The sequence below is a fragment of the Cryptomeria japonica genome, chromosome 5 (genome assembly GCF_030272615.1).
Source record: "Cryptomeria japonica chromosome 5, Sugi_1.0, whole genome shotgun sequence".
NCBI lineage: Eukaryota > Viridiplantae > Streptophyta > Pinopsida > Cupressales > Cupressaceae > Cryptomeria > Cryptomeria japonica.
The window spans coordinates 180,219,406-180,291,494 of record NC_081409.1 but is presented as its reverse complement, the minus strand read 5'-3'; positions in this window follow the sequence as shown (position 1 = coordinate 180,291,494).

Below are 72,089 nucleotides of genomic sequence, written 5' to 3'. Positions count from 1 at the left end.
CTCCTCCAAAAATGATATCATCAACAAATACTTCAATAATCAGAATATTATTATCAGTGATCTTATAATATAAATTACTATCATCATTGCCTTTAGTAAAACCAAGCTTCAAAAGATATTTATCCATTCTTTCATACCAAGCTCTAGGAGCCTGTTTCAATCCATATAAAGATTTCTTCAATCTGCAAACCATATCTTTATCATCTATCAGTGAAAATCCATTAGGTTTCTCAATGTATACTTCTTCTTCAAGTTCACCATTAAAAAATGCACATTTAACATCCATTTGATAAATCTTATAGTTCTTATAAGCTGCATAGGCAAGAAATAGTCTAACAACTTCAATTCTAGCTACAGGTACAAATATCTCACCATAATCAATTCCTTCTATTTGAGAATATCCTTTACAAACCAATCTAGCCTTATTTCTTACAACTTGACCATCCTCATTTAGTTTATTCCTAAAAACCCATTTAGTTCCAATAAAATTCTTATTTATAGGTCAAGGAACTAAAGTACAAGTTTCATTCTTTTCTATCTGATCTAATTCATCTTCCATAGCCTTTAACCAATGTTCATCCTTACAAGCTTCAATAATAGATGTTAGTTCAATTTGAGAAATAAGACATACCTCTTCATTTGTCAATTTTCTTCTTGTCATAACTCCCTTGTTCCTATCTCGAATGATTTGATCTTCAGAATGATTCAATCTTACATACCTTGGTGTCTTTTGAACTTCAGGTTCACTGCTTTGATCATCAGTCACAGTTGAATTTTCTGATTGTGTCGGTGTAACTGTCGTAGTTTCCTGTACTGGTTGAGGCATTGCCGGTTCACTTATGATCATTTCCACTGCCAGTTCCCTGTCATATGATATAGAATGAATTGTGTACTGCTCATCCACTTTCACATTAGCACTCTCCACAATTTTCTGCAATCTTTTTTTATAACTTCTATATGCTTTGCTTTGAATTGAATAACCAAGAAATATCCCTTCATCACATCTAGGATCAAACTTTCCAATTGAATCATCTCTTTTGATATAGCATTTACTTTCAAAAATTCTTAAATACTTAATAGTAGGTGTATGTCCAAACCATAATTCATAAGGGGTCTTACTGGTTTCACCTTTGATGTGAACTATGTTGAATGTTTATATTGTTGTACTCACTGCTTCTCTCCGGTAGATATGAGGCAATTTGGATTCCATCATCATAGATCTTGTTGCATCCAAAATGGTTCTGTTCTTTCTTTCCACTACTCCATTTTGCTAAGGAGTCTGAGGTGCAGATAACTGTCTCTAGATTCCTTTGTTTCACAATAACTGTTAAATTCATGAGAAGTGAACTCACCGCCATGATCTGATCTTAGACATTTGATTTTCAATAGTTTTTGTTTCAATATTTTCTCTAAAGATCTTGAATTTCTCAAAAGCTTCAAACTTATCCTTAAGAAAAGTCACCCACATCATCCTAGAATAGTCATCAATAATCAACATGAAATACCTATCATCTTGAAATCTTCTAGTCCTTGTTGGACCACATAAGTCAGTGTGAATCAAATCAAGTACATCATTAGATTTATCATGTATTCTCTTAAAAGAACTTCTAACTCACTTTCCCAATTGATATTCCTTACATATCGGATTATGAGGCTTCATAATCATAGGTATATCTCTAACTAGCTTAGTTGAACTAATCTTAACAATACAATCAAAATTAACTTGACACAACCTCTTATGCCATAACCAACTCTCAACAATATGAGCAATCAAACATGTCTTATTACCACTTTTCAAGTGAAAGATATTACCTCCAGTCTGAATACCGATTGCAATCTCTAAACTAGTCTTGTTAATGATTTTGCATTATCTATCTTTAAACTAAAGTTGGAAACCCTTGTCCACCAATTGACCAACACTCAAAAGATTATGCTTTAAACCTTCTACATGATAGACATTATTAGTGTTATTCTTGTCATCCAAAGAAATAATACCTCTACCTCTGATCATACATGCTTTGTCATCTCCAAATCTGACTTGAACGCCATTGTATTCTTGCAGGGATAGAAATTCCCCTTTATCTCCAATCATATGATGTGAGCATCCACTATCAATTATCAATTCATCCTTATCTTCAACTTTTGCTGCCAGGGCCTTTTCTTCATTTTTGATAGCCAATTCTGGTTCATCTTCCTTTAAAGCATAGAACACCCATTCCTTTCCATTGCTAGATCCACTAGTAGGGTCTTTTGTCGGTTCATCTCTAGAGTCATTAGTTACTCCTTCCTCATCTGCTATGTAGCATTGTTTACTTTTTGGGAATCTATATCTATTTTGGTTAGGCTTAAATGATTTCTTAACTCTTTCCTCAAACCTTGCATTCCTTTCAGGACATCTAGATGCAAAATGACCAATCTTATTACATAAAAAAATTTAAAATGTTCTTTTCCTTTATACTTACTTCCTGTCAGGCCTTTAGGTACTCTTTGCTGAATAATGATGAACAACATATATCCTAACCGGTACTGAGAGGGGGGGGGGGGGGGTGAATCAGTACATACAAAAACTTCTCTGCAACTTATCAAGTTATAACAATCTTAACCGGTTGTCTTCATTACTGAACTTAACCATGCCAATATCGGTTAAACACAATAAGACATCAGACACTATAAACAAGTAAAACTGAATACTTCAAATATATTCAATACTTGATAACTACTTCACCCATAAACATATGCATGTGGTATATCAACAATACCATAACCATTAGCTTTGCATGCATAACCATTTAAACAAAGAATACTTAATCATCACATGAAAAATGCACAACTCATGACATGTAAATTTTTCACGTGGAAACCCAAATGGGAAAAACCATGGTGGGGATGAATACCCACAAGCTTGTTTTGAGCTCTTTTGAAGCTCGCTCTATTAGGAGCCTAGTCCGGTTAAAGACTTTACAATAAGGTTCTGCTAGGAACTGATCCTATTAAAGATCACCCAGTTAAGGGATGGCTATATACCCTGTTAAAGGTTGAAACCCTGTTAAAGGTTACCTTGCTAGAGGATTTAAAGAACTCAATGAACTTGAGTCACCTGGTTAGAAGATTTACAATAAGCCTGTTAAAGCTACCCGACAAAGGGATTTTCCTTCTATTGAAATGGTTAGAAGACAATAGGTAAAACTCTGATATGATAACAACACTATATGCTAAGGAAGATCCTTTTCATTTCCACTACTCTGCAATCACACTCTGTAGTTTTCTCTACTCTCACTTGTCTGGAAAGTATCTCATCACTCAGATACATACACAATTTTTGCCAACAACCTATAATAACAAACATCATCGACCTTATAAACAACAATTAGGTCGGTAGCATAGACCCTAAACCCTAATCATTTAGGTTTACAATTATAGGCGGTCCAATCCTAACCATCCACATATTTTACATAGAATGAAACAATCTCAAACAAATCACGAGTCATTTTGCATCATTCATTCTTCACCACACATAGAAATTAGTAACACATCATGCTTTCTTCTCATACCACTAAGAAGAATGTTCATTCTCGAGGTAGACATTTAATGCAGTTGATCTTCACATGCAAGATCTTCAAGGGAATCCTTCATGCGCACAAAAATGACATGGTATATCGATCTCATCCTCATTTATTAGCTAACTCATCACAAAATATCATCAGTTGCATTGCACAAGCTAGATTGCCAAACCGGAAACCCTAGAGCTGAGACTACCAACTGGTAGTCACACTTAGTGAAACCCCGACACCGGTTCACTACATCTCTTCATACTGGTTCTTAAACTTGATCATCAATAATAAATACTTTCAATCTTCATACTGGTTAACTTATACTTACTGACATCAATGACAACATACCAGTTCATCAAATGCCAACAATCTCCCCCTTTGGCATTGATGACAATACTTACTTAGCGTAGCATTGCAACAAGAAACATCATAGACTAGTGCAGCTAAAATATTTTTATCAGATATTATATAACATATATCTCTTCCCCTATCTCATATCTTCTCTCCTTATTATATATCTTCTCCCCTTTGACAACAATGCCAAAATGGAGGCACACGCTTCCACACTCCACTATGTTGCTCCCACTATGGAGTAGCATCCTTCAACAAATCAATCCTAAAAGATTTGTCACTGTAATACTTGACTGATGTGGAGAACACATCTTTAGTTTACTTCATGAAGAGGAAAAACCCCTAATTCACCTCTCAAATAGGTAAATGTAGTCTTTGGTAAGGGCTTAGTGAATATGTCTGCTAGTTGCTCCTTACTGGAAACATGTTGTAATACAACCTCTCTGCTTTGAACCTTCTCTCTCAAGAAATGATACTTGAGCTCAATGTGTTTAGTTCTAGCATGCAATACCGGATTCTTGGAAATATTGATTGCACTAGTATTGTCACAAAATATACTCACTGGTTCAGATATAGGTACTTTGAAATCATCCAATACATGTTTCATCCAGATTGCCTAAGTGCAGTTCATAAATGCTGCCACATACTCCACTTCAGCTATAGACTAATAAGTATAGCTCTGCTTCTTACTTGTCCATGAGACTAGCCTTCCACCAAGAAAGAATGCTCCACCAGTTGTGCTTTTCCGGTCGTCCACATTACCTCACCAATTTGCATCGGTAAATACCTTGAGATTAAAATCACCATTGTATGGATACCACAATCCATAGTCAATAGTCCCTTTTAGGTATCTAAGAATCCTCTTGACTGCTACCAAGTGGGGTTCTCTTGGACTTTTCTAAAAATAAGCTACAATGCCCACTGCATGAGCAATATTTGGTCTGTTGTGCACCACACAGTGCAGCTTACCAATCATTGACCGGTACTCCTTCTCATTCACTAAATCTGAATCATCTTCATTAGTCAGTTTACAGTCGGTCACCATTGGTGTACCAACCGGTTTGCTCTCCTCCATGCCAAAGGTCTTCAATACCTCTTTGACATACTTGGACTGGGTAATAAAGATACCCTCTTTCATTTGTTGAATCTGTAAACCAATGAAGAACTTTATCTCTCTAATGAGAGACATTTCAAAATCTTTCTTCATTTCATCTACAAAAGTGTGACTCATTTCATCATCTCCTCCAAAGATTATGTCATCTACAAATACTTCACATATTAGAATCTGATCACCTTTAGATTTCAGGTAGATGTTGCTATCCTCACTTGTTCTCTAAAATCCTATTTTCACAAGATGAGAGTGTAAACATTCATACCATGCCCTTGGTGCTTGTTTCAATCCATAAAGGCCTTGTGTAATCTACACACCATGTTACTATCTTCAGATAAGGCAAACCCATCTAGTTGCTCAATATACACTTCCTCTTCTAGGATTCCATTTAAGAATGCAGACTTCACATCCATCTGGTATACCTTAAATCTCTTAAATGCTGCAAATTTAAGCAGCATTCAGACACCTTCCAGTCTAGCCACAGGTGCAAAGGTTTCTCCATAGTCTTCTCCCTCTTCCTGAGCATATCCCTTGCATACAAGTCTTGCCTTGTTCCTTACAATTGTACTTTCTTCATTTAGCTTATTCCTGAAAAACCCATTTGGTACCTATGACATTCTTATGTTCTGGTCTGGGTACCAAGGACCATGTTGCATTCTTTTCTATTTGGTCTAACTCCTCTTCCATTTCCTTAATCTAGTCTTCATTTGTAAGTGCTTCTCTGGAAGTCTTGGGCTCTAATTCAGAAATCATGCAAGAATTTTCTTTCTTTTCTTATTTTCAATTCTTGAATTGTAACTGAAATCCTTTTTCCACTAACTGACCAACACTCAAAAGATTATGCTTTAAACCTTATACATAATAAAATTTTTCGGTATTTTGCTTACCATACACAGATATAGTGCCTTTTCCTTTGATTAAACAAGCTTTATCATCTCCAAACCTTACTAGACCTCCATGAATTTCTTGAAATAATAAGAATTTGCTTTTATCACCAGTCATATGATGTGAGAATCCGCTATCTATAATCCATTCATCCTTTTCTTCAATTTTTGCTGCCAGTGCCTACTCTACTAGTTTGATAATAGGTGCCAATTGATCTTCTTTTATTGAAACAAAATCCCATCCGCTATCTGTCGGATCTTCATGTGAATCATCTGTAACACCTTCATCTGCATAGTAGCATGACTTATCTTTGTTTTTCTTAAATCTACATCTCTGATATTCAGGGTTAGGCTTATATGATCTTTTTGCTTCCTCCCTTAGTCTTGCATGTCTATCAAGACATGTAGAAGCTATATGACCAACTTTATTGAAATTAAAACATTTGAAAGGTGCTTTACCTTCATACTTACTTCCTATTGAACCTTTAGGCATCTTCCTTGCAAATAGTGCTTCAAGTTCTTCAAGTTATTTTGCATAAAGTGCTTTCCAATTAGTTTTGTTAGATGATGATGATGCTGACGATGATGATGCTTTGAAAGCTAAATCAGTCTTTACAGTAGCAACATGAACAAACTCTTCAAGCTCAAATGCAAAAAGTTTTCCAACCAAGGTATCTCTAGAAACTGAAGTATTAGACATTGTTCTTAACTCATTAATAGTAGTCACTTTCATTTTTTAAGCCGTTGGCAATGCTCTTAAACCTTTAGACACAATTTCATCTTCACTTAAGGATCCTCCACAACATTGTATTCCTAAAATAATTTCATTAACTCTTTCCATAAATGCAGAAATTCTTTCATCTTCTTCCATTTTTAGATTTTCATACCTGACCCGGTAACATTCCAATTTTGCAATTTTGACAATGGTATCTCCTTCATTCAGTGTTTCCATTTTATCCCAAATAGCTTTAGCAATAGATCAGTCTGATAATCCCATGATTTTATGTTTTGATAATGCACTCAGAAGTGCTTCTCTTGCTTTGCAATCATTGTCCATGTCCTTAGCCAATGTTGGTGGATGAGGTTGATTTGGAGTAGGACCAACATAGCCATTCTTTGTAACATCCCATATATCTCTTCCAATGCAGTTCAGATGCATTTCTATTATGATCTTCCATATACCATAGTTAGTTCCATCAGGCTTCAGATTGTCCTTCCTAAAAATATTTGTTGTCATAGGATCTCCTCAAGCTGTTAGGCTTCTGTAAAAAGAGGACTTAGCTCTGATACCAATTGTTAGGACCCGGGAAGGACAAATGAGAGGGGGGGGGGTGAATCAGTTGTGAACCAGTTATCAATAAATTATAACCTGAATGGAAATTATTCCAATTTAAACTTAGTGCCGGTAAACCAAACTTAAGTGTTGGTAAAACAAATTAACAGTTATAGCAGTCCAGTATAAATTAATGTATGAAACAGAAAGAGAAACAACATCCACAACACATAACACAAAGATTTTCATGTGGAAACCCGGTAAGGGGAAAAACCATGGTGGGAAACCTTACCCATAATCAGATTTTACTACTGCAGATAGTAAGTGTATATAAATGGGGTCTGCACATGCAGAAAGGCCAACTGCCTAGAGCTCACTGCTCAATCACAAAATAGTAGTCACACTGACTACAATTGGATGGTTAAATCCAATGATAATGTACTGCTCAAAATAGCATTTTCAATGTTGGATTTAGTACCGGTGTAAGCTATGAACATGAGTGCCAAACACCTTCATAACCTTTCTTCAACCTTCAAATAATGTTTGCATGATTTGCAAAAGGATCTCCTTATTTTCCCTCTTCAATATTTGAACACACTCATACCATATACCATATCTCGATCTTCAATAAGATCTTACAATCATTTATACAAAACCTAAGATCAAATATATAGGTCATCTCACTAAAGATATTACAATTAAATCAATTAAAAATAAGTCTTGATGCGATACAACATGTCGGCTCAATACATTTACCATATTATCTAATCAATAAACAATCTCCATAATGTGTCATGTTGATCTGGAATAGATAACATGTACTCATCCATAAAATAGACCTATCTGTCGGTTAAGAAAAAATTGTCAAGCCAATTAGACCAATAAGCAAAACAATAGATTCAAACATCCAATCCATGTCTTTGACATAACCAATTGATCTCCAGATGATGACAAGTCATCATCGCTACAAATGAACCATATAACCTATTGGTGAACATATACCAGTGACTGTGCATAAGCCACTAACCATACCGATGAACATAATATGTTGGTTCAACAGTAAACCAATATAACCATAGTGCCAAATCAACAATGTAGACCTCCAAGAAGATGTGTTAACATCAATGACAAAATTAATGCAACACATGATGAAGTCATCCATAATACCAATAATTCCTTGGTGGCGACATTTCTAATATAGCTTTGACATTTGTTGGATCGACTTCAATTCCTCTTTTTGAGACAATGTATCCAAGGAGCTTCCTGGAGGTTACTCCAAAGACACACTTCTTTGGGTTTAATCATACTTTGTACTTCTCTAACCAATCAAAGACCATCAAAAGAATGTCCAAATGTGTTTCTCTTTCTAACGATTTACCCAGAAGGTCATCAACATAATCTTCCATAGTCACATGCATAAGATCATGAAAGATGGTAGTCATAGCTATTTGGTATGTAGCGCTTGCTTTATTTAGTTTGAAGGGCATGACATTCTAGTAGAAGGTTCCCCAGGGACAAGTAAATGATGTTTTGTGTTGGTCCTCAGGTGCAATTTTTATCTAGTTATAGCCAGCAAACCCATCCATCAAAGATAACACTGCATGCCCAACTATAAGATCCACTATCAAGTCGATATTTGGCAAGGGAAAGTCATCTTTAGGACAAGCTTTGTTGATGTTTATAAAGTTTGTACATATTCTAATGCTATGATCTGACTTGCTAACTGGTACTAAATTAGAGATCCATTAGGGGTAGTCAATTGGTCTTATCAATCTGACATGAAGCTGTTTCTCAAGTTCTACCTTTACTAATAATGCTACTTGTGGATGCATTTTTCTTAATTTCTATTTTACTAGCTTTGCTCCTAGTTTAACTATCAAATGGTGCATTACTAGCTCAGTGTCTAGTCCAAGCATATCAACATATGACCATGCAAAATTGATTTGTTGTTCCATGAAGAAACTTATGAACTTTGGTCTTTATCTTTTTGTCAGGGATTGTGCCAAGAATATATTATGTGGAATCTCTTATGTACCAATGTTTGTTTTGATAGTCTCCTCTACCAAGATGGATGTTTTTTCCTCATATGATGTTGGGAGAATGTCAAGCCTTCCATCTTCAAGTGACTCGAAGAGGTTTTCACCCTCAGATATGTCCTTTCTTTTTTATTTTTTTAGAGTCAGATAGTGCCACAGTGTGGTTTTCATCATAAGACCCATCATTTATTTATTTTTTTATATTTTTGTGACTACAAGGCCCAACACCCTCACTGAAGTATGCCACGTTGTTGAGTTGTATAGTGTATCCCACCTTATGGTCCCTAAGTGGAAGATCATCCCGTATGCCCAAGTAGTCAATGAAAGCTTCATCATTTTGAAATGTGTCTAGTTGTAAAGGTCCTTCTTGCTCCCAATCAATAAGTTGTGGATGAACAAGGGGAAGGCCATCAATGTTTTCAAAGTCAGTGGGAGTAAGGGTAAAGACATGATTTTCTTCAGGTATATCAAAGGTAATTGTTGAGGTCATTAGTAGCACTCTCCTCATCTTTCTCGATCGTGAACGAATCCAAATTGGCATCACTAAAAGTGCATTTAGCAATGGGAGTCCTGACTCTTTGTGATTTCAACCTAGAACCTAGAGATGAAGACTGTTTGGGGTCCTCATGAGATATAGATTCTGAAGTAGTTTGACCAACTCTAAATTTTCTACAAAATTCCTCTTCCTTTGTGGGTTCACCTGGTTCTCTAAATGTTTCGGTGAGCTCATAATCACTAGATGATGAAAGATTAAGAATCTAGTCAACTACTGAGAGGGGGGGTGAATTAGTAGATAGAAGAACTAATACTAACTTCACCATTCTCAAAATCAATCTCTCAAAGTAAACTTAGAACTATCAATGCAATATCGTTGTCAAGGTAAAAACCCTCAAGATAAACTGGTTGATTGTTACAAGAAAACTAACAATAAACAACTTCAAACTCATAAACATCCAAATGCTTTTATTTACATAAGTAAAACTTCATTTGACAATGCTTTTGGTTATCATGATTTATCAAAGTGGATTAAGTAGTTAAGCAAATCAACCATAAGAACATAACCACAAAAACCTTCACCACTTGACACAATATTTTTGACGTGGAAACCTAAATGGGAAAAACCACGGTGAGATGAGACTCACAATATAACTATCTGAACTCTTCTGAAGTTCTCCCTGCTAGGAGCCTAGCCTGTTAAAGCTTTACAAAAGTCTTATTAAGAACATATCCTGTTAGGGATCACCTGGTTATGGGATTGACTATAATGCCTTGTTGAAGCAATACCCTGTAAGGAGTAACCTCGGTAGAGGATTTGAAATCCAAGCTAATGGATCACCCAGTTAGAGGATTTGAATAACACCAAGCTTGTTAGAGCTTACCCGGTTAGGGGATTTCAATCTGCTATAATTATTAGAAAACAATAGGAGTTTTCTAATCTGTTTGAATAGCACTATACTTTCTTATTTAGATCCTTTTCATGCTCCTATCTATCTTTACTCAAACTACAGATACGTCATTCAGTTTGACAACCATACACTCAACTAAAACTTTTCCAACTCTGAAACTAAACAACTCATCGAACTTATAAACAAATCAATTAGGTCGGAAAAACAACAAAAACCTAATTCTCTCATAGAGATTACAAACAAGTTAGTTCAAGTATGAGCGTTGGATTACATAGCAATCTCTGCACATCAATCAAGAAAACCTTGACTAATCCTTGATCACCCCTTCATCGAACTTAGTAACTCATCACACACTTTGCATTCCATGCAATATACTTACTCATTCCCTAGACAAAAACCATTTCATCAACAAGCCAAAATCACTTTGAAACTGTCTTCATACAATAATCATACATTTCATAATCATTACCTCTCATTATCAAATCATAAACCAATATAACCAATTCACCAAACTTAATCAGTTAGGGTTTATCAAATCAACAGGTAGGGTTTACCGGTTCAACTCTCCAATACATAACTATACCGGTTTAGTCCACAAATTCTTCCTACCGGTTACAAAACATCATTACAAAAATATCAACAAAATCATTACCGGTTAATTGACATCAATGACAACATAGCATATCATTAATGCAATCTTCATGCAAATTCCAACAATTTCCCCCTTTGGCATTGATGGCAATACAAATATCAATACCATTGATTGTTGTGATTGTGAATAGGAATCCTGGTTTACATTACCAAGTATTCACCTTGTCTTCAACTTGTCTTCCTTCTTTATGTCAATCATACAAATATCATAGTTCTTCCCCCCCTTTGACAATAATGCCAAATTGAAAGTAAAACATGCAATGTCAAATTTCATTGTTCAACATCAATAACCTACAACTTGATGCTCCCCCTATGGAATAACTCCACTTCTACACCAATCCTGCTGTAAAATTTTGCAAGTAACTCCAGGACTGATGTAATCTACATCATGCTCAACTGACCTCATGAAGGGGTACAACCCCTAGTTGACTTCTAAGATACTCAATAGTAGTCTTAGGCAAAGGTTTAGTAAATATATCTGCAAGCTTCTCCTTGGTAGAAACATGCTCCAAGATCACATCTTTACTCTGCACTTTTTCCCTTAAGAAATGATACTTCAATTCAATATGCTTGTTTCATGCCTGCAAAATAGGGTTCATGGAAATATTTATGGCACATATTATCACATAAGATCATTATAGGTTCTAAAGTCTTCATCTTAAAACCTTCCAAAATGTGCCTCATCCAGATAGTCTAGGTACAATTCATGTAAGCTGCAACATACTTAACTTCAATAGTAGATTGTGATGTATAACTTTGCTTCTTACTACTCCATGAAACAAGTCTTCCTCCAAGAAAAAATGCTCCACTGATTATGCTTTTCCTGTCATCAATATTTCCTGCCCAATCTACATCTGTGTACACCTTCAAGTCAAATTTTCCTCTATATGGATACCATAATCCATAGTCAGTAGTACCTTTCAAATATCTAAAAATCCTCTTGGTTGCTATCAAATGTGTTTCCTTAGGATTCTTCTGGAATCTAGTAACTAGGCCAACTGCATGAGCTATATTCGGTCTGCTATGAACAACATAGTGCAATTTTCCAATCATTGACCTCTATTCCTTTTCATCAACAGATGTGGATTCATCTTCCTTAGACAACTTACAACCTGTAACCATTGGTGTCTCAACTAGTTTACAGTCACTCATACCAAATGTCTTCAAGACCTCTTTCACATACTTAGACTGTGTGATGAAAATACCACTCTTCATTTGTTGTATTTGCAAGCCTATGATTTTTTTTTTAATTTCTCCCACTAGAGACATTTCAAACTCATTTTTCATTTCATCTATAAAATCATTGCTCATGTCATCATTACCTATAAATATGATATCATCTACAAATACTTCACTAACTAGTATTTTATCTCCTTCAGATTTGAGATATATGTTGCTATCTTCACTGGTTCTCAGAAAACCTATCTTCATCAGATGTGTATGAAGCCTTTCATACCATGCTCTTGGTGCCTACTTTAATCCATTTAAATCCTTTTGCAATCTGCATGCCATGTCTTTCTCATCAATCAATGCATAACCATTTGGTTGCTCAATGTATACTTCTTCTTCCAGTATCCCTTTCAAAAATGTTGACTTAACATCCATCTGGTATACCTTGAATTTCTTATGTGCTACAAATGCAAGTAAAGTTTTGATACCTTCCAGTCTTGCCACTGGTGCAAAAGTCTCCCCATAATCTTCTCCTTCCTCTTGTGCATATCTTAGGATTCCCAAAGATACTAAGAGAGGGGGGGGGGGGGGGGGGGTGAATCAGTATCTTGCCGGTTATCAGATTTTCTTATCTTATTAAGATAAATTGCATTCCAAAATAGTGTACTGGTAAACCATAAATAATGCAGTAAATAAGATCCATAACCACAACATAGAAAGCACACCATAACATAATATTTTTAATGAGGAAACCTAGCATGGGAAAAACCTTGGTGGGATTTGTGACCCACAATATTCACTCACTAGCCAATAAATGAATATTACGTACAATAGGGGCCTGCACATGCAGGAAGGCCAACGGCCTAAAGCTCACTGCTTAATTATAAAAAGAGAAGTCTCATTGACTTACAAAAATGTATTATGTAAATCCAATATCATATACTACTTCGGTTCAACATCTATTATGCCAGGTTTAGTACCAGTTTAAGCTCATACAACTTCCATAAACCTTATTCCAAAATCTGCCTTTATATTCGCATGTTCGCATATGCTTATTACATTCCATACATAAATGATCTTACAATATCTCATACTTATATGTCTTATTACAATTCGCCTTGTCGGCTTACAAAAAGATTTTACAATTAAATACAAAATATAATAACCAAAATCCTGTCGCATAGGGTGTCGATATTCATCTTTGCCATTGTCAGTAAACTATTTGCCGATGCCGGTGTTTGTGCCCGTGTCAGTGCTTGTCGGTGCCATAGAATTGTAAGGTTTCCATCAATAATAATACCTTCAATCACCTACAATTTCTCATTGGAGTGTAAATTTTCCAACAATCTCCCCCTTTGGCATTGACGACAACACTCATGAGAAAAAGTCAAAATTGTATCAAAAAATGTGTTCTCCAAAAATATCTTTCAAAACTATCTTTACCAAAACTATGTGCTCCCCCTGAGCAGATGATTTCTTCTACCAATCATTTTTCTCATTCTACTACTCCCCCTTTGGCATCAATGACAAAGGTTGTTAATGGATGTCAATTGAGTGTAGTCCTTTTCAGGATCCATGTGACTGGTGGGTTACAATCTAATATAGATCCGCTAATGCAAAATTCAAACTGTTAGTGAACCCCTCACTATCCTTCAATTTTTCTTTTTTCCTTTGGATGGTACCAGTGAGTATGTGCATTTTCTCCTCTGGTGTCTTAAGTCCTAGAACAAGAGCCTCAAAAATATCTTTTCTCAAAGAGATGAGGATATCTAGTTTCAGACCAAGTCTGCATTTGAGTTCCTTAGCCTTGTATTTTATTCTTTCCTTCTCCCTTTCCAATTTTTCAAGTTTCTCCTCAAAAAATACTATCTCTTTCTCTATAACTGATACGGGTTCTGATTAACCAATGAGATTGTCAGCTATATCATTTATTTCCTTTTGTGCTATGCTGATTTCCTTGTCAATATCCATTGTCAAAATATCAATCTTGTAGGTGTCTTTGTAAAACTCCTTAAATTCCATTAAAGTCTTGTTTAGTTCTGGTAGAAGGGTGTCAATGTGTTCCGTGCACTTCTTTATTGTCCCTTCAAATAATTTTTCTTTTTCCTTGTTCATTTTCTCACTGAATGTCTCCTCATTAATCTGATCAATTGTTAGTAGGTTTCCGGTTATGTACTTAGACAATGTGTCTAGTTGACTCAAGGAATCTTTATTTTCCACATTGCACTTGGGTGCAATCAATTTCAAAATTGGAATGGTGTCATCAATTGCCTTATAAGCCTGTGCGTTACACTCTGTGATTTTCTTGATGGAGTCTAATAATACCTTTGTTACATTTGTCGATCTGAATTCTGTTAAGGAGGAACCAGATGACTGTACAACTGCCTTAATGATCTGCAATCCATCGGTGTGAGTAACCTCTTTGCTTATGTTGACCTCTGGTAGGTCAGTTTGAGTCTGCATTTCTACTAGCAAAGGTTTGGGTTTCTCAGTTGTTGCTGGTGGCATTGTCTCAATCAGAACCTTTTCCTCAACAATTTTCTCAAAATGTACCTCTGTTGGTTTCTCTGTGCTATCCACTTCCAGTTTCTCTGATTCTGTCTCAGTGTTTTCTACCGGTTTCTTTGTATGTACCTTTGAACTGTCTACTACCAGTGTCTCAATAGATTTATCAGTAATCGGTTGCTCAGTAGGTTTTTCAGTGTGTACATTAGTGGTATCTATCCTTCCAGTATCTAGGGGATCAGTTGATTTTTCAGTATGTGTTTCAATCCGAATCTCAACATTTCCAACTGTATCCTCAACATTTGTCTCAACTGCAATGTTTTCTATCAGTGGCTCAGTTCCTACATCTCTCTTCTTAGTTGTTTCCTTATCAACCACAATGTTAACTTCTTGTGTGTCAATATTCATGGTATACAACACCTCAAAATCAGGTTTGGTGTCTTCATGTGTTATCTCCATACTCACATTATCTATCACCGATGGTGTATCAATATTTACAACCAGTGGAGTATCAAAATAAGGTGGGGGCAAGTTGTGTGTTATCTTTATGCTCGGAGGACCACCTATCTTCCCTTTACCTTTATCTTTTTCTTTTTGATAGACTTTAAAAGTATTTGGTCATTTAAGCTCTTCTTTCATTTCTTTCTCAACAAAGAAGATGTCCCATTTGTCTGATGTTCATCAATTTCTTCTACTGATTTTACAGGGTGAACTGCAAGTAGTTTTTCTACCTTTATCTTCTTCTCGAGTTCAACAATTTCTAACCTTTTTGCATCTAACCTTCTGTACAGGTCACTAGGTAGATCATCGACAACTTCTATGAAAATTTTCTTATAAATATCTAAGTGTAAGATAACACCGTTTTCTATGATTTCCTTTTCTTCATTGCTAAAAGTGTTATACAACTTGCTAATATTTGACAAGTTACCATCTTTAGTTATTTCATTCAAAAGATTATCAAGTGGGGGGATAACTTGTATTTCCTTTTTCTTCCTTGGTGTTGTTTTTTGTGCCAGAGGTCTTACTGCATGTTGTTTCTATCTTGTTCTCTTAGGAGCAGGTGAGGGTACCGGTGAGGGTTTTGTTTTTCATACTACCCTTTTGAATTCAACTGGTATTTCACTGTCAGAGGAGGTACCAACCGATGGGAGATGTGTTTCCGGTTGTAATCCTTCCAAGTCGCTCTCCTTAATACTAGTCATATTCAATATGTCTTCCTTGATTTCTTTTGCCTGTCTAGTTGCCTTTCTGATTGTTTGTTCTATTTTCTTTATTCATTTTTGAGATTGAACTTTGATTTCAATAGTTTCTACATTTCCAAATATTTCTTCTATTGGTTCTCTAGGGGCTTCTAGAAGGGCTTTTCCATTAGTTTCTATTATGTTCTCATCAACCTCATAACCCATCTCTGTAACCCAAACTGTCCTTGGAATCACTGCATCCATCCAGATTTCATCCTTCTTATTACAAAGCATATCTCCTTTTGATATTTATCAACTATGGATTAAGATAGTCTTTTCCTAATTTTCATTCTAGCCTTCAGTGCTTGAAAGTGTTCAATTATGTTCTTCTCCCTATCATCTCCCATGCTATTAAGAATATCCATAAGTTGTTTTCCTACTAGAATGGCAAATCCAAAATCCTTTCTACCAATATTGGGAACTTCCTTGGTGATATACAACAATAAACATACAAGTAAGTTGCCAAATCTGAATGTGCATTTCTTGTCACCCTTAAGTTTCTTGAGATTGTCTATTAGCTCATCTTTTAACCATTCGCATATGTCAATCTTTGTATTACTGTTTACTAAGTCATAAGCACTCTTGATACATAAACAAGAACAAAGTCTAATCTGTTGGTATGTGTAGCTTTGTATCCAAGAATCATGCTAATGAATCTTACATTAATATCCTTTACATCATTTACTCTCAAGGATCTCTTGTCACAGGTTGCACCGGTTAGGGTCATTACAGTGTCATTTGGAATCTTTTTAGTCTTATCAGGCCTGCTATCGGTGAAAGGTAAGCCTGTCACTACCCTAACTACTTCTTTGGTTATCTTATGAATGGAATCTAGCCAAAAGAACTCCCCATGAACTCTGCTCAATACAATCCTTATAACCTCTTTGGGAAAATCAGGAATGCTAAGTATCTCCACAAAACCTAGGGTTTCAATTATCTTGTGTTCCGGTTTTATACTACCATTTTCATCACATATTACTATCCTATACATGTTCATAATCTCATCAACACCTAGTTCTTCAATATGACAATGTATGTAAATTCTAGGATCCTCAACATAAGCAACTCCTTTGGGTATTTTAGAAAATGCTCCTAGGTTATCATCCTTCTTCGCTACTTCAAGAATGATTTTAAATACAAGCCTAGGGCATTTAATCACTTCAATTACTGTAGGATCTGCAATGAACTTAGGTGCAGAGAAGGAAGCCATTGTATAAATACCTTAATCTGCCTTTAGGTTTGAATGCTTGAATGATTTGCTTCACTTCTTGTTGTGGATGCCTTCACTCGGGTTTTTCACGCTCTAATGAAAATTGAATGCTCGGTGAGTGAAAAAGTGAAAAATACTTGCTTTATAATGTCATTTCCTTCAACTACCACATTAAATGCCTATTGGTTAAGTGAAACTTAACACATCTGCTAGTAAAGAAGTAATTCAACTTCTCACCATCAACAGAGGGTAAACTACCATGTTTTTCAATTTGTTGCCATACCCCTAAAGGATTTCTTTTCAATTAGATGAAGAGTCTCCTATCGGTGGAGTGATACTCTGTTCTACCGGTGAAGGAATAGCTTAATTAACATTCATATCTAACTTTCTAATCCATTGCTTTGAAAATTATTGCTTTAATTCTTCAACCTTCTCTTTACCTTTCAAACTGGGCCCTTTGTTATTTGCCGGTGATGCCTTACTTCTACAAAATTTTGTAATATGTCCAATCTTGTTACAAGCATAACAAGTCACATTATTTTTCTCAATAGCTTTTCCATATCTTATGCTGGTATGTGTTATGCATTGATTAGATAAGTGTCCAAATCTTCCACAAACATAACATCTTACATTCATTCTATAGTTTTCTAAATTATGACCAATTTTGTTGCATTTAGAACATTGACTGGTGGGTGCATTAGTGTTCTGATAGTTTCTAGATCTACACTGATTTTCTCTATGACCATACTTGTTATAGTTAAATCATTTCCCATTAAATTTGTAGGCATTAGGTTGTCTTACTGGTTTATGATTGTGATCATGATTGTTTGTGGTACCAAAGCTTTCACCAACTTCAAAGCCGAGACCATTAGTATCTCCATTAGGTTTTTGATTTTTCAGCATGTCATCAAGTTCTTTTGAGCTTTTCTTGAATTTCTCCTTGTGTTGATTTGTAGTGGCCAACTCATTTTCTAAAAAATCTCTCTATCTCATGAGTTCAGTTTTATCATGCTCCAAGTGAATTATATCTATCTTCAACATATCATTTTCATGACTGAGTCTTAGATTTTCATTTCCCACATCATTGATTCTCCTAGCCAAGTCATCTTCATTCTTCTTTTGGTCTTCAATGTCTTTACAAAATCTCATAGTCATATCTTGTATCTCATTCCTCAAGGTCATGTTTTCTTGCTTCATCTTGCTTACAAGATCATTAAGAGTTTCTTTTTCATCATCACTCTATATCTTCTCATGAAGTTCTCTTCTTTTGTTCCTAGCAATAGTGATATTTTCTTGAAGTCCTTGAATGATTTCCTGTGCAACCTTCAGATCATCTTCAAGTTTCATATTTTTCAATTTTTCTGCATCATAATCTGCAAGAGTTGTTTCCAATTGCTTTCTCAGGTTTTCCATCTATACCGGTGTCAGAATCTTCCTCAAGCTATTAGGATTTTGAAAATAGAGGTCTCTAGTACCAATTTTTAGGATTCCCAAAGATACTGAGAGAGGGGGGTGAATCAGTATCTTGTCGGTTATCAGATTTTCTTATCTTATAAAATAAATTGCATTCCAGAACAGTGTACCGGTAAACCATAAATAATGCAGTAAATAAGATCAATAACCACAACATAGAAAGCACACCATAACACAATATTTTTAATGAGGAAACCCGGTGTGGGAAAAACCTCAGTGGTATTTGTGACCCACAATATTCACTCACTGGCCAATAAATGAATATTACTTACAATAGGGGCCTGCACATGCAGGAAGGCCAACTACCTAAAGCTCACTGCTTAATTACAAAAAGAGAAGTCTCACTGACTTACAAAAATGGATTATGAAAATCCAATATCATGTACTCCTTCAGTTCAGCATCTGCTATGCCAGGTTCAGTACTACTTTAAGTTCATACAACTTCCATAAACCTTATTCCAAAATCTGCCTTAATATTTGCATGTTCGCATCTGCCTATTACATTCCATACATAAATGATCTTACAATATCTCATACTTATATGAGTCCTATTACAATTCACCTTGTCATCTTAGAAAAAGATTTTACAATTAAATACAAAATATAATACCAAAATCCTGTCGGCCAAGGTGTCAGTATTCATCTTTGCCACTGCCGATAAACTGTCTACCAGTGTCGTGTTTGTGCCTATGTCGGTGCCTGCCAGTGCCATAGGATTGTAAGGTTTCCATCAATCACAATACCTTCAATCACCTATAATTTATCATTGGAGTGTGCATTTTCCAACAACATAACCTTTGCAAACCAACCTAGCTTTGTTGTGAACTATAACACCATATTCATTCAACTTGTTCCTAAATACCCACTTAGTACCTATCACATTTTTATTTACTGGTCAGGGTAATAGGATCCATGATTTGTTCTTCTCAATTTGATCTAGTTCCTCTTCCATAGCTTTAACCCAATGATCATCACCAAATGCTTCCTTCGCAGTTCTTGGTTCAATAGTGGAGATCATGCGGGAATTCTCTCCGATTCTTCTTTTGGTTAGTACTCCAGCATCCTTATCTCCATTAATCTTCTCAGGATTGTGATTGAGTCTTACATATCTTGGAATAACATAATCATTATCTTCAGGTTCATCTTCTTCATTATCATTTGTTGGAAAATGCACACTCCAATGAGAAATTGTAGGTGATTGAAGGTATTGTCATTGATGACAATCTTGCAATCATAAGATATCGTCGGGCATCAGCATTGACAGACTCTACACCAACACACAGATCACTGACACCAAAAAAGAAGATTATCGACATCATGGCCGACAGAAATTTTGTATAAATGTATTTTGTAATTAATTGTAAAATCTTTTGTAAGCAGACATGGCAAATTGTAATAGGACTCATATAAGTATGAGATCATTGTAGATCATTTAGAAAGAGATATGGAGAGAAGGATTAATGTAGACCTAATATGCGAATTGTAAGGCAGAGATTGAATAAGGGTTTATGTATATTGCAAAGCTTAAATCGGTACTGAATCTGGCATAGTAGATATTGATCTAAAGCAGTACAAGACATTGGATTTATATAATCCTTTTTTGTACGTCAGTGTGACTTCTTTTGTAACTGAGCAGTGAGCTCTAGGCACTTGGCCTTCCTGCATGTGCAGGCCCCTATTGTAAACAATAATATTCTCTTATTGTCCAGTAAGCGAATATTGTGGGTCACAAATCCCACCGAGGTTTTTCCCACACCGGGTTTCCTTGTTAAAAATACTATGTTATGGTGTGTCTCTTATGTTGTGCTTGTTATTCTTATTTGGTGCATTATTTCTGGTTTACCGGTACATAGTTTTGATATGCTTTTCATGTTATAATTCAAGTAAATTATTTTACCGGTCATATACTGATTCACCCCCCCTTTCAGTATCTTTGGGAATCCTAACAATTGGTATCAGATCCTGGTCCTCTATTTTCAAAAGCCTAACAACTTGAGGAAGATCTTGACACCGGTAGAGATGGAAAACTTGAGAAAACAATTGGAAACAACTCTTTCAGACTATGATGCAAAAAAGTTGAAGATTATCAAACTTGAAGATGATCTGAAGGTTGCACAAGATATCATTCAAGGACTTCAAGAAAATTTCACTATTGCAAGGAACAAAAGAAGAGAATTTTGTGAAAAGATGCAGAATGATGAAGATGAAAAAGAAGCACTTAATGATCTGGTAAACAAGACGAGACAAGAAAAAAATACAATGAATAATGAGATGCAAGATATGACTATGCGATTTTGTAAAGAAATTGAAGTTAGGAAGAAGAATGAAAATGACTTGATCAGAAGACTAAATGATGCTGGAAATGAAAACACAAGACTCAGTCATGAAAATGATATGTTGAAGACAGACTTGATGCATACACAAAATGATAGAACTAAACTCATGAGACAAAAGGATTTCTTGGAAAATGAATTGGCTACTGCAAATTAGCACAAGGAGAAATTCAAGAAAAGTTTAGAGGAACTTGATGACATGCTGAAAAATCAGAAACCTAATGGTGATACAAATGGCCTTGTCTTTGAAGTTGGTGAAAGCTCTGGTACTGCAAACAAACATGATCATAGAAAACCGGTAAGACAACCTAATGCTTACAAATTTAATGGGAAATGATTTAACTGTAACAAGTATGGTCATAGAGAAAATCAATGTAGATCTAGAAATTATCAGAACACTAATATACCCACTGGTCAATGTTCTAAATGCAACAAAGTTGGTTATAATTCAGAAAATTGTATAATGAATTAAGATGTTATGTTTGTGGAAGATTTGGACACTTATCTAATCAATGCAAAACACATACCGGCATAGGATATGAGAAATCTATTCAGAAAAACAATGTGACTTGTTATGCTTGTAACAAGATTGAACATATTGCTAAATTTTGTAGAAGTAAGGCATCACCGACAAATAACAAAGGACCCAACTTGAAAGGTAAAGAAAAAGTTGAAGAGGTAAAGCAAGAATTTTCAAAGCAATGGATAAGAAAGTTAGATTAGAATGTTGATGGGAATACTCCTCCAACAGAAGAACAAAGTAACACTCCACTGACAGGAGACTCTTCATCTAACTGAAGGAAAATCCTTTGGGGGTTTAGCAACAAATTGAAAAACATGCTATTATTCCCTCGATTCATGGTGAGAAGTTGAATTACTTCTTTACTGACAGATGAGTTAAGTTGTGACTTAACCGACAAGAATTAAATGCGGTAGTTGGAGAAAATAACTTTATAAAGTAAGTGTTTTGGCTCTTTTTTCATTCACCGAGTATTCAAATCTTAGAGAGCACGAAAATTCTGAGCAAGGGCATCCATAGCGAGAAGGAAGAAAGTCATTCAAGCACACATACCTAAAGGCAGATTGAGGTATTTATAACAATGGCATCCTCCTCTATTCTTGGATTTATAGCAAACCCTACTGTGATTGAGGTTATCAAGCGCCCTAGACCTGTATTCAAACTTGTTCTCGAAATAGCAAAGAAAAATGACACCCTAGGTGCTTTCTCTCAAATTAATAAAGGAGTAGTTTATGTAGAGGATCCTAGGATATACATACATTGTCATATAGAGGAATTAGGAGATGAAGAAATCAAGAACATGTATCAGACTGTGATTTGAGATGAATCTAGAAATATCAAACCGGAACATAAGATAGTGGAAACCCTAGGTTTTACTGAAATCCTTAGTATCTCGGATTTTCCCAAGGATGTTATAAGGACTGTGCTAAGCAGAGTGCATGGCAAATTCTTTTGGTTGGATTCAACTCATAAGATCACTAAAGAAGTCGTTAAGGTAGTAATAGGGTTACCTTCCATCGGTAGCAGGCTTGACATAACTAAAAAGGTCTCTAATGACACAGTAATGGACCTAACCGATGCAACATTTGACAAGAGATCACTTAGAGCCAATGATGTGAAGGACATAAATGTTAGATTTGTCAGTATGATTTTAGCCTACAAGGCTACACATGCTAATAGATTAAACTCAGTCTCTAGCTTATGCATTAAGAGTGCCTATGACTTAGTGAAAAACAATGCTAAGATTGACATCTGTGAATGGCTTAAAGATGAATTAATAGACAATCTGAAAAAGATCAAAGGAAATAAGAAAGGAACTTTTAGATTTGGAAATTTGCTTGTATGTTTAATGTTGTACATTACTAAGGAAGTGTCCAATATTGGAAGAAAAGACTTTGGCTTTGATATCCCGGTAGGAAAGCAACTATTGGACACATTAAACAACATGTGAGTAAACAGAGAGAAAAATATAAATGAACATTTTAAGCACTAAAGGCTCGAATGAAGACAAGAATTAGACTGTCTCAAGCAATTGTAGACAAATATCAAAAGGAAATATATTTTGTAATTAAGAAGGATGAAATTTGGATGGAGGCAGTTGTCCCTAGGACTATCTAGGTAATTGAAATGGGATATGAAACATATGATAACATCATTGAAACTTATGCAAAAGCCCTCCTTGAAGCACCAAAGGAACCATCTAAGAAAGTCTTTGGCAATGCAGAAACAATTCAAAGTGGAATTCAGTTTAGGAAAAGAGTTAAGAGAGTTGAACAAATAGTGAAGAAGGGAACTAGACAAGCAAAAGCTATTAAGGAAGATGTATTGAAGCAAATTGGTATCAAGGAAAGTGAGTTGGAAGGACTTCAACCGGAAGCTCATCTTTCACTGCTTACAACTTCTTCTGAAAGTGATATACCAGTGGTATTCAAAAGGGTAGAAAGGAAAAGAAAACCCTCACTGATACCCTCACCCACACCCAAGAGAACAAGACAAAAGCAACAGGCAGTGAGTGTTGGCATTATAACAGACAATGGGAGATTGTTGGCATTTCAATAAGGATATTGAGAAGGTTGTTGATGATTATGGATATAACTGATTAAGGATGATTTACTATCTTAATATTATTATTTTGTCATTGATGTCTTCATATTGATTTTCTAAATCAGTATGATGTTGCCATATCTTGAGAAGTATGATTTGATGAGTATAAAGATGTTGGTAAAAGACATAGAAAGAATATGATGAATAAGGGGATGAATAAGTTATTCAATGGGCAACTATTACCGAGTTAGACAATGATGAGATCATGATGATTAGATTGTTTTGATATCCTACATATGTTATTGATTATAAGGTTAATACTATACTATGTTACCGAGCAAAAAACCTAGTCGGTAAACCCTAAGGTTATCGCTATCAGTTAATGAAGACAGAGTGTCTACCGAGTAAAGTTTAGTATTTACCAAATTGTAACCGAGCTGTAACAAAATGCATCAAATGGTTACATGTGTTATTTAATGAAGGGAGTTGATGAGATGAAACTGATTAAATGATTGGAATGTCGTGCATAAAGTTTGTTAAAGAATCTATGGCAAAGGAAAATCAGCATGAAGATCTACAACGCAGATTGAACCGCATACCCTAGCACAAGTTCCAAGGTGGGGTAAAACATTTTTAGATCGAAGAATACATTGAACCTGGTCAAAGTTTTGAAGATCTGATGGCTATGATTGATCATGGGAAATGTGATCAAGGAGATTAAGTGGTTGGCAATTGTTTATAAATAGGGAACTATTGATAAACAATGTATGCGGGCAAGTGTATGCACAGGGATGCTACATAGTAATTACCGAGCACAAAAGCTTGAAGAACTATTTGTATAACATAGTACAGAGCCTAGCAGATGGACAAGATTAATTCTATGTCTAGATTTTATTGAGCAAATAAGAATCTACTTTAGCATTTTAGATGTGAAGTTGTAGATAGATTTTTATTACTGTTATTTTGTGAAGTGACAGAAAATCTCTTAACCAAGTGGACTTAACAGTCTTATTTGTAAAACCTTCTAGCAAGGTGACATTCTGATTGAGTGTTTGAAATCCTTTAACAAGGTCACTTCTAACAAGGTGAAGATCCTAATAGATCTGAGGAAAATCCCTTAACCGGGTCACATCTAGCAATGTGTTTGTAATCTTTAATAGGATTTGCTTTTAACCGAGCATACTGTAGAAGAGTATATTTCTTAGTGGGTTTGAAATCCCACATTGGTTTTTCCCTATTTGGGTTTCCACGTTAAATCTGGTGTTATGAGGTTTATGATGTTTATATGCTTTTGAGTTTGCATGTTTAACAGTTTTGGTTATATCACTGAAGTATATGTTATCGAGGTTGAATCTGATGTTTTTATGGAAGATTAAGTTTGTATGATTCACCCCCCCTCTCATCTTATTAGCTTGGCATCTGTACTTAACATTAAGTATCATAACTATCAATTGGTATCAAAGTATTGGACTACGAAAGGAAAAGTTTAAAGGTACCTGAGGAAAAGATCCAAAGATGTATAAGAGGGATGCATCGAAGCTAAAAAAGTCAAGTTTCTCTACATGGCAGAAAAGGATGAAGCTGCACCTATCAGGAGTTGGATAATATGTTGTATATTATCTGGAGAATGATTTCATTACACCGAGCACCTCTCCATTGACAATGGAAGAGATAAAGGCAAAGAAAGAACATATCCAAGCAATGATGGAAATAACATCTGCATTGACCGATTTAGAGTTTAATGATCTAGAAGGCTGTAATGATACAAAGGCAATGTGGGACAAGCTCATATCAATGTATGGTAGTGATGAACATGTTCAAAGAGTAAAACTGGACAATCTAAGAGGGCAACTTGAATCTATGAGGATGAATGAAGGTGAGAACATAACTCAGTACAGTACAAGACTAAAGGAGATTGTCAATCAAATCAAAGGAGCAGGTGGAACCATTAGAAAAGGATATAACAAGTAAGTTGTTAAGAACCCTTCTACCAACTTATGCAATTAGAGTCTTTGTAATCAATGAATTAAGGTCTATACCTAATATGCCAATTGTATGTGGGAAAAGTGGGTTGTTAGAATTAAAAATGTGAAAAATATGTAAAATACTAATCCACACACACACACAGGACTTCTTGATGCAAGCTATGGAGTAACGATGCGTTACTCAGCTTCCCAAGGAGGGTCCCATGGTTCTCTATCTCACAATGTCCCTCAAACCAATGTTTTGCTCTCAGATTACTGAGCAAAATGACTTAGGGATGGCAAATATGAGAACGAGAGAGATTTTTAATCGATTTTAGTATGAGATGTGTTATAAGCTAGATGAGATGCTAGAAATGCAACAAACTAAATGATAAGATGACAGGGTTAGTATGAATACTATCCTAGCATACTATATTTAATCTATGATTGAGCTAAAATGATAAATAAATTACTCTAGCATGCATGTTCATGATTAATTCTGATCTAAAAGAGGCTAAATGAGGAGCATATATAAAATGAAAGCTTGAAACAATTTGAGCATAAGTGTGATGCTTCAAATTTGAAAGATGATTGTTAAGAATGGAGGAATGAGAGCTCTATTTATAGCAGAAACAGGGCAATGGATGGTCAAGATTGAATGGCTTAATCAAGGGCCAAGTTTGAAAGTTGGGGATCCATGTGCACAATTGGCACCAATGAAATAGTGACAAATGTCCACACCAGATTGGGTTGAGAGAAGAGGTTGGAGGCATTAAAGGCCTGATGAGACCTCATGGTTATCTAAAGGCTAAGGGTCAAGTCTAAGTTAGGTTTACCCACTGAATTAGGATCTAATCCAAAGATAAACCTTTGTGCAAATGATTAAGAGATAATCATGGTCAAAGCATTAATGACCTGATGAGACCCTTGGGTTGGATAGAGGTTGAGTCAAAACAAATGTTTTAACCATGTGGGAGGGTTTGAAATAACCATTAATGGTTATTGGAGACTTTGTGGATTAAGTGGTTGAAGGTTGGAAGCCTTCAATGGTTTTCAAAGACTTTAGGGTTTTAGTGGTTGAAGGTTGAAAACCTTCAATGGTTATCCAAGACTTTGGGCCATTTGAGAAGTGACCTCCCTTTGCTTAGGGATGTGACAAAGTTTAGAGGAGGGTTAGGTTAATTAGAATCGATTAGAAGATTCTAGAAGGGGTTAGGAAGGGGTTTGGGATTTTGCAAGTGGATGAGGGGATAATAGGATTTAATTGAATTTATTTGATTTTCATTCAATTTGGTTGGAATTAAATAAATTTGATTTATTCAATTTAGGATAACTATTTAATTAAATTTGAATTTAATTAAAAGTGGCTAGGGGGATTTAATTGAATAAAATGATTTATTCATTAAATGGTATAGTGAATTTTATTTAAATAAATTGAATAATTTATTTAATAAAATAGAAGAATGTGGATAATTTAATTAAATTGGATTTAATCAAATAGAAAAATGAACATAAAATATTCATTTAGGAATGTGGTCATTTTTATACGTCTACATTTTGCCCCTCTTTGAAGTGACGTGTGTGCACATGTTAATTCAAAGAAAATGATGTGTTTTTGTGTTTTTATGATCAAATGCAATTTTTGTGTCGCTCTTTTGATTTGCCAATCGTGCCCCAGATTTGATGCGATGCTCCAGATTCGATGCGATGTGATGCCCCCTCGGGAGATGAATCAATATTTTTTTGGTTGGAAAATTTCTGATTTAAATTGATGACGTTCGTATGATGTGTAGGATTTCATGTAGTTAGTGTGTAAATTGATTCATCTCCCGATAAATTAAAAATGTTTTAGTATAGGGGAGACCGCGACCATATTACAGGTCCAGTGAGGTAACCCTAATTTCATTTTTCTCCTATAAAAAGGGAAAAGGGTTTGATTTGAATTCATTTGTGCTTGTTGACTTTGAAGAAAAGAGAATTTGCTCTGGAGAGAAAATGCCGATTCCTTACCACAGACACCGTTTCGAGCGCGTTCGGAGATATCGGAGACCTGCAGCGCATGGACCACCAGTAAGTCAACCCTTTTGACCCTTTTTTGATTTTTGATTTTGTCGATTTTAGGTGTTTTTTGAATTTTTAAGTTCGGGCGTTGCGGTTTAGCGCATCTAAGGTAAACAGTAGCGCATACGCAATGTGATCTAGCGCATCGGTGTCAGATTTAGGGGCCGCGTCCGAAAATATTTGGTAGCGCATAGGATTTTTAGGTTAGCGCGTAGACGGAAAACAGCACATGTAAAGCCAATGTTAGCGCGTAAGGGAAACAGGATAGCGCATCACTTTGACCTAGCGCATAGGATGCATAGAAGTTCGCAGGAAGCCGGAGGGTTAGCGCGTGATCATAACCTAGCGCATAGGGTTTAACAGGTAGCACTATGGAGGAAAATAATAGCGCATAAACATAGGCTAGCGCATAGGGCAAATATATTAGCGCATAGGAAAAATAGCGTAGCGCATAGATGGAATCTAGCGCATAAGATAAATAGGTTAGCGCGTAGGACAAACAGCTTAGCGCGTGGGTCTTTTTTTAGCGCATTTCATGTCTGTTTTAGCGCATCCAGGAAAAATTTGTGTTGTGGTCGATCTAAAATGTGGTGTTTTTGCGTGTCTGTCGTGTTTTTGATGCATGTATCCAATATGAGCATTTGTATAACTTGTTTTGATGTGAATGTTTCCAAGTTATGTATAGATATCAAGCTATTTGTGGGGATCAAAACATGATTTATTTTGTGTTATCTGTTTTAAGTTCAAAATGCATATGAAAGCCTGAGTTGTTTTACAAGCCGGTATGGGTTGGAAACTTGAGTTGTTTTACAAGTTTTGATATGGGTGGGAAACTTGAGTTGTTTTACAAGTTTGTGATTGTGGTACTTGAGTTGTTTTACAAGTTTTGATATGGTTTTTGAGAACTTGAGTTGTTTTACAAGTTGATATGAAATGATAGGTTTTTGAACTTGATGTAGATGAGCAATTTTGTTTCATGTATTTGATGTGAGTTGTATTTTGATATCTTTTTGTTGATGTGGAATCTGATATTGGATATGTTTTGTTTGTTGACAGGAGCGATTGGGGATCGTGCAGTCGAGGGAGAGATTTCCGAGACCATGGACACTGATACCACGTCTGTCACAGGCAGACTTAGATATTATTGAGAGGTGTGGATTGACCTCACTTTTGGATATGCCTTGGTTCACTGTGAACCGGGGACTCTTGACAGCACTGGTAGAGAGGTGGCATAGTGACACGAACACCTTCCATTTTGCCACTGGGGAGATGACCGTGACACCAGAGGACTGCTATCGCATCCTGCGTATTCCTGTGGTAGGAGCTATACTGCCCTATGAGCAGACAGAGGAGGGCGACACAGAGGCACTGCGCCGGATTTTTCATGATGAGAGTGTCTGCGGGTATGAGATCCCGTGGCAGGAGTTCCTGGATCTTGATTATGCACCGCTGCCATCTGTATTGGCAGGATTTATTGGAGGATTCCTTTGTCCTGATCGCAGGTCAAAGGGATTTTCAGTGGGATGGGGGCTGGTTCTGGAGCAGATGGTCACACAAAGCCGGAGATTTGCATGGGGGTCAGCGATGCTGGCCCACCTTTACAGGAGCCTGCACGAGGTAGTATACCTCGGTTATAGCAGTTTATCAGCAGAGGTGACACTCTTACAGGTATGGTGCTGGGAGCATATTCCAGCAGCGAGGCCACTGGCAGACAGGGATAGGCCCGTGGGGGCAGCTTATGCATATGGTTATAGAGGCCTAGTTGTCCAGTGTAAGCTGGGCAAACTAGAGCACTGGAGGAGGGTTTTTGATGACATAGATACGGTCACCTGGAGACCGTATACAGGGTGCGAGGTATGGGCTGAGGATGGGATGGAGATGCCGTTCGTTTTTATGATGAGGCATTTGATTGGGAGGACCCCGTTCGTCATTGAGCGGTTTTTGGTTACCCGAGTTTTGAGGCAGTTTGGGAGGCAGCAGGGTGTTCCACAGGGGACGTGCTTATATGCACGGCGGCAGCAGGATGTGGCCGATTGGGGGCCGACTATTGACAGTGCCGTTGCGATTGAGGAGTTTACTGGTTTGGCCGGGCAGATCTGGGACTATGCCCCAGAGATACAGGATGCTGGTATGACTGACGAGTTCGCTCGTTTATTTGCTGCGCGGGCGGTTGCGAGGATCTCAGATCCAGAGGAGATGAGACCGGTTTTTGATTCGGATGGAGAGGAGGGAGACGGGGGAGATGAGGGGGATGATGGGGATGATGGGGGTGATGGAGGGAGGAGGAGAGGGAGAGGTGTGCAGAGGGCGGTACGACAGGGCCGGATTGAGAGAGGGAGGGGAGGATTGGCCATTGGGGCTAGTAGAGAGGGCAGAGTTACAGAGGTATTAGCGGCAGTAGGAGGAGGAGAGGAGGAGGTGGGGAGACCAGTGCAGAGGAGGAGGATAGATATTCTTCCACCTCCCGTACCTAGGACAGGCCGAGTGGGGGGAGTGGCGCCAGCACAGGTACCGTTACGGGTTCGAGTGCCGGGACACATAGAGGACGCCCAGATCCGGACGCTTCAGATCACTGTGCAGCAGCTGCAGGCACATATTTTGACTTATCAGAGGCAGATCTCTCAGTTGATCACTGAGAGAGATACCGAGATGGAGCGGCGGGGGCGAGCAGAGGAGGCCTTGGCGACCGTACAGAGAGCTGCAGCGGGTGGTCCCTTGAGAGACACCCTGAGAGAGCTGACACGGAGTGTGCAGGAGGCTGCATATTACAGGCAGCACTATGAGGAGGCGGTGCCCAGAGAGCGGCGTGTAGAGAGCTTTGCGCAGTCGAGATCGAGTCGATCTCGAACTGTCGGGACACGATCGGAGAGCCGTGGAGTGACAGTGCCAGCGGGACAGGACCCTCCTGCCGATCCGGGAGCAGGTGCCTTAGGGGCTAGACCATCTCCATCAGGGGATAGTCATACTTGAGAGACATGGTCTCTATTGTATTTTGAGCAGTGTATTCTTTGTACTGGACACAGTTGTGACACATTTTGTAGATTTTGATCATTTTGAGAGATATATATATAGAGCACCATTTTTGACCGATGTGATGTGTTTATGGATGTATGTTGTATGTGTGCTTCTTCCTTTTTACATGATGATGTAATGCTTATATACATGATGTAATGTATGATATATATGTATGTTTTTGTATGTTATGAGACGTATCTTGAAAATGAGATGTATGATGTTAACATGCTGCTTTATGTAAGATGATGTGTAATGATGTAATAATGATAGATGGGATAATAATGAGATGCAACTTTTTATAAAATGAGATGCAACTAATTGTAAAATGATATGCAACTAATTGTAAAATGATATGCAACTAATTGTGTTTGGATCATCTCTCATTCTGTATTTGCCATCCGATATAACCATTCATTTGCTTTCTTTGTAAATATCATCATTGAGCATTGATTTGTTTAGGATATGTTGAAAATTTATACAAGCATAATGGTATAATTGAACCATAATGACCTGAGTAAAATTTACATGATTTTTAATTTTGCAAGATAGCACAAGCGCCAAGGTATATTTGAACCAGGACGACCTGAGTGCGTATTGCGTAAACAGACAAGAGTAGATCATTTATAATGCGTGAAATGGGATCAAGCCTTCAGTGATATGGATCACGTCTCGAGGCAAATATTCACACAATACAAGTGATCGCCTCCCAAACAGAAGACTAAGAAAATGTTGGAAGTTTCCCATGATCTCTGGCTGTGAAGCTTTTGATGAGATAAGAAAAAGATTTCAATTTATTAAAAAGTTCAAAATGCAAAATAATCAAGACTTTAATACGATAATGCAACATTGAGTACTTCAGAAAATCATCCATCCTTAAGTTTCTGGTGTATTGTTCGTGTTTGGTTGTTGTGATGTAGTGTAGTTGTGTTTGTTGGATGTCATATGTCTGAGTTTTGCAATAGTTGGTATGTCTTGAATGTTTGCAAGTTTTTGAACAGTCTAATGTCCCTAGATGAGCGTTTCTGCTGGATATGAGTATGTACAGTGATTTCCAAGCCATGGTAAAATGTGGTAGATGAATAACCCAGGATAGTGACTACGCTAAGTATGTTCTGGATAGATATATGCTAAGTGTCGGGCGATGGCCGAGAGTGTTTTGATGGATAAAATGGCATGGATATAGAGAAAGGAGCCGGCCTTTCACAAAGGCGCCCGTTTACCAGGTTTTCACCATTTGTTTTTATTGTACTTTGTATTTTGACTTTTTCTGGAGTTTTGTATTTTTTTGTTTGTTTTGGCGTTTTCCGTGCACTAGGCTACTTTAAGTATAGTACTTTTTTAGATGAATGCTATTAGTTGGATCATCAAGCACATCTCCTTCAGAATTTGTTAGCTGATAAGCACCTGATCCATAGACTGAAATGATGACATAGGGACCCAACCAGTTAGGTTCAAATTTCCCTTTCGTTTCTCTATCTTGCTGGTTTCTGGGATTTTCTTTTAGGACTAGATCACCAACCTTGAAGTTACGAGGAATGACCTTATGATTGTAGCTCTGGCACATGCGTTGCTGATATGCTTTGAGATGAGTATAAGAATGTTGGCGTCTTTCTTCTAATAATTCCAATTCCTGCAGTCGATTGACCCGATACTCTTCATCTGGAATCAAACCTTTCAAAGAGACTCTAAGAGATGGAATTTCTACCTCCAAGGGTAAAATAGCCTCTGATCCATATACCAAGGAATATGGTGTTGCCCCTGTAGGTGTGCGGATGCTAGTCCTGTAGGCCCAAAGAGCTGGATTGAGTTGTATATGCCAATCTTTGCCTGCATCATTCACTGTTTTCTTAAGGATTTTTAGGATCGTTTTGTTAGATGCTTCTGCCTGACCATTTCCTTGTGGATAGTATGGTGTAGAAAATCGATGCTGGATTTTGAATTTTTCACATAGTTCCTGCACATCTTGGTTTTTGAAAGGTCGTCCATTATCTGTGACAATTGAACTTGGAATACCATATCTGCAGATCAGATAATTTAAGATAAAAGAAGCAATTTGTTTCCCAGTCACTGTGGTCATGGGAACTACTTCAATCCATTTGGTAAAGTATTCTGTGGCAGTTATAATGAACTTGTGTCCATTTGAAGATGAAGGATGTATTTTGCCTACCAGATCTAATCCCCACTGACAAAAGGGCCAGGATGTGGTAAATGGTTGCAGTTCCTGTGCTGGTGCATGTATCAGATTGCCATGGATTTGGCATTTAGGACATTTCTTGGTGAAATGATATGAGTCTTTTTCCATGGTAGGCCAGTAGTATCCCATTCGTAGAAGCTTTTTAGCAAGAGTAGTGCCACTCGAATGTGTACCACAAATACCTTCATGAAGCTCGTGTAAAGCCGAATCAGAATCATTACGATCAAGACAACGAAGAAGAGTACCATCTAGACCTCGACGATATAAGGTATCAGCGGTAAGGGTGTAACGGGAAGCTTGTCGGATAAAGTTACGTTTTTGGTTGCGGGATTGGTCAATGGGTAATATATTATGCTTGAGGTAGTCATATATTGGTCCATATAACGGAGAATCTGAACCGGTTAAGGCATATATAACATGAGATTCAGAATGGTCATAGGCGGGAGAGAACAATTGCTCTACCAGGAACTCATAACGACTCTGTTGTTTTGGAATTTGTAGTAATGAAGCGATCGTAGCCATTGCATCGGCTGCTTTGTTATTTAACCTTGGTATTTGCTCAAAAGTGATGTGCACAAAATACTGTTTGAAATCATCCACCATCCGTTTGTAGGGTAGTAGCTTATCATCCTTTGTCTGATAGTTGTTGTTGATTTGATTGATGACCAATTGTGAGTCTCCATAGACTTTTAATTCTGTGATCTTCCATTCGACGGCCATTTTGATGCCTATGACCAATGCTTCATATTCAGCCATATTATTTGTACATGGAAACATAAGCCTGTATGATCTTGGCATAGTGTGTCCTTCAGGGGTGATGAATAGAATGCCGGCCCCTGAACCATGTTGGGTATAGGATCCATCAAAGTATAGGATCCATTGTTTGGAGGAAAGAGCAAAAACGTCCCCGTCTGGAAATTCAATGTCCATGATTTGTTTTCCTGGTAGCGGTGTGTCAGCCAGCTGATCTGCAATTGCTTGTCCCTTGATGGCGCGTCTTTCTGTGTAGTGGATGTCAAATTCATTGAGAATCATAACCCATTTAGCTAATCGGCCTGTGAGAGCTGCCTTGCTGAGTAAATATTTGAGAGGATCAATTTTGGCTACTAGCTTGATAGTGTGTGCTAGCATATAATGTCAGAACTTTTGAGATGCAAAAACAACTGTTAGGTAAGCCTTTTCAATGAATGTATAATTGAGCTCATATCCATTCAATGTTCTACTAATGTAATATATGGCATGTTCTTTTCCTTGTTGATCTTCTTGTGCCAATAATGCCCCCAGTGAAACATCTGTCATTGATATATACAATATAAGAGGCTTTCCTGCAATTGGTGGTACTAGAACTGGTGGATTCATCAGGTACTGTTTGATTTGGTAAAAGGATTCTGCACATTTAGTCTCCCATTTGAATGGCACATTTTTGTGTAACAAGTGGTTAAATGGCAGACTTTTATCTGCTAATTGAGCGATGAATCGCCTGATTGATTGAAGTCGCCCTTGGAGAGATCGAAGTTGACTAATATTCTTTGGTGGTGGCATATCCATGATGGCTTGTACCTTTGCTGGATCCACTTCAATACCTTTAGCTGAGACGATGTAACCTAGTAACTTGCCTGATGTAACCCCGAAGACACACTTTTTAGGGTTGAGTCGGACTTTGAATTTCTGCAATCGATCAAAGATCTTTGTTAGGATGCCAAGATGTTCAGCTCTGGTGAAAGATTTGGCTAGTAAATCAACCACATAGTCTTCCATAAATGTGTGTATCATATCATGGAATATGGTTGTCATTGCTCTTTGGTAAGTGGCTCCGGCATTCTTTAAGCCAAAAGGCATTACATTCCAACAGTATGTTCCCCAAGGACAGGTGAATGTTGTTTTGTCTTGATCTTCAGAAGCTATTTTGATTTGATTATAGCCTGAGAAACCGTCCATTAATGAGAGCATTGCATGGCCTGCTGTGAGATCTACAATTATATCAATACTTGGTAGAGGAAAGTCATCCTTTGGGCAAGCTTTATTGACATCTCTGAAGTCGGTGCATATTCTGATACTACCATCTGGTTTTGAGACTGGAACAATGTTAGAAATCCATTCTGCATAGTCAATAGGTCAGATGAATCCGACATCTAATAATTTCTTTAATTCTGTTTTGACCATGAGTGCTATCTGTGGATTCATCTTTCGTAGTTTCTGCTTGACTGGCTTGACCCCTGCAGAGATGGACAAGTGATGCATGATTAGGTGTGGGTCCACTCCAGGCATATCAGCATATGACCAGGCAAAGTTAATTTGCTGTCCTTTAAAGAAGATGATGAATGCCAATCTTTCCTCTTCGGTCAGAGATTCTGCAAGGTGAATGTTTCTGGCTGCTTCAGTGGTACCAATGTTGATTGATTGAGTGGGCTCAATCAATATGGGTGATCGTTCATGAAAATGTTCAGGAAGAGTGTCAAGTCTCCCATCATTAGGTGCCTTATAAAGGTTTGCACCCTCAGATGCGTCCTTTATTTTTACCTTTTCTGGATCCATTGCTGCCATTGACTGGTTTTCAGCATTATATTCATTATTTGATTCATTTTTGCGACTGAGAGACTTGGCACTCCCTGAAGAACAGACGTCGTTATGCGGTTCACGGGTAGAGCCTGTTTCGGGATTTACGGTACATAGGTAGTGGATAATAGATTCATCATTTGGAAAAATTGGGATATCATGAGTCTCAGGTTCAGTCCAGTCGATGAGATCAGGGAAGACAAGTGATAAGGAATCATTGGGCGGGTCAAGTTCAGCTGCTGTAAGTGTTAGAATAGAGTTATCATCGTGATGGGTCTTGTTTTTAAAGAAGTTTAGGGTTTTATCGAGGTCTTCGATGGTATCATCTTCTACATAGACTTGTTCGTAATATTTCTGTTCGCTTTCCTGAACATCATAGATATGTTGTGGTCCAAATTCAAGAGGTCTATCTTCTGCGTTATGTTCTTCTTGAGAAATGGATATGAAATCAGTATCATCTGGGATATTTGTAGTAGTATCTGAACAGGTACCCCATTCATATTCATTTGAATCGGTCTCATAGGCGTCATCCCAAATTCTATCTGTGTTGTAGACAGGTATGTTGTATGGCGAAAATAAATCCTTGATGATAGATACTATTTTGACATTTTGTGTGGATTCTGTATCTGATCCATCTTCTACATTCTGGATTTGTTCATATATTGTGCTTCCTTGGGGAGGAATGATGGGTGCTTGTGATGATAGGATTGGTTCTTGAGCCACTGGTGTGTGAATATGAACCACTGCTGCAGATATGGCCTTCTTATGATTCAGAAGCTTTCCCTGATGTATCTTCTGATCTTGACGTTCTCTTGCCTTACGGATTGTTTCTGCTGATTCAAAGAGAGCTTCCTGCCATGATTCTTCCTTGTATTTCTTCTTTTCTTTCCATTGAGGTTTTGTATTTGTATGTGGCGGCCTTTTTAATAGGAAAGTGAATTTAGAACCTAATCCTGCCTTATTTCTACTAGGTTGTGAAGGAAGATCTATAGGTTCAGTGACTCCTTCTTGGCGTTTCCCAATAGGTCCTTTACTGCCATATCCCATTTGTTTCATGATCAGGTAGCCTTTTCCATACAAGTGTGTTGGTAGAACAATGTCTAGAGCGGCCGCTCTATTAGCTTCTTCTTCATCTTTGTATAACCAGTTAAGAACATCTTTATCTTCTGATTCATGTGCTAGAGTCCCCAATTGGATGAAGGTACCATTAAATTTAGTTATGGGCTGAGTTGCCTGATGTATTGATAGAGTAGGTAAACCATGTGATCTAGGTGATGTTGGCAATTTGGTTAAACACAAAGGCTCCATAGAGTATTCGCCCATGCCTTGGTCTTTGATTTACATTTTCTGTTTGAAATCTCCCCATAAGGAGTTGGAGTTTGCTAGTGGTAGATCAGGTGTCGAAGACTATTGCTTTTCTCTGTTATAAGGAACCAAACTGTCTTGGGCTGCCCCCATTGTATTGCAATGTTGAAATGGATTGTGATCAGCTGATATGGAGATTTCCTGTCCATCATAAGGAAATTTGACACACTGGTGGTATGTAGAAGGTACTGCTTGCATTTCATGTATCCATGGTCGGCCTAGTAAGATATTATAAGTGAGATCAATATCTAAAACTTGACATATAGTATCCTTTTGCACTGGGCCTACCTGAATAGGTAATATCACTGTTCCTTTAGAGGACCGTTCCTCATCATCATATGCTTTTATGGTAATCTTTTTACAAGGATCAATAGATTCTTCTGAGAAACCTAGTGCACGGATAAGCTTTAAAGTACATATATTAAGTCCGGCTCCTCCATCTATTAAGACTCTTTTGACACGGTGTTTGCAAACAATGACTTCAATATGTAGAGGAGTATTATGCGGATGACTCAATGAAGTATTATCATGCTCTGAGAAAGTGAGGTTATGAGACTCTGTCATGTGGGCCACCATAGCTTGGAATTTGTCTGTATCCAGATTTTGAGGTACATTTGTTTCTAAGAGCGCTTGCTCCAATATGTCTTTGTGTCTTGGAGATAGCTTTAACAATTCCAGGATAGATATCTGAGCCGGAGTTTTTCGCAGTTGAGTAACTAAGTCGTATTGGATCTTGGGTGTGGTGGTTGGAGGTGCAGTATGCCCCTTTAAGACATATTTCTGGGTCCGGGTTGTTACATTGACAGATTCATGATCACGTTTATCTCGAATGGTTATAACATTGACTTGATGGTCTTCAGCTGATATGTGATTGATTGTGTTGTTGTAGATGTGATTAATACGAGCTCCGCGGGTATCGTTTGAAGTTGATGCTCCATCTTTATAATTTGGTAAAGGATCTTTGAAGGCTTCGTGATCATTATTTGTTTTGAGACCATCCACTGTTAAGTCCCCTCGATCAATCATGTCTTGGATTATGTGTTTCAATCTCATGCACTCGTTTGTTCTATGACCTTTGTTTCAATGAAAATCACAATAATGGGAATCATTCCACCAAGATGGTTTGATCGGGGGTTCATAATTGTTGATTGGAGGTAAAGAAAGAACCTTGTTTGCTAACAGCTCTCTAAATGCGGACTCTAATGATTGGCCCAATGGTGTGAAAATACGCTTATGGAAATTGTTGGTGTTGTTGCGTGAATTGTTGTTAGGCCCTGGATTCAAATTTTTGTTTTGATTATCGTTGGCATTGTTGGTGTTGAGTTGTCCTTGAGTATTGTTGGGTGTATTGGGAGTAGCATTTTTAGGATTTTTCGTATTCTGAGTATTTCCTGATAAAGCAAGCACTGGCTGTTTAGATTTAGGATCATAGGATTCATTGTTGCCGTCGTTTTTGTTTCGAGTCCAAAATCGAGTTTTGTCTAGATTGGTATTGTTTTGGTTATTGTAGTTTGATGAGTTCGTTCCTTCTTTGTAGAATTTGAGTGTTCCCTTTTTGACACAAGCTTCCTCTACTTGGATGCCATTTTCAATTAACTTGTCAAAAGATGGGATGCATTGAAGTTTGAGTCTGTAACTCATTTCCCCATTCAAGTTATCAATGAAGATTTCCATTTTCTCTCTTTCAGGAATATCGCGAGGATATCTTGATACCATGCGTCGCCAACGTTGAAGGAATAACATGAATGTTTCATTGTTCTTTTGTTTGGTGTTGCAGATATCTAACATGGTTATGGCATGTTGGATGTTGTAAGAATAATGGGTGATGAATTTGTTGACTAATTCGTCAAATGATCTAACAGGTGGTGTAATCTTGGATAACCATTCCATTGTTTGTCCTCCCAGGCTTCTTGGGAATAACCTCATCAGATACGTGTCATTATGAGCAAATTCAAGACTCATAGTACAAAATTCTCGAACATGATCTCGAGGATCACCTTTCCCATCATATTTATCAAATTTAGGAATGTCTGAGTTTGGAGGAAAAGGTATCATGTTTAAGCTTCTGTCAAATGGATAAGGACAGATTTCGTTTATAGAATACCGCATTGTTGTCCCTTGTTGCATATCATGCATTTGTCTTTGCAACATTTGCATCTGTTGAGTAAGAGCAACCAAAGGCGTATTATCTTGCCGAGGGAAGAGTTCTTCCCTTGGATTTGTTCTCATTTGAAAAGGTGTAGCAAATGGTATGTGTTGTTCGGGGGTTTCGAACATAGGTACTCGCATTTCTGGTATATGTTGTTCTGGAATACGTTGTTCAGGTATGCGAGTCTCTTCTTCCCTTTGTTGTTCTTGGTATGTGTATTGTTGAGATCTTGTTTGAAAGACATTTGCGTCGAAATCTTCAGGAATTTTGACACCTTTGCTTGTAAGCATAAGCAGATATTTTTCTTTGTCATTTTCCATGAGTTTTTCAATGAGTTTTTGGAATGAAGGATTTTCTTGGCATTCCTGAAGAATTGCATCAGTAATTTCAGGATCTTCTGAAGATGGAACTTCAAAAGGATTTGATAACCTGCGATTCATACTTGATTCCGCGGGTGTCTCGCTTTGTTTGTTTCGTTGAGAACGAGTGACAGGCATTTCAATAGAAACTTTCAGTGATGAAAGGAACAAAGTCCTCGTTGATGTTTTGCTCTGGCGTTGGTGGTTCTGGTCTAGGTGTGTTATATGTGATGCACTCGTCGGGTAGGAATGCTGGATTGATTTTTCCTCCGCGGTTTATCTTTTGATTAAAAGCAGACTTTTGACAGTATGCTCTTGTTTTCAGCGGTTCTTTGTCAAATTCGCTGGATTTGTTTTGGATATAACGTTTGACGTGATAAAGAAATACCCGATGGGATTTGAAGAGTTGACGATTGATGTATAAAAATTTATTTCTCTTGATGAATTTGGAAAAGCTTGGTTGCTGTTTCTTTAACGTGATGTTGCGATAGAGGTTCTTCTTTCTCAGAATAAGGCGATTAGTCATGCATGAGTGATCAATGATTTCCTTTGATTGATTTGGACTCAGTTGATTCTTGTTTTGAAAATTTCAAATCTTACTTTATCAGAGTGAAGGTTTAGCTGTCCCTTCAGGATAAAGCGCGCCAAATGATATGGATAAAAGCCTCCCGATCTGGAAACTGGATTTGACAATTTGAAAAAAATTTAGACAAGTGTTTTTGAGATGAGATCCGTAAGATATTTAAAGGATTGAATTGATACTGATGATGACAAGTTTCCGGATTATGATAGAAAAGACGTCCTCTAATGCTTGATTCGTTTTCAGATTTGGACAACCTTGTTTGACACAAATTTGACTTGAAAAATAGTTTTATGACTTGTTTTTGTCACTCTGGTTTGATGAAAAACGTGTTTTGATGGAAAACTGTGTTTGAAATATTTTTGAGATTTTCAAAAATTTTGGTTTTTCCAACTCTCTGTTTTTCTCCTTTTTTTCACGCGCTAAAACAGTTGTTCGATGCGCTAGCAAATTTTTTCAATGCGCTAAGAATACTTACCTACGCGCTACTCTGCCCCTGGTTACGCGCTAAACAATTGATTCTGGAAAATTTTGTGTGGTTGACTGTGAAATATGTACGCACTAAACTGTAATTTCCACGCGCTACCTGGTTTGGTTAATGCGCTAAACCAGAGATTCCATGCGCTAAGATGCTTGTTATACGTGCTAAAACAGACTTTTTTGAAATTTGTTGTGAAGTTTTTCTGAGAATTACGCGCTAGACTGTGACCTTGAAGCGCTAACTTGTTTGGCTAATGCGCTAAAGCAGAGTTTGAACGCGCTAAAATGTTTGTTATACGCGCTAAAACAGATTTTTTTGAATTTTGTTGTGAAGTTTTCGAAAAATTGACGCGCTACACTGTGACTTTGACGCGCTAACTGGTTTTGTTGATGCGCTAAAGAAGAGCTTCAACGCGCTAAAATGTTTGTTATACGCGCTAAAATAGATTTTTTTTTGAATTTTGTTGTGAAGTTTTCGGAAAATTGACGCGCTACACTGTGACTTTTACGCGCTAACTGGTTTTGTTGATGCGCTAAAGAAGAGCTTCAACGTGCTAAAATGTTTGTTACACACACTAAAACAGATATTTTTTGAATTTTGTTGTGCAGTTTTCGGAAAATTGACGCGCTACACTGTGACTTTTACGCGCTAACTGGTTTTGTTGATGCGCTAAAATAACTGTTTGACGCGCTAATATGTTGTTCTCACGCGCTAAACTGCCTTGATTTTTTTCTCTTGGTGCTTTTGTGATGTTTTTGATTTTTGTTGAGAGAATTATCAAGTAGGATGGATGATTTTCTAAAATACAAAATGTAAACACGGCATACAAAGTATAATCATTTTACTTAATCTAACATAAAGTGTATGTTCTGTCGAGGATGTTTTCGAATCCCCAATGTTTTAACAGGTTGGGTACAAAATAAACACTTCAGAAAGACTCTTTATTCAAGGGTCATAAGCAACATCATAGCTCACTAGTCTCGATACTCCGTCAGCTCAAACAACCGTGTCACCCCCTAGAGGGTGCCCGTTTTTTTGCCTTTTGCCAGAAGTTAACCCAAAGTGAATTGCTTCACAGTTGAGTAGTTATCTTGGGAGATATATGGTGAGTAATCTTGTGGGCGGATTCTTCCCCACCCTTGCACTATGATGTTACAAATGTTTGGATACTGACTCAGCTCAAAGTTTCTAATGCTAAGGTTCTTAATCAGGCTTCCTGTTCGGCCGTCAGTGATAAACTCCCTCAGGAGGCTTCCCAACCTTTAGAACAAAGGCTTTACGTATCTCAAGGCTACTGGGGGAAGGCTAATCGCTGCGCGCAACCGTTGAAAAGGACTTTCGTCACTTTCCACATTTGATTATAGTGGGTTGGAATTCTTGGCGTCAAAGTCGTTCCCCACTTAGGTCGTTCCCTTCACACCGGCCATAAACGGCTTTAAGAGTTGAGTGCAACTCCTCGGGAAGGCAGGCCTGCTAAAGGATTTATTGCTTGAATAAAAGAAAGCATAAGAGTGGTTTGGCTTTTTGGTCACCCAGTTAAGGGGAGAGCATATACCTTCCACTTTCGATACACAGCAGATAAGTTGTTCTTTTTAGCCTTCAAGACAATGGTTTGCTAACCTCTATTTGGAGATGTTGCTCCAATCAGCATGGTGTTCTTTTTAACCCTTTATAGCAATAATTATTTAATCTATGGAAAATAGATCGTCAACAAAGCAAATTTCGATTTTCGAGGTCAACGAAAGGAAAAACGTTTTGCTTGTAAAACGAATCTCCTCGCTTTTCCTACAAGAAATTTGTTAAAAATCCTGCAAAAGAAATCGGTTAGTTTGTTTCGGGGGACTTCCACAAGTCTAAAATTATTTGTTCGGTTACACAATCTTTTTGTTGGTTTTGTTGTTGATGCGCTACAGAACAAACTGTACGCGCTACAATATTCGGTGGATGCGCTACTGTCCCGTTTGCATGCGCTATCCTGTTTCTCCGAAGCGCTACTTTGTGGCTTTGATGCGCTAATTTATGGTCTGGTATTTCAGCGACCTGTTTTTTGGGAATTTTGGAATTTAATGCGCTAACTGTCCGTTCGGATGCGCTAGAAGATTTAGTCTAAGCGCTTGTATATTGGGCCGATGCGCTAATCTGTCAGGTAGAAGCGCTGATCTGTGTTTCAGTTTTTCTCAGAAAATGGTGAATTTCTATGCGCTAACTGTTTGCTGAGACGCGCTAGTATAGGAAGATGAAGCGCTAAATCTGTGGGTATATGCGCTAATCTGTCATGTAGAAGCGCTAATCTGTGTTTCGCCGGTGTCGATACCTACAGGAAAATATGTTAAATAGTATCATGCGCTAAGGAACAGTTTTAACGCGCTAAGACAGAAAGCCCATGCGCTAAACAGTAGGCTAGAAGCGCTAAACTGTTAGGCGGATGCGCTAAAATATGTCTTTGACGCGCTAATTCTAATTTCCCGCGTACCTGCAAAACTCTTCAAATTCAAAAAATGACAGGTTATTGGGGTGCGTGCCACACGGTGGGCGCCAGAAATGTATGTGGGAAAAGTGGGTTGTTAGAATTAAAAATGTGAAAAATATGTAAAATACCAATCCACACACACACACAGGACTTCTTGATGCAAGCTATGGAGTAACGATGCGTTACTCAGCTTCCCAAGGAGGGTCCCATGGTTCTCTATCTCACAATGTCCCTCAAACCAATGTTTTGCTCTCAGATTACTGAGCAAAATGGCTTAGGGATGGCAAATATGAGAACGAGAGAGATTTTTAATCGATTTTAGTATGAGATGTGTTATAAGCTAGATGAGATGCTAGAAATGCAACAAACTAAATGATAAGATGACAGGGTTAGTATGAATACTATCCTAGCATACTATATTTAATCTATGATTGAGCTAAAATGATAAATAAATTACTCTAGCATGCATATTCACGATTAATTCTGATCTAAAAGAGGCTAAATGAGGAGCATATATAAAATGAAAGCTTGAAACAATTTGAGCATAAGTGTGATGCTTCAAATTTGAAAGATGATTGTTAAGAATGGAGGAATGAGAGCTCTATTTATAGCACAAATAGGGCAATGGATGGTCAAGATTGAATGGCTTAATCAAGGGCCAAGTTTGAAAGTTGGGGATCCATGTGCACAATTGGCACCAATGAAATAGTGACAAATGTCCACACTAGATTGGGTTGAGAGAAGAGGTTGGAGGCATTAAAGGCCTGATGAGACCTCATGGTTATCTAAAGGCTAAGGGTCAAGTCTAAGTTAGGTTTACCCACTGAATTAGGATCTAATCCAAAGATAAACCTTTGTGCAAATGATTAAGAGATAATCATGGTCAAAGCATTAATGACCTGATGAGACCCTTGGGTTGGATAGAGGTTGAGTCAAAACAAATGTTTTAACCATGTGGGAGGGTTTGAAATAACCATTAATGGTTGATGCTCTGCAAAAAGGATTAGAAAATCTGTTTGATGGCAACACACACAAGAGCACAAGAAACAAACGTTAGTGTTAGCAACAAAAGATTATCCTAAACAGGCATATCAAGAGAGATATTAAGCATGAAATAGAAAGCATATAAACATAGAATGAAATAGCTAATCAAGATGCTCATAGTTGCTCCTCCCTTGTTCCTCTCCTCTCCAAGTCCCAAATGAGTGTAGCTCTCAGCTTTTAGCACTAGCCATGGATGCCATATGGAGATTCAAGATGGTTGAATATGATAAGCAAATACTATGCAAGAGTAGATAGTGATGCTATGAAAAAGCTCTATGCTAATGCCAGTATAACAACAATACTCTAAAATGCTTCTTCTTTTGCTTGAGGAGAAGCGTTCTATTTATAGAAGAAATAGGGAAATGAAGGGTTAAGATTGAGCAATCTTAACAAGGGTTAGGATTGAAAGTTGGGGATCCATGTGCACAATTGGCACCAATAAAATGGTGACAAGTTTCAACATAGGATTGGGTTGAGAGAAGAGGTTGGAGGCATTAAAGGCCTGAGAAGACCTCATGGTTATCTAGAAGGTAAAGGTCAAGTCTAAATTAAGATTACCCACTGGATTAAGAGTTAATCCAAGGATAAACCTTTGTGCAAATGTTTAAGAGATAATCATGGTCAAAGCATTAATGGCCTGATGAGACCTTTGGGTTGGGTAGAGGTTGAGTCAAAACAAATGTTTTAACCATGTGGGAGGGTTGAATTAACCATTAATGGTTATTGGAGACTTTGGGGATTAAGTGGTTGAAGGTTGGAAGCTTTCAAAGGTTATCCAAGACTTTGAGGGTTAATTTGTTGAACACACAAAGCATTAATTATTTTTCAAAGACTTTGGAGTCTTTGAGAAGTGACTCCAATTTGCTTAGGAATGTGACAATATTTAGGGGATGGATTAGGCTAATTAGGAAGGGTTTAGAAGAATCTAGAAGGGGTTTAGGCATACAAGTGGATTTTGTAGGAAAATGCAAGTGGGAGAAATTTTGGTATTTTCAATTAAAATAAAATCATTTATTTCAATTAAATGGTGTAATTTGCATTTGGATAAATATTCAAATAAATATTAATTTATTTAAATGAGAAAAAGAAGATAAAGCATTTAAAATGCTTGAAGACTTTGAGGGAAACCATTAAAGGCTTGAAGACTTTAAGGAAAACCATTAAAGTCTTAAGAAGACTATAGAAGGAAGCCATCAAGTTTGAAGACTTTAAAGCCATCAAGTTTGAATACTTTAAGGGAAACCATTAAAGGTTTCAAGTGGGTGAGGATAAATAGGATTTTAAATAAATAATTTATTTAAAATAGTTGTGCAACTTGCTTTTGTAGGAAAATACAAGTGGGTGGAGGATAAAGGGGATTTAAATAAATTATTTATTTAAAATAATTGTGCAACTTGCTTTTGTAGGAAAATACAAGTGGGTGGAGGATAAAGGTGATTTAAATAAATGATTTATTTATTTAAATGTGAGAGGTGGGATTTTGGGGGATTTAAATAAATATTAATTTATTTAAATGTGAGAGGTGGGATTTTGGGGGATTTAAATAAATATTAATTTATTTAAATGTGAGAGGTGGGATTTTGGGGGATTTAAATAAATATTAATTTATTTAAATGTGAGAGAAGATTTAATTAAACAAATATGATTTATTTATTTAATTAATGGTATGAATTTGGTTAAGTGAATTAAATCAAATAAATTGAATAATTTATTTAATTAATAGGAGAAGAGCGTTAAGATGAATTAATTAAATATTAATTTAATTAATTATTAATTGATGGTTAAATAATCAAATAAATACTAAGTATTCATTTAATTAAGTGGACAGATTTATGTGACTACATTTGCCCCTCTTTGAGACGGTGCAGTTTATCGCATCGTTTCAAAGAAAGAAAAATAGGTGTGAAGAAATGCCCCATAAAATGTAAATTTAATGGGTGGTATGCCCCCTCGAGAGATGGGCCGAATTTTTTTTTGAAAAATCGGGCGATCTCTCGAAAAAGAATGAAAAGCGGAGGGGAGGTAGAATAGAAGAAATTAGAACTAATGATGAAAGAATGGGAGAAAATGGAGTGAATATGAAGAAACAACAAGCCAGCGAGTACCCTGAGGTCATGCAAGAGATACATAGCAGATGTAGTGTGGGGTTTTGATTGATGCTATACAATTGATCAAAATTGGTTGGACAATTTGGTGCAATCGGTTGAATTGCCCCGGTCAAGTCAAAGCGTGACAGTTGATGTCAGTTGGTCGCTTGAACATGATAAAGTCTGAGTAAGTGAATCAAAGTGACCTGATGGTGACTTAGACAATTGATGTAATTGTCCGATGAAGTCAAGGTATATGAAGCAAAATACTCGTTGAGACGTAGACAATTGATGTAATTGTCCGTTGGATTGTGTTTGATTGGTTGATCAATTGATAATGTGTGTGTGATGGATGGTTGTGGGGAATCATGGCAGCCCCGTTGAGACTAGGTCATTGTGATAAATGCCTGATGTAGTCTAGGATTACCATAATCGATTACCTGTTGAGACCCGAAGATACTTGATCAGAGTATCTGTTGATAGTCTAGGTGTGTGGGAGTCGATGTATCTGTGTAGACAGAGCAACTTGCTGGATTGTGTGGATGAATGAGGATGGGAAGCGATGAAGGGATTAGGATGATGTTGATGATCAAGATAGGGAGGGTGAGGGGGGATTTGATGTTAGATAGAAGATATGGATGACTAGGATCGAGTCCTATGGAAGAAGATGAGTAAAATAGAGTATGCATTATTATGACTACGTATGCATGATATGCAGCTATTATGAATGTATGGATGGGTGGAATGCAACGAAATGCAATATATACAAATGAGATGGAATGATGATCCATGGTGCTTTATTTTTCATCATTGAGCTTTAAAATGTTGTAAGAAAATACAAGCAACTTGACATAAAGATTCAAGATGACCAGAGTATTTCTTACATGGATTTTTATATAGCAAGTTAATACAAGCAACTTGATATAATGGATCAAGTTGACCTGAGTATTGCTTGCGGAACAGACAAGGATTATCTCCGTTCATGCATGACTTGGATCGTCCTCCTTGATCTTAGGCTGATCATATCCTGAGACAAGTGCATACCGTACAAAGAAATAAAACCTTTATCCAGTTTGGACGAGGTAGGAGGAACCAAAGGAAGAGCATTGTACCTGCAAACAAACAGTATATACATAAAGAATAAAGAATAAGGATCCTTGGTAATGGTTCATGCTCATATGGTCGAGGTATACGCTGTAGTCAGCAAGCCGTAGTGATCTATGACTATATTTTTGCATAAGATCATGTAGCTTGGTGAACTTCCCACGTAGACACCATTAGTACATGCCCCAGAACTTCATCGGAAATAATGCGCAAATGATACAAAACAATACTGAAAGATCCCGATACAGATAAACGAACGATTTGTACTCACAAATCAACCAAGTATTTGATAGCTTAACATAATTTTCTTGTAAAAGAAAACGTCATCTTGTCTTTGTTTTTGATAAGGAAGGATGCATCCTTGTTTTTAAAGACAGTTTCTGATTTGTTGATGTGGATTGTGTGGTCGTTTGGTAAGTGGTCATTGTGTGAGTATTTTGTCAATGTTTATTTTGTATCTGATCAGATAAATATGTACAAGGTGTTGCCATGTTTTTGTGTGATTTTTGATGGGTTTTCCGATGTTTTTTGGATTTTGTGAAACAATTTTGAATGTTTTTGGTATTTTGAGAGTCATTTTTTTTAATGTTTTTGATATTTTCTGATGATTGCCTGAATGAAGAGCGTAATGAATCATATGAGACAATGTAGAATCCACTTCCTTCACGAGGGTAAGGGTATTGCCCCTAGTTTGTAGACCTGACTATGAAAAGGTGGGATGTTAGACGCATGGAGTATTTTCTTAATTGCAGATCAAATAACAAGCCATGGTTTGGATGGATGGATGTATGTGTGCATGAATGTGATCGCAATGAGCCTGAAAGATACTGGAGCCATTGCCTTTACGAGTGGCGCCTGTTTGCCAGGTTTTCACCATCGCACTTACCCAAGGTGCCACCGGAGTGGTTGTTCACCATTTGGATGCATGATTTTTCTTTACTTTTTTGAATGTTTTTATATTTTCTTCAGGACATTTTTCTGAATGTTTTTTGGTATTTTCTGATAGGCAGGGGAGCCTGATGCTCTATACAGCTTATGTGTAAAACCGTTTGAGGTGCATGCTGTTGATTGGATCTGCGAGCGGTTCTCCGTCTGATGTAGCCAACTGATATGCCCCGGACCCGAATACAGCAGTGACAACATATGGGCCCAACCAGTTTGATTCAAACTTGCCTTGATGTTCTCTGTTTGGTTGGTTGCGAGGATTTTCTTGAAGAACAAGATCACCTACCTCAAATGTACGAAATCTAACTCGGTGATTGTAGCTTCTACTCATGCGCTGCTGATAGGCTTTGAGGTGATTGTATGCAGCTTGTCGCTTCTCATCTAGTAACTCTAAGTCCTGAAGACGGGATACTCTGTATGCTTCATCATCGATGAGATTGTGCAATGAAACTCGTAAGGATGGTATCTCGACCTCAATAGGTAAGATAGCTTCAGCACCATAGACCAATGAATAAGGAGTTGCACCTGTAGGGGTCCGAATGCTAGTTCGATATGCCCATAGCGCTGGATTCAATTGAACATGCCAATCACGGCCGGCATCATTGACTATCTTCTTTAGGATCCTCAATATGTTTTTATTGGATGCTTCGGCCTGACCATTGCCTTGTGGGTAATAGGGAGTGGAAAAGCGGTGTTGGATATGAAATTTCTCACAAAGCTCACGGACATCCTGATTTTTGAAAGGAAGACCGTTATCTGTGATAATGGACATGGGCACACCATACCGGCAGATGATGTAATTGAGGATGAATGAGGCGATCTGCTTGCCGGTGACTTGGGTAAGTGGAACAGCTTCGATCCACTTGGTGAAATATTCGGTGGCGGTAATAATGAATTTATGGCCATTGGATGAAGATGGATGGATTTTACCCACAAGATCAAGACCCCATTGACAAAAAGGCCATGGTGTTGTGATTGGTTGCAGTTCTTGAGCTGGTGCATGTATTAGGTCGCCATGAACTTGACATTTTTTTGCATTTTCTGACAAAGTAGTAGGAATCCTTTTCCATAAATGGCCAATAGTATCCAGCTCGCATGATCTTCTTGGCTAGTGATGGACCACTTGAGTGAGTCCCGCAAATTCCTTCATGTACCTCTTCCAAAGCCTTTGTTATCTCATCCTGTTCCAGACATCGAAGGAGAGTACCATCAAGACTACGTCGGTATAGGGTTTCGGCAATAATGGTATATCGAGCAGTTTGGCGAATGAAGGTTTTACGTTGGTTATTTGATTGGTTGGGAGGAAGGGTGTGATCGCGGAGATAGGTGTAGAACTCACCATACCATGGGGATTCAGAACCAACAAGGCAACATATCATTTCAGATTCGGGGATATCATAAGCGGGGATCCAAAGTTGTTCTACCAAGAACTCGTAGCGTGTTGAATTCTGTGGAAGATCTAGTAGAGATGCGATGGTAGCCATAGCGTCAGCAGCTCGATTCTGATCTCTTGGTATCTGCTCAAAAGTGATAGTAGTAAATGATGTCTTTAGAGTGTCCACCATTTGCTTATATGGCATGAGTTTATCATCTTTGGTCTGATATTCATCTGTTGCTTGTCGAATGACTAGTTGGGAATCGCCATATACTTGCAATTCTTTTAATTTCCATTGTATGGCTAATCTGAGTCCTGTGATCAAGGCCTCATACTCTGCTATGTTGTTGGTGCATGGAAATGTGAGCCTGTAAGACTTCGGGATGCTATCACCCTGAGGTGTGATAAATAGAATGCCTGCCCCCGAGCCGTGCCTAGTGTATGAACCATCAAAATATAGTTTCCATGGTTGTGTTGTTGTGATCATGAATATCTCTTCATCTGGAAAATTGGAAATGAGGGGATGATTGCCTATGAGTGGTGCATCGGCCAACTGATCTGCAATGACCTGCCCTTTGATAGCTTTACGGTCCACATACTCGATGTCAAATTCACTTAGAATCATTACCCATTTGGCCAAGCGACCTGTCAATGCTGCTTTGCTGAGTAAATACTTGAGTGGATCAATCTTTGCAATGAGTTGTACCTTGTGTGTTAATAGATAGTGCCGCAATTTAGTGGCTGCCAGGATTACTGCTAGGCAAGCTCGCTCAATAGGTGTGTAATTGAGTTCATAGCCAACCAGTGTACGAGAGATGTAGTATACAGCACACTCTTTGCCTTCTGCATTATGTTGTGCCAGTAATACACCTAATGCTGTACTTGTCACTGAGATATAAAGTAACAACGGTCTACTTGGATCTGGTGGCATCAACAATGGTGGATTCATGAGATAGTCTTTAAGCGCCTGAAATGCTTGCTGGCATCTGTCATCCCACTGAAAGCGGATGTTCTTGTGTAGCAGGTGTGTGAATGGGTGACACTTATCAGCCAATTGTGCAATGAATCTGCGGATAGATTGAAGCCGTCCTTGTAGTGTTCTTAGCTGACTGATATTCTTCGGAGGTGGCATGTCCATGATTGCCTTCACCTTTGCTGGATCGACCTCAATACCTTTGCTTGAGACAATGTATCCTAGAAGCTTCTCGGAGGTCACTCCGAAGACACATTTCTTTGGGTTGAGTCGAACATGGTATTGTTCCAGTCTATCAAAGATTTTATCTAAGATGTGAAGATGTCCTTCTCTAGTAGGTGATTTTGCTAGTAAATCATCCACATAATCTTCCATCATAGTATGCATCATGTCATGGAAGATGGTGGTCATTGCTCTTTGATAGGTCGCTCCTGCATTCTTTAGACCAAAAGGCATTACATTCCAGCAGTATGTGCCCCATGGACATGTGAAGGCTGTCTTATGTTGGTCCTCTGGTGCGATCTTTATTTGATTGTATCCTGAAAAGCCATCCATGAGTGAAAGCATGGCATGTCCTGCTGTCAAATCTATTATGATGTCGATATTTGGTAGAGGGAAGTCATCCTTAGGACATGCCTTATTCAGATCTCTGAAGTCTGTACAAATGCGGATGCCCCCTTTTGGTTTGCCAACTGGTACAATGTTGGAGATCCATTCTGCATAATCAATTGGTCTAATGAAACCAACATCCAGGAGTTTCTTGAGTTCTGTTTTGACTAGCATGGCAATCTGAGGATGCATCTTACGAAGCTTTTGCTTGATAGGTTTGGCTCCTTTTGCTACTGTGAGATGATGCATGACTAAATCAGGATCAAGCCCAGGCATGTCTGCATATGACCATGCAAAGTTGATCTGACGCTGTTGGAAGAACTCTATAAATTGAGGCTGTTCCTCTAGAGTGAGAAGAGATGCCAGATGTATGATATGAGGGTTTTCAGGAGTCCCCACATTGTATTCTTTAGTCTCCTCAATGAGAATCGTCGATCGTTCCTGTTGTGTACTAGCAGGGAGGATGTCAAACCCTTCATCCTCAGGCGCCTCAGAGAGGTTTTCACCATTGGATACGCTCTTTCTTTTTACTTTTGTCGGATCAAACAGTGCCACAGTGTGGTTTTCACTGGAAGATCCATGTTTTATTGTTATATTTTTGCAGCTAAAGGGTTTGGCATCCGCCCCGAAGTATGCTGCGCTATTAAGTTCAATGGCGAATCCAACTTTGTGATCCCCGCTTGGTAGATTATCCCTTAATTCTAAAAAGTCAATGACAGCCTCATCGTTCTGGAAGAGGTCAAGACATGGGGGATTTGGTTGGTTCCATTCAATGAGTTCAGGGTGGATAATGGGCATTACTTCATCGATTAAGTTAAGTGCAGGAGATGTATCAGTGAGGGTTAAGACAGTGTGGTGAAGGTCGTTGATGGTACTCTCCCTGTCAGAATCAGGCGTAGGATGAGACGTAGGGTCTGTGGAAGATGTTTCCAGCTCAGGTACCCAAGTGGTCTTTATCTGTGCTTCTCCGTAAACAGGGATGTCTTTGCGGGGTGGAGGTGGTGATGTGTCTTCCTCATCTGAAGTGTTAAGTTGCACTGAATCGAATTCCCACTCATGTGAGTCGGTCTCTGAATCACTCTCCAGCATCCGATTGCTATACCATACTGGGATGTCTTTGGAGTTAAACACGGCAGGTGTGATTGGTTTATGTATCTTTGTAGTGATCGGTGCTGCAGGAACCATGATGGGGTTTAAAGGATTTGTTACTGGAAGTATTGGTAATGGTGACTCAGTGGCTTCTGCTGGAATTACTGGCGCCATAGATGCTGCTGCGGATTCTGATACAGTTGCTGCTGCTATTGGTGTTATTGATGGGATTACTGGTGCGATTGGTGGTATGTTTGGCACTGGTGATGGTTGCGGTGGGTTTGTGAGCCTCGATGGGGCAGTGGGGATAGTGTTTGATGGTGCTTTGATTATGAAAGGTGTCCTCTTTGCAGTAGGTGGGCAAAATGGTGTGCTGGGTTTTCCTTTGAATCTGAGTTTAGGAAGGACTTCTTTTTCAAAGCCTAGGCCTGTATTACCTTTGGGCTTGAATTCTGGTAGTAGAGGTTCGTGTCGTCCTTGTTTGCAGTATCCCAAAGCACTCTGACCATCATATCCCATTCTTTGCATAATGAGGAGGCCTTTGCCATATTGTTCCGTAGGAAGTGTAACTTGCGGTTTGTCAGTGGTGATGGGATCCTTATAGATCCAGTCCGCTAGGTCCTCATCTTGTGTTTCTTCCTCTTGACTCTTTCCAAGGATGAAAGGCGTTAAGGCACATGCTGGCGTGATTAGTGGTTGCTGGAGTAACTGCTGTGGTTTACCATGTGTTCTAGGAGAAGTAGGCATTTGTCCCACACAAAAGAGCTGACTCAAGTTGTATTCTCGAGGACCTTCCTCTGCGACTTTCATCTTAAGCTTTTCTTGCTTGGGTATAGGAGTGTTTGAACTGGCAAGAGAGGCGGGATTTACATATGATGTGGAGGAAATGGCTTCCCTATTATTAGGAACAGTAATCTCTGGTTGATGGCTGATATTATGGCAAAATGCAAAGGGATTTGCGTCGCCCAGGATTGTGATCTCTGCACCATTATGTGGGAACTTGATACATTGATGGTAGGTAGATGGAACAGCTTGCATGGCATGTATCCAAGGTCTCCCTAATAATAGATTATATGGCAGAGGAAGGTCCAGAACCTGACAAATGATATGCTTTACCACAGGGCCCACTCGGATTGGTAGTACCACAGCTCCTTTGGATGAACGCTCTGCATCATCATAGGCTTTGATGGTGATCTTCTTACGAGGATCCACTGATTCTATTGCATATCCCAATGCTGTGACCAACTGTAGTGTGCAAATGTTTAGGCCTGCTCCATTATCGATCAAGACTCGCTTGATCCTGTGTTGGTTGACGAAGCCTTCAATGTGGAGTGAGGCGTTATGAGGTTGTTGGAAAGAAGAGTTGTCGCTTTCAAAAAAAGTGAGACAAGGTGATGACTTTAGATTTCCAACCATGGCTTGAAATTGGTCGGTATTCAAGTTTGCAGGGACTGACGCCTCTTGGAGTGCTTGATCCAAGATTGTTTTATGAGAGGGTGACAGACGCAAAAGCTCCAAAATGGATATAAGCGCAGGCGTTTTGTCTAATTGTTCCACAAGATTGTACTGCTTTGGGATGGAGGTGGTGCCTTGTGGAGCTGCCTTGATGGTAACTTTGCCGCGACGCGTAACAACATTGCAATTTGAGGTGGGATTTTTGAAGGTGATAGTTGCAATTTGTTCACTGGCATCATACAGGTGATTGACAGTGTAATTATATGCAGCCTGTGTATAATCAGTGGTATCAGGACCTCGTCTGGAAGTGGAAGGACCCCTTTGATCTTGTGATGGAAGTGGATCCTTGAACATGAGATGATCATTATTGGTCGTTTTTGGATCATGTCCTTCAATTTCAATTTCTCCTCGGTCAATAAGATCCTGAATGAGATCTTTCAATCGATGACAATTACTTGTCTTATGTCCTCTTCCTTGATGGAACTCACAATGTTCAGTATCTCTCCACCATGCCGGTTTGACTTGAGGCTCATAATTTGATAACTTAGGTAGAGTGATCAAATTCTTAGAAATGAGTTGTCGCATCACTGTTTCAATGGGTTCCCCTAAGGGAGTGTATGTGCGTTTTTGTTTCTGTGGACGAGGTCTTGGTTCATCATGAGATGTGATGCGACCTTGATTAAGAGGAACATTTGTGTTATTTTGAGGTGGAGGATTTTGTCCTGCAAATCGAACCACAGGTTGCGCATTTTGGACAGTCCGAGCATCCACAACCCCATCGTTGACGATATTTTTATTCTTGTTCCAGAAGTTTGGTTTGTCACTATTGAAGCGCGGGCGAGGACCATCTTTTGGTTCATTAAAGATTTTGATGAGCCCTTTCTTGATGAGTGCCCTTTCACATTTTATACCTTTGGTGATCATATCGTTAAAAGAATCGGTATCTTTGACATCCAAGTGAAATTCCATTTCTTCGTTTAAGTTGGAAATGAAAATTTCCACTAGTTCTCGTTCAGGTAACTGAAGAGAACGTCTGCTAGACATTTGGCGCCATCGTTGCAGGAATACTGAGAATAATTCACCTTGTTTTTGTTTGGTGTTGCATAGATCAGCCATGGTGATGTCGCGTTCAATATTATAAGAGTAATGAGATAGGAACTTCTGGATGAGTTCCTCAAATGTTCTTATGCCACCTGGTAGTCGGGAAAACCATGATGTGGTTGTTCCTCCCAAGCTTTGGGGAAAAAGGCGCATTAAGTATGTGTCTTCATATGCAACTTCGAGACAAGCGGAATGAAATTCTCGGACATGATCGCGGGGGTCTCCCTTTCCTCTATATTTTTCAAATTTTGGTGTTTCAAACCCGCGTGGAAAGGGTGGCATATAAAGATTCCTATCAAATGGATAGGGACAGATGTCGTTAAGTGAGAATTGATTGGTTTTAACACCACTATGAAGTTGTTGGGCGAGATTCTCAACTTGTTGCCGCAACATCTCCATTTCATTAGGAGGAGGAGGTGGTGGGTTACCTCGAGGGATGTTATATCTGATGGGATCTCTACGCCTTTCTTCCTCATGGCGACTTTGTCTTTCTGATGCTTGCCTTAATTGGGCGAGATCAAAGTCTGAGGGGAGTTTGGCTCCTTCTTGAGCAAGTCTTAAGAAGTGAGCATCCGCATTGCTCCTTAGTATTTCATCAAATAATCTGTTAAAATGAGGGTTATGCTGAACCCTTTCGATTGTTGAAGGAGTGGGAGTACTTGGGTTTTCATCATTCACATTTACTCCAAGTGCTTCTTGAAATTCATTGAGGTTGTCCTCTTCTTCCTCAATTTCTATTTCTCGTTGCCTTGATCGTGATCGGGTTTGAGCCATTTTGTTTGCAAGTTTGTTTTGAAGTTGATTGAAGATGATGATGAGTTGGTGATGAAAGATTGATGATTGGTGATTTTGTGTTGTATGGGGATCTCTAGCACTTTTAAGGTAGATGTAACCGAAATTCCTTTCTTTGAATTGCTTGTTTGTTTGATAAGTTTGGATGTGATAAGGTGTAGAGAAATCTGAGATGTGTTACAGATTTTGACTACCTAGCAATGAGAGGATTCACTCATGAACTAGTTTTAACCTGCGTAGATGTGTCTCTTAGGATGAGCTTATCCTAGATGTAGAAACAATCTAAAAAGTGATGTGATGTGTTTGATTTCAAGCAATATCTAAAAGAGAACTTGGGACAAGAACCTCTTAATGTTTTGAGAGTTTTGGGATGAATTGATGATGGAATAATGATGTATGAATGAGATGATGGATGTTTTGTTTTCAACTTCAATAAAAACTTTGTGTTACAAATGGAACAAACTCTACTTCTTCCCTTTCAGGCGTTGGTGGCACTTCTTGAGCTGTGTTGTAGGTGATACAGATGTTTGGGAAGAAGTTGGGATTAATCTTTCCTCCTTGATTTTTGTGATAACTCAGAGCTCTATATTGCATAAAAGCTCTGCGGTTCAATGATTCTGAATCAAACTCGTTTGTTTTACCTTGAAGGTATAGACGCATGCGATGTAGAAAGACTCTATGTGAGACAAAAATTTGTCTATTGAGATAGAAGAATTTCCTCCTTTTGATCAAAGCCTTTGAGCTTAATGGTCTCCTTTTCAAGTTGGTATTCTGATGACACTTCTTCTTTCGCAAGATGTGAAGAATGGTCATAAATTTTGTCTCTTTGTTGTTTGTACTTTGTTCTTGGTATTTTTGGTTGTGTTGACAGATGTTGGATGAATACTTTGTTTTTGGGATTGATTTTCTGATTTTTCTTTGACAAGAAAACAAAGCAAGCACACAAACACAAGAATGTTGCCTCAAAAGGCACAAATGAGTATGGGTCTAGATCAACCCAATCCTTGGACTTGTTTTTGACCCTTCCTTTAGATTTATTTTAAGGTGTATTTCCAAAGCCTGAAGTCGGCTCAATTCGCACTAGGTCTGTAAAACGAACACACTTCAAACACTGTTTATCCCTAAGGTCAAATGGCCAGTTGTGATAAATTTAGCCCACATCTTGACATTTCTTCGACTTTGGTACTACATACCTTATGAATCCCGCCGTGGCAGGTAAGGATGTGATATACTAAGTCTTGCACGAGCATAACAAATAGATGATCCCTATGATGGGGGAGTCACCACTTTTATCAAGCCACAAGTGACTTTTCAAAAAGCTATGTTTCTACTCAAGGAAATATGTATGGTGAGTATCTTGGGAGCAAAACCATCTATGCTCTTGCACTAAATTATATCGCAAATATCCTCAATCAATAGAATGGGTGGGCTACTACTTAAAGGTGTTTAGTCATGTTCGATGTTTTTGGACATAAGTTCATTCTGCAGTGACTCACTTAAGAGCCTTGTAACTGGTGGTGGGGCCCATTTGTCCTTTCGGCCAGTTACACTGTAGGAACAGCTATACCCAAGGCTACAGCTTTCACTCACACCTGATTTCTATAGCGGCTCGAAGGATTTACCGCTCGAGGTCGTTCCCAAGAGTATCGATCCCTTGGCAGGCCTCTCTTAAAAAGATAAAATTTGAGCGTTACTAACACTTTTCTCTTGCACCTAGGACCACGAGAGCCAAGGGAGAGGATAGTGTGTGTTAGAGGTAGGACCACTCGACCAACTCTTTTGCACAAGTGTGCCAAGCACAAAAAACACTTGTTCTTTTTAATCTGTCATTGCAATGTGATCTAACTATTTGGAGATGTTGCTCCAACAATCATGGTGTTCTTTTTAATTTTCAAAGGCAATTGTTTGAGTAAACTAGAATTTGAAATCCTGGTCAACTTAATGAAAAACACGTTTGCATGAAGTAAAATTGCTTTGAAAATGAGACAAGTTGATTGTGAATTTTATTTGCACCAAAAATGGAAGTGTGGATTGTGAGTTTTATCTTGATGCAAGAAATAAAATTTGCCTTGTTGATTTTAAGCACCAAAACGAAGTTTGTTTTCTAACTTGCAAAAAAAATAAAGTTGTTTTTGTATAAGTTTGTGGTTCTTTTTACCTTTGAACAATGAAATTCTTTTTAAGAGCCCCAAACAAATGTGTGATTCTGTTTTAAAAGCCCAAATTTGAAATGTGAAGTTAATTTTAAACCAAAATAAAAAGTGAATTCATTTTTAAAACCAACTTCAAAAAAACAAGTTAGTAAAAAATATAAATCTACTTTTTAATCTAATTTAAATCTGCACAAAAGAGAAAAATAGTTAGTAAAATCCGCCTATTTGGTGGGCTTCTACAAGCCTAGTTTTTTTTTTTTTTAAATTTTTACAAGGTGATTTGTACAACGTTTTGTTACAATAGCGCTAGTCTGCGTTTGAATAGAGGCACTATTTAACACAAACGCACTAAAAGAAAGGGAAAGACAGAGAAGGGAAAAGCACTGAAACAGAGTGAATAGCGCCAAAATAATGTCAAACGCACCAAAACAGTGTCAAAAGCGCAACCTGTGTGACATTTTCAACATTCAAACATGTTATTGGTTAAAAAAAAAAGTTGATCTTTTTGGTGTTTGGATTCACGTCGGGTTCACCAAATGATGCTCTGCAAAAAGGATTAGAAAATCTGTTTGATGGCAACACACACAAGAGCACAAGAAACAAACGTTAGTGTTAGCAACAAAAGATTATCCTAAACAGGCATATCAAGAGAGATATTAAGCATGAAATAGAAAGCATATAAACATAGAATGAAATAGCTAATCAAGATGCTCATAGTTGCTCCTCCCTTGTTCCTCTCCTCTCCAAGTCCCAAATGAGTGTAGCTCTCAGCTTTTAGCACTAGCCATGGATGCCATATGGAGATTCAAGATGGTTGAATATGATAAGCAAATACTATGCAAGAGTAGATAGTGATGCTATGAAAAAGCTCTATGCTAATGCCAGTATAACAACAATACTCTAAAATGCTTCTTCTTTTGCTTGAGGAGAAGCGTTCTATTTATAGAAGAAATAGGGAAATGAAGGGTTAAGATTGAGCAATCTTAACAAGGGTTAGGATTGAAAGTTGGGGATCCATGTGCACAATTGGCACCAATAAAATGGTGACAAGTTTCAACATAGGATTGGGTTGAGAGAAGAGGTTGGAGGCATTAAAGGCCTGAGAAGACCTCATGGTTATCTAGAAGGTAAGGGTCAAGTCTAAATTAAGATTACCCACTGGATTAAGAGTTAATCCAAGGATAAACCTTTGTGCAAATGTTTAAGAGATAATCATGGTCAAAGCATTAATGGCCTGATGAGACCTTTGGGTTGGGTAGAGGTTGAGTCAAAACAAATGTTTTAACCATGTGGGAGGGTTGAATTAACCATTAATGGTTATTGGAGACTTTGGGGATTAAGTGGTTGAAGGTTGGAAGCTTTCAAAGGTTATCCAAGACTTTGAGGGTTAATTTGTTGAACACACAAAGCATTAATTGCTTTTCAAAGACTTTGGAGTCTTTGAGAAGTGACTCCAATTTGCTTAGGAATGTGACAATATTTAGGGGATGGATTAGGCTAATTAGGAAGGGTTTAGAAGAATCTAGAAGGGGTTTAGGCATACAAGTGGATTTTGTAGGAAAATGCAAGTGGGAGAAATTTTGGTATTTTCAATTAAAATAAAATCATTTATTTCAATTAAATGGTGTAATTTGCATTTGGATAAATATTCAAATAAATATTAATTTATTTAAATGAGAAAAAGAAGATAAAGCATTTAAAATGCTTGAAGACTTTGAGGGAAACCATTAAAGGCTTGAAGACTTTAAGGAAAACCATTAAAGTCTTAAGAAGACTATAGAAGGAAGCCATCAAGTTTGAAGACTTTAAAGCCATCAAGTTTGAATACTTTAAGGGAAACCATTAAAGGTTTCAAGTGGGTGAGGATAAATAGGATTTTAAATAAATAATTTATTTAAAATAGTTGTGCAACTTGCTTTTGTAGGAAAATACAAGTGGGTGGAGGATAAAGGGGATTTAAATAAATTATTTATTTAAAATAATTGTGCAACTTGCTTTTGTAGGAAAATACAAGTGGGTGGAGGATAAAGGTGATTTAAATAAATGATTTATTTATTTAAATGTGAGAGGTGGGATTTTGGGGGATTTAAATAAATATTAATTTATTTAAATGTGAGAGGTGGGATTTTGGGGGATTTAAATAAATATTAATTTATTTAAATGTGAGAGAAGATTTAATTAAACAAATATGATTTATTTATTTAATTAATGGTATGAATTTGGTTAAGTGAATTAAATCAAATAAATTGAATAATTTATTTAATTAATAGGAGAAGAGCGTTAAGATGAATTAATTAAATATTAATTTAATTAATTATTAATTGATGGTTAAATAATCAAATAAATACTAAGTATTCATTTAATTAAGTGGACAGATTTATGTGACTACAATGGTTATTGGAGACTTTGTGGATTAAGTGGTTGAAGGTTGGAAGCCTTCAATGGTTTTCAAAGACTTTAGGGTTTTAGTGGTTGAAGGTTGAAAACCTTCAATGGTTATCCAAGACTTTGGGCCATTTGAGAAGTGACCTCCCTTTGCTTAGGGATGTGACAAAGTTTAGAGGAGGGTTAGGTTAATTAGAATCGATTAGAAGATTCTAGAAGGGGTTAGGAAGGGGTTTGGGATTTTGCAAGTGGATGAGGGGATAATAGGATTTAATTGAATTTATTTGATTTTCATTCAATTTGGTTGGAATTAAATAAATTTGATTTATTCAATTTAGGATAACTATTTAATTAAATTTGAATTTAATTAAAAGTGGCTAGGGGGATTTAATTGAATAAAATGATTTATTCATTAAATGGTATAGTGAATTTTATTTAAATAAATTGAATAATTTATTTAATAAAATAGAAGAATGTGGATAATTTAATTAAATTGGATTTAATCAAATAGAAAAATGAACATAAAATATTCATTTAGGAATGTGGTCATTTTTATACGTCTACACCAATTTCTTTAGATGCTACTATTGGTAAGCTACATGCATTTGAGTTAAGTAACTTTGATAACAGTGGGTCATCGGTAAATAAAGTTGAATTTGCATTTAGTTCTTTTCACCTTGATGAATCTAATAATTACAACGAAAGAAAGTATAAGTACTCTGAAGGAGATCACAGTGGAGCAAGTGAAAGATTTCGTAAGAACATGGAGGAAGTACACAAACTGTATGAGGAAATCAGAAAGAAAGAAGAGTTTGAAGCACTATTAGCCAAAAGGTTACCGAGAGGCAAAGGTAAGTATAAAGGAAAACTACCTTTGAAATGTTTCAATTGTGATAAGATAGGACATATGGCTTCTAACTGTCCTGACAAAAATTCTACTGAAAAGAGAGATTATCGAGATGATAGACAGAAAGATAATCATTACAGAGGACATCGAGACTTCAGAAGAAGAGATAGAAAGTCATGCTTAATAGCCGATGAGGAATCCAATGATGATAAATCAGATGAAATTGATATAGAGGATGTAGTTTATGTGGCTATCAAAGATGGATCAGATGAAGAAAGGTATGAAGAAAAAGCCCTAATATCTCACATAAATACTAATGATTCTTGGATCATAGATAGTGGATGCTCACATCACATGACTGGTGATAAACACAAGTTTGTTATGTTAGAAGATTATGATGGAGGCTATGTAAGATTTGGTAATGATGCACCATGTCAAGTAAAAGGTAAAGGATCTATACCACTTATTGACAATGCAAGATGCAATGATGTTTATTGGGTTGAAGGTTTGAAATACAATTTGTTGAGTGTAGCACAACTAAACAATACATGATACCGAATAGAATTTCAGAAAGGAATTGTCAAAGTTCATGACAAGAATGGAAAGTTAGCTACTACCGAGACACAAACAAAAGGTAACACATTTCACCTTGACTCAACTCAGAATAAATGTTTGTATGCAAAGATAGATGATACCTGGTTATGGCATAAAAGGTTTTGTCATGTAAATTTTGATAATTTGATCAAAATAAGTAAGAAGCACCAAGTAAGAGGTCTACTGAGTTTGGAAAAACCTGAGAATGCTATGTGTCGAGGATGCTAGATGGGTAAGATGAAAAGATCAAGCTTTACAAGTAAGTCTTACACTTCTAAGGGAATTTTAGATCTTGTGCACACTGATATTTGTGGTCCTATGAAAGTTCAAAGTTATTATGGTGATAAATATTTCATATTATTTGTGGATGATTACTCAAGGATGAAGTCAGTTATGTTTTTAAAAGAAAAATCAGAAGCTTTTCAAATGTTTAAATGGTACAAGGCAAGAGTTGAAAATGAAACAGGAAGACAACTGAAATGTCTTAGATCAGATAGAGGAGGAGAGTTCACATCTGATGAGTTCAACTTATTCTGCAATGATCATGGTATTAAAAGACAAGTCTCTACACCGAGAACTCCACAACAAAATGGAATAGCTGAGAGAAGAAACAGATCTATTGTGGATTGTGCCAGAACCCTGATGATTGAAAAGAAAGTGCCACAAACATTTTGGAGAGAAGCAATAAGCACATCAGTTTACACCCTGAACTGAGTACAATTGAAGAAAGGAACTTTGAAGACACCATATGAAATTTGGCATGACAAGAAACCTAATGTAAGTTATTTTAAAATCTTTGGAAGTAGATGCTATGTACGCAAGGATGATAGAAATGGCAAGTTTGATCAGAAAAGTGAAGAAGGAACATTTCTTGGTTATTCTTCTAGAAGCAAAGCATTTAAATGTCTGATCAAATCATCTAACAAAATAGTAGAAAGTAAAAATGTGAAAATTGATGAATGTGCAAAAAGAAATGATGAAGGAAATTCCAAGGAACCAGAAGACTATGATGAATTTGTCTATGTTCAACCGACAAGTCTTACCAAGAAAACTGTTGAAGAAAATGAAGAGAATATCTAGTTACTGAGAGATGAAGAAGATCATATAGAGCCATCGAGCCTGTATTAGCCAAATATGTCAGAAGAAATCATGCACAAAGTCAGATTATAGGAGATAAGGATGATCTAGTGGTGACAAGGAACAAAATGAGACAGAACATATGTCTAATATTTGAATTTGAGCCGAGAATAGTGAAAGAGGCATTTAACAGTGAAGATTGGATAAATGCTATGACATAAGAGATTGATCAAATCAAGAAGAATGACACATGGACATTGGTCCCAAGACTGAAGGACAAAAATGTAATCAGTACAAAGTGTATTTTCAGAAACAAGCTGAATGAAAAAGGAGAGGTCATTCGAAATAAAGCAAGACTAGTTTGCAAAGGTTATGCCCAAGAAGAAGGAATTGATTATGGTGAAACTTTTGCACTTGTGGCTAGACTAGAAGGAGTAAGAACATTGTTGGCATACGCTGCTTACAAAAATTTCAAGGTATATCAAATGGATGTCAAATCTGCATTTCTAAATGGTATATTAGAAGAAGAAGTTTTTATTGAACAACTTGAAGGATTTGTTGAGGACAAGAGTAAAAATCAGGTTTGTAAATTGAACAAAGCATTATATGGTTTGAAACAAGCACCTAGAGCATGGTATGAAAGATTGCACTCTTATTTGATTAAGATTGGTTTTATAAGGACAAGTGAGAACAACAATATGTACATGAAGAATGATGAAAATGGAATACTGATCTTAGCCATATTTGTTGATGATATTATATTTTGTGGAAATGACTCTTTATGCAAGAACTTTGGAAATGAAATGAGCAAAGAATTTGAGATGTCATTAATCAGTGAGATAAAGTATTTTATAGGTTTATAAATACTGCAAATGAAAAATGAGATTTTCATTACTCAATCCAAGTACATAAAGGAAATCTTGAAGAAATTTGGAATGGAGGATTCAAAACCAGTAAGTACTCCTATGACTACCAATTGTAAATTATCAAAGAATGATAAATCTGCATCTGTTGATGAGACACTTTACCGATCCATGATTGGAAAGCTACAATATGTTGTTCACAACAGGCCAGACATAGCACATGCAGTGGGTATAGTTGCAAGATTCTCTGCAGATCCCAAGGAAACACACATGACAACAATCAAAAAAAAATTTAGATACTTGAAAGGTACTGAGGATTATGGCTTAGTATATCAGAAAAGAAATGATTTTGATTTAAAAGTTTATACTAATGCTGATTGGGCAGGAAACATTGATGACAGGAAAAGCACAAGTGGAGGAGATTTCTTTTTAGGAGAAAGACTAGTAAGTTGGCTTAGCAAGAAACAAGGATGTGTTTCACAATCAACAACAGAAGCTGAATATGTTGCTGCAACATTAAATTGTACCAACATAGCATGGATCAAACAACTGTTGGATGGTATAAATGAGAAAGTTACCAAGCCAGTAACTATATTTTGTGACAATACTAGTGCCATTAACATTTCAAAGAATCCTGTTATGCACTCTAAGATGAAACACATCTCTATCAAATATCATTATCTTAGAGAAGAAGCTCAAGAGAAGAAAGTGGTGTTGGAGTATGTTAGCACAAAGGAACAAATAGCAAATATCTTCACCAAGCCACTGCCGAGGGACACTTTTGAGTATCTCAAAAGTAAGTTAGGGGTCCTACCCCTATCTTCCATTCACTGACCGAGTTCGGTGAAAGCATCAATTCGATGACTCTACAAAGTATTTTAGGAGGTTTTCTAAAGGTGTGCAGGAAACAATACAGGAAATAGGAATTGAAGACAAAATGCTCTGACCGAGACTAAGTTGATACATCACAACAGGAAATCACTTCATACAGGAAGAAATTATGTTTTAGTTAGTTACTTTTTGGCATTGTTGTCAAAGGGAGAGAAGACCGGAGAAGACTAGAGAAGACTGAAGAAAAGAAAGACCGAGAAAAGAGGAGAAGTATAATGTATGGGGGAGATGACTGATGATAGGGGGAGAGCATTTCAACATTTTAGAATATCACAGCAATTCAAATCAAATAGGTCAAATCAATTGGTTTTGCCATCAATGCCAAAGGGGGAGATTGTTGGCATTTCAATAAGGATATTGAGAAGGTTGTTGATGATTATGGATATAACTGATTAAGGATGATTTACTATCAATATTATTATTTTGTCATTGATGTCAAGATATTGATTTTCTAAATCAGTATGATGTTGCCATATCTTGAGAAGTATGATTTGATGAGTATAAAGATGTCGGTAAAAGACACAAAAAGAATATGATGAATAAGGGGATGAATAAGTTATTCAATGGGAAACTATTACCAAGTTAGACAATGATGAGATCATGATGATTAGATTGTTTTGATATCCTACATATGTTATTGATTGTAAGGTTAATACTATACTATGTTACTGAGCAAAGAACCTAGTCGGTAAACCCTAAGGAACCTACTCAGTAAACCCAAAGGTTATTGCTATCGGTTAATGAAGACAGAGTGTCTACCGAGTAAAGTTTAGTATTTACCGAGTTGTAACCGAGCTGTAACAGAATGCATCAAATGGTTACATGCATTATTTAATGAAGGGAGCTGATGAGCTAGAACTGATTAAATTATTGGTATGTCATGCATAAAGTTTGTTAAAGAATCTATGGCAAAGGAAAATCGACATGAAGATCTACAATGCAGATTGAACCGCATACCCTAGCACAAGTTCCAAGAAATGTATGCAAGTTCCAAGGTGGGGTAAAACATTTTCAAATCAAAGAATACATTGAACTTGGTCAAAGTTTTGAAGATCTGATGGCTATGATTGATCATGGGAAATGTGATCAAGGAGATTAAGCGGTTGGCAATTGTTTATAAATAGGGAACTATCGATAAACAATGTATGTGGGCAAGTGTATGCACATGGATGCTACATAGTAATTACTGAGCACAAAAGCTTGAAGAATTGTTTGTATAATAGAGTATAGAGCCCAGCAGATGGACAAGATTAATTCTATGTCTAGATTGTATTGAGCAAATAAGAATCTGCTTTAGCATTTTAGATGTGAAGTTGTAGATAGATTTTTATTACTGTTATTTTGTGAAGTGATAGAAAATCTCTTAACCGAGTGGACTTAACAGTCTTATTTGTAAAACCATCTAGCAAGGTGACATTCTGATTGAGTGTTTGAAATCCTTTAACAAGGTCACTTCTAACAAGGTGAAGATCCTAACAGATCTGAGGGAAATCCCTTAACTGGGTCACATCTAGCAATGTGTTTGTAATCTTTAATAGGATTTGCTTTTAATCGAGCATACTCTAGAAGAGTATATTTCTTAGTGGGCCCGAAATCCCACAGTGGTTTTTCCCTATTTGGGTTTCCATGTTAAATCTAGTGTTATGAGGTTTATGATGTTTATATGCTTTTGAGTTTGCATGTTTAACAGTTTTGGTTATATCACTGAAGTATATGTTACCGAGGTTGAATATGATTTTTTTATGGAAGATTAAGTTTGTATGATTCACCCCCCCTCTCATCTTATCAGCTTGGCATTTGTACTTAACATTAAGTTTCAGAACTATCAGTAAGGCCTCCAGTTAAGAAGTTGACTCCAAAGAAGAAAAAGGTAAAACAAGACATTGCTCCACTAGATAAACTCCTTTGTGAAATAACAGAGGATGGAAAGTTGAAAAACATTAGCAAATTGTATAACACACTTTCCGCCGATGACAAAGAAAGCATAGAAAATAGTGTAATTATACACTTGGATATATACAAGAAATTTTTGATGGAAATTGTTGATGAAATACCCACTAATTTGTATAGAAGACTAGAAGCTAGAAGGGTAGCCATTGTTGAGCTGGACAAGAAGATAAAAATTGAAAAATTACTTGCAGTGCATCCAGTAAACTCACCTGAAGAGATAGAACAATTAATCAGTGAGGCCAACCAGACTGTATTTTCAACTTGTCACCAACATGTTGCACTTATGGCAAGAAGAATGAATGAAATTTTTGAAGAGACTGCGGATCAATGGGACATATTCTTTGTTGAAAAGGAAAAACATGAAGAACTTAAATGACCTAAGACTATCAGAGTATATCAAAAGGATAGGGATAAGGGGAATGGTAAGGTAGGTGGACCTCCAAACCTTAAGATAACTGATGACTTACCCCCACCTCTTTCTGATACTCCAATGGTAGAAACTGTTGACAATCAACTGTCTAAAAAGAGTATGGAGACTTCTCAAGAGGATACAAATCCTGAGTCTGAAATTTTGTACACTATGAATATAGACACCCAAGAGGTAAACATTGTGGTAGACAAAGAGACCACTGAGAATAAGAAGGAAGATGTGACTACTGAGTCACCGGCTACAAATGTTGAGATTGGAGTTAGTGATACTCTAAGCACACAAAAACCTACTCAGATAGAGGAACCGGTAGAGGACACCACTAGGAAACCATCAGAAGCACCGGTAGATAAAATTGAGAAACAATCAGAGAAATTGGCAATGGACAGTGCGTAGGTGCATATTGTAAAACCAACAATGCATACTGAGAATACATTAGACCAACAGTTGATAGCACAGAGAAAACCTCTGAGACAGGTTGAGAATCAAGGACAGAAATAGGCTGAGGTACAGGTTCATGCAGAGACAATGCCACCAGCAACAACTGAAAAGCCAAAACCTTTGCTAGTAGAAATGCAAACACAAACTGACCTACCAAAGGTCAAAACAAGCAAGGTTATTACTACAACTGACAACAAGGAAATTGTGAAAATAGTTGGACAGACATTTGGTACTTCAATAGCATAATTCTGGCCTACAAACGTGACAGAAGTATTATCGGATTCTATAAAGAAAATCACTGAGTGTAATGCACAAGCCTATAAGGCTATTGATGACACAATTCCTATTCTTAAATTGATAGCACTGAAGTGCATTTTGGACAGTAAAGATTCTTTAGGTCAACTAGACACATTGTCTAAATACACCATCGGTATCATTTTGACAGTTGATCAAATAAATGAAGACACATTCAAAGAGAGGATGAATAAGGAGAAAGAGAAATTCTTTGAGGAAATAGTGAAGAAGAATAAGGAGAAAATGGAAACCTTATTACCGGCACTAGGAGAAACAATTTTGGATTTTAAGAAATTGTACAGAGATACCTGTAAAACTAATATTTTGACAAAGGACATAGATTCAGAAATCAGCAAAGCACAAGAAGAAATCAACAATATTGTTGACAACCTAATAGGAACATCAGATCCATTTTTGGAAATTGAAAAGAACATTGCATATCTAGAAGGGAAAATTGAGAAGTTAGAAAATGATAAAGATAAGATAAAGGTTAAGGAAAAGAACTTAAAATGCAAACTAGGTCCTAAACTAGATTGCCTCATTTCTTTGAGAAAAGAAATTTCTGAGGCTCTAGTTCCCAGAATTAAGAAATCGGAAGAGAAAATGCACATACTCACCAGTACAGTTCAGAGAACAAAAGTGACATTACAGGATAGCAAAAGATTCAGTGACAGTCAGAACTTTGTATTAGCAGATCTTTTCCAGATTGTAACCCACTGGTTACAAGGATCTAGGCAGGAACCACACTCTACTGACAGTGAATGACAACCTTTGTCATTGATGTCAAAGGGGGAGTAGTGGAGATGAGAAAAATGATCAGAAGAAAGAGATCATCAGCTCAGGGGGAGCATATATTTTTGAGCACACAATTATGGCAAGATATTTTGGCAGATTCTTTTTGGACAACATTTTTGGATTTTTTTCATGAGTGTTGCCATCAATGCCAAAAGGGGAGATTGTTGGAAAATGCACACTCCAATGAGAAAATGTAGGTGATTGAAGGTATTTTCATTGATGGCAACCTTTCAATCATAAGATACCGGCAGGCACTAGCATTGGCAAACTCTACACTGGCACACAGATCACCGACACCGAAAAGGAAGATTATCGACACCATGGCTGACAGGAATTTTGTATAAATGTATTTTGTAATTAATTGTAAAATATTTTGTAAGCTGACATGGTGAATTATAATATGACTCATATAAGTATGAGATCATTGTAGATCATTTAGTAAGAGATATGGAGAGAAGGATTAATGTAGACCTAATATACGAATTGTAAGGTAGAGATTGAATAAGGGTTTATGTATATTGCAAAGCTTAAACTAGTACTGAATCTGGCATAATAGATGCTAATCTAAAGCAGTACAAGACATTGGATTTATATAATCCATTTTTGTAAGTCAGTGTGACTTCTTTTGTAACTAAGCAGTGAGCTCTAGGCACTTGGCCTTCTTGCATGTGTAGGCCCCTATTGTAAACAGTAATATTCTTTTATTGGTCAATAAGTGAATATTGTGGGTCACAAATCCCACTCAGTTTTTTCCCACACTGGGTTTCCTTGTTAAAAATACTGTGTTATGGTGTATCTCTTATGTTGTGGTTGTTATTCTTATTTGCTGCATTATTTATGGTTTACCGGTACACAGTTTTCATATGCTTTTCATGTTATAATTCAAGTAAATTATTTTACCGATTAGATACTAATTCACCCCCCCTCAGTATCTTTGGGAACCCTAACATCATCATCTTCTTTTGAATTTATCTGTTCCGGTAGAACAAGTACATCAATATTTTCTTTACCAGTTTCGGGTTTCATAGTTTCTGGTTCGAAAAACAAAATGCAAGGATATTCATCCTTTTTCTCCAAACTAGTTTCCTCTGAGACTTCAGGATATTCATCCACTCGATGTTAGGTCCCGGAGGCAACTAAGAGGTGGGGGGTGAATCAGTTGTCCAATAAATGCAATAAAAAACAAACTTAACCAAACTTTAATGTCAGTAGACAGTTTAATAGTTAATTACAATACCGGTAAAGTTTAATGCATGAAACAAAAATACAATAACATCCACAACACATAACATAGTTATTTGTACATGGAAACCCTATAAGGGGAAAAACAACGGTGGGAAACCTTACCCACAATCAAATGATATTACTGTAGATAGTATGTGTGTACAATATGGAGTTTGCACATGCAGAAAGGCCAACTGCCTAGACCTCACTGCTCAATCATAAAATGGGAGTCACACTGACTACAATTAGATGGTTAAATCCAATGATAATGTATTGCTCAAAATAGCATCTTCATAAGCTGGATTCAGTACAGGTTAAGTTCTGATTTGCCTTCTTCAAACCTTCCTTCAATCTTGAATGATGTCTGCGTGTATAGCTCTTCTTATATTTGCATATACCTTATTATAATCCTTTTCCCAAACCTATATCCAATCCTCTATTAATCTCATAAATGAGACCTTACATTTATACCATAACCTAAGACCAAATGAGTAGGTCGGCTCTCTAGAAGATATTACAATAAAATCAATTACAAATGAATCAATATGCGATGCATGATGATGGTTCAATGCATTTATAATAATAATAAATCATCTTCATGACATGTCATTTTGATTTGGAATAGATAAGCTTATCGGTGCATATCCTGGACCCATTTGTCGGTAACAACAAATATGCAAACTTGATTAGACCAATGAACAAGTCAAAAAAAAAAAGTGTCCAAATAATATCTTCAACATAACCAAGTAGTCTCCAAGTCATTCCAAATGCTAGTGAAAAATATAACCTACCGGTGAACCAGATACTGGTGACTGTGCATAAGTCAATGAACATGCCGATGAACATAACCAAAGATCTCCAAGTGTTGATAAGTGTTGACAAGTGTTGACAAGTGTTGACATCAATGACAAAACCATATCAACATATCTAAAATACCAACAATCTCCCTATTTGGCATTGATGGCAACACAAGATGGAAAAACCATCAAAGTGTCAAATCATAAAAGCCAAAAACCAAAAACCAACAATCTCCCAAAGAGATCATTATCTAGAAAATAATATCTCTCCCTCTAGGAATAATGTCTCCCCAAAAGATAAAGTGTTTTTCCATAGATATCTCTCCCCCTTTGACATCAAATGCCAAAGCAATACAAAACTAAGTACAATTAGTTCAAAGAACTTAGCACAAAATACCAACTTATCAATTTATCCAACTACTCCCCCTGAGAAGTAGCTCTCCTCATCAAAGCTGGAAAAATATCTCCCTGTTAATTCTGTCGGTTGATGACAATCATCAACTGTCAAAGTCTCTATCGGTGGGAGTATAACCCCAAGCTGCTCTCTGAGATACTCAAAAGATTCTTTAGGAAAACACTTAGTAAAGATATCTGCAATCTGCTCTTTAGTATTCACATAAACCAATTTCACTTCTTTTGCTTCAACATTCTCTTTTAGAAAATCGAATTTGATAGAAACATGTTTAGTTTTAGAGTGAAATACTGGATTCTTAGATACATCAATTGCTGCCATATTATCACAGTAAATTGTTATAGGTTCCTTGCATTTTACCTTTATGTCCTTCAACATTTGCTTGATTAATAATACCTGTGTACAGTTAGTTGCTGCTGCAACATATTCTGATTTTGCTATTGATAAAGATGTACAACTTTGTTTCTTGCTCAACCATGAAATTAATCTGCTGACAAGAAAAAATGCTCCACCGATGGTGCTTTTTCTATCATCTACATCTCCTGCCCAATTTGCATCTGTGTATGCACATAAGTCAAAGTTTTCATCTCTAGGATACCATAAACCAAGATTTGTAGTTCCTTGTAGATACTGAAAAATCCTTTTCATTGCTGATTCATGATTTTCTTTAGGATTACTCTGAAATATTGAAACAATACATACTGCATTCATAATATCAGGTCTTGTTTTTGTCAAATACAGTAAACCTCCTATCATAGACTTGTACCTAGTCGGAATAATAGGTGTTGATTCATCCTTCAAAGATAGCTTATCAGTTGTAGTCATAGGTGTGCTTACCGGTTTAGGGTTTTCCATGCCAAATTTCTTAAGTAATTCCTTCAAGTACTTTGATTTATTTATGAATATACCTTTATTAGTCTGTGAAATCTACAATCCTAAAAAGAATTTTATCTCCCCAATCATAGACATTTCAAATTCTTCCTGCATCTTATTAGAAATGTCTTTACATAATGATCCATCTTCTCCTCCAAAGATTATATCACCAACAAAAACTTCAATAACCAAGATGTCATCATTAGTTACTTTGTGATATAGATTGTTGTCAGCATTACCTTTAGTGAAACCAATCTTCAAAAAATATTTCTCCAATCTAGCATACCAAGCTCTAGGAGCTAAGAATAATTTGACTGCCTCAATTCTAGCTACCAGTGCAAAGGTTTCATTATAATCAATTCCTTTTTTCTATGAATATCCATTACACACTAATCTTGCTTTAATTCTGATTACCTTACCATCTTCATTAAGTTTATTTTTGAATACCCATTTAGTTCCAATTACATTTTTGTCTTTAGGCCGGGGAACTAATGTCCATGTGTTATTCTTTTCAATTTGTTCCAATTCATCTTTCATAGC